Raw genomic sequence first — 70132 nt, 5'->3', positions numbered from 1 at the left:
AAGTTTGGGGGACACTAGTTTCGGGGCTGCAAGGCAGAGGTTCTAAGTCATGCCCCCACTAAGCCTCCCATGGGAAGCGACCATGGGCGAGGGAACCACATGTAAGGGCTGGCCAAGTCCCTAACTAGCTAGAACCCTGGGGTCCCTGGTCTACTCCAGACGGCGGTTCCTAGGCCTGGGGATGCGCCCCTGGGTCAGGAACCTCAGTGCCTCTCAGTTACCACCAAACTCCCCGTGGGGATGGGGACTGCTCCCAGCTACGGGAGCCCCGGCCTCTCCAGGAAACAGGTCTTGTCTCAATGCTGGACTCAGAGAATGGGGGCCTTTTGCATACAGCACCCCCAGGGAGGGCGGGACAGCCGGCCTGTAACGCAGACGTGCTGTGGGACACAGGCAGAGCACACTGTCCCCCAAACCGTGAAGCTGGCACCCCAGATACAAGGCACGTAGTCACCTTGCTGAACTGGCTTCCTCCTGATTTCCCGCCAAGGCTGTGGGAGTACTTAATCTCCACGCTTGCCCCTGGAGGTAGACGTTATTATCGCCCCCCGTGAATTCATGTAAGGTCTTGCTTGCAGGTGACAGAATCCGTTCTGGCTAGTGTGAGCAGAAAAGGTTTTTCTGAAAAAACAATATTAGGTAGAAGGGTTGGGGAGACAAGCGAGGTTTGCCTAGCAGACGGCGACAGGTAATACTTACCGCGGGGGACGCTTTGACACTCAACTGCCCTAGCTCCTGAGCTCCTGTGGACACACGATCCCGGCCACTGCCGTTCCCAAAGACTCAGCTGCCTCTGACCCCAAGTTCACCGAAAGCGAAGGCGATGCCACAGTTCACTAAACCCCCCCTCCCGTTCCCACGGACGTCTGATCGATTCATGGTCTAGTGCTCAGTCCTGGATACACGGGGGCTGCAAATTTGAGTGGGCTCCTACCAACGGGCACTTCCCCAGCGACCGAAGGCCGTGCAGAGAGGAAGGCAGCCATGAAGGTGAGAAATTGCGCCTTATAAGCAAGAAAACGGAGGCTCAGAGAGGTTGAGTAACTTGCCCGAGGCAGCACAGTGAGAACCGGTAGAGGTTGGCTGCACATCCACTAGGCTAGCTGGAGGACCTGAGGTCTCCCACGGACCGGAGGGTTTGGACAGGCTGAAGTGGGAGAGGTCATGTGCGGTGGAGACACCTGTGTGATTCAAGACACGGAAGGAGGAGGCGGCCCTTTGGAGGAGGAGCTGTCGTTCTGTGTATCCTGCTGAAGAAAAGCGCCAGGAGAGCAAAGGGGCTGGGAGCCAGGGCCGATGACCAGCAAGGACCCACGGGACTCCCGCTGGCCGACACCCACCCCGGCTGTGCCCTGCCGGAGTGGGTCCCTGTGCCGAGCTGTTCCCCCTCAGACCCCAGCAGGCCTCTCAGAGCTGAATGTTCTAGAGTCGGGTTGACATTGATGGTAAACAGAGACATTCCAAACCTGGAGGAATTGGAACAATGCAGCCACCGCGGGCCGAGGCTCGAGGCTCGGAGGTGACGCCGGGCGGGGCCAGGTTCCATCGGGGCCCGGCTGTAGGGCATGGGCAAATACCCCGAGTGCCTACTGTGTGCGAGGTGTGGGGGGAGAGGCATTCCTGAGCTCCCTGCCCAGAAACCGCGGCAGCCAGCCCGCAGGGTGCGGGGCCGGCCTCCTCTGGAAGGAGCGGGGAGAGTTTCGAGGTCACCTCTCCTCTGCGTCTTGGGGCTCCTTGAGAGCCTGGGGAGGGGCCAGGCGGGGCAATTCCAGCTGCCATGTCCCTGCACAGCAGGCAGGAAGGTATTGCCACCCCACCCTGTCAGCGGGGCCTGACGCCGGCAGAATGAAGCCGTCTGTCCCCAGGCTGGGCCTAGAGACACGGGGCCTTCGACCCTGCTTTCCTGTCGCTAGTTAGTATGCATTCCTCTAGGACTGGAATCCGAGCCAGAAGGTACAAGACAAACAACTCGAGAGAAGTTTAAGGGCTGCAGGACAAAGTAGGGTGGTGACAAATACGAGCAGGGCAAATGCACTCCCTCCCCTGCAGAAGCTTCCCCTGAATTGGGGAAGGGCCTCGGAGATGGAGTCTGGGTTGGGGTCAGGGGGTGATCCTTCCATCCTCCCCCCCTCCCCCCACCCCGCCCTGCCTCGCCTCCCAGGGTTTTCTCCTACTTCCTGCCCTGGCTCCTTCCGGTCCGGTCACAGACTGTGTGTACATGAGGGTGTCCCCTCACCGGTTCCTCCGTCACGCCGTTCCCAGCCTCTGGCGGGTGTCTGGGGCCTCGTAGCATCCCGGCGCCCACCCGCCCACCCACCCCTGCCGTGGTCCAAAGCGCGGTCCATCTGCAAACCTCACGAACTGCTCCCGGCCCACAAAGAGCTGAGCGCCACACCGGGAGGGCAGCTTTACAAACCCGGGTGGCTGTCAGTCATTGCTGCTGCTGCTTTTGCAGACGCGCGGCGGGCTCTGTTGTTTCCATTGTAGGATATGGAACCGGCATGTGATGGATGGGCCACGGAAACGAGCAAACCGGCCCTGCCCCGCAAATGGCTCGGTAAGCACCAGGCCCTGGGAATCACAGAGCAGGAAAGCTTCCCCTGGGAGCTTAGGACCGCGTGCCTCGCCCTCCTTCCTCTTGTCTCTCTGAGCTCAGGTCCCTGGGAGCATCAGGAAACTTCCAGAGCTTCCTGGCGGAAGTAGGGGGGGACGCAGGCACCTGTCAGCTGAATCTCAGGCGCCTGGAAGCAGGGTTGCGGAGGGGACATCCCGGAGGGGACATCCTAAGAAAGAACGTCTCCTCTCGACCAGAATCGCCTTCCCCTCCCTCCGAAGCCCCACGGGGGTCTCCTTCTGCCTCCGTCATTTAGTCCCACGGATTTGCCCGGAGTGCTACATGAGGGACCAGCCTGACCGGGCGCCCGCCTGCCTTGAGCGGATGATCTCCTGGCCGGTGGGGGACGCTGAAGCCCCGGATGATGCAGATGACTTCAGGTGGTGGGACGGTGATTTCGGGGGTGAGGGAATGAGACAGGATGACGGGACGGGAGTGGACGGGGTGGTCTTGGGGGTGCAGGATGTTAAATGGGGGAAAGGTGGTGGGATTTCAGACAGCTTAACGAGGTACAGGAAGTCATCCTAGAAACCCTCAAAGAAAGATCAAAGAGAGGAGGAAGCAGAAACTTCTTGCATGGGGTTCTGCCCTGCCCAAGTTCAAGGTTGGCCTCACCTGTCTGCTCGCTCGCACCCCGGAGGGGCCCCGCTGCTCCACCTTGCAAGTGCAGGAGGAGGCGAGGTCGTGCCCGTAGGGGCCCCAGATCTTGAGCCAGGCGTGGGGTAGGCTCTACGGAATGATACTGGTCCTTCGCCAGTGTCCCAACCCCCGCGCCCACGCCTTCCCCTCCCGCCTGTAGATCACGGCGTGGTATCAGTCTTACTTCATGCCACATGCCCACACGAGTTCTGAGATGCGCTGGAACCGGGGGAGGGGCAGCGGGGGGGGGGGTGCCCTGGCATGCCTCGGCGGGGGGCCCTGGCCGAGCTCCTTGCCCACCTGTTGGTACCCGTCCCCTTGGCCGATCTGCCAGCCTGGTCTCTCTGGCAGTGGGCCTCTCCAACTTGATCTCAGTCTCTCTTCTTGGAATTTCCCTCCTTTCTAGGTGTTCTGGGGAAAGTCTAGTTTGGGGCGCTGGGGTCAGGCCTCTGCAACTCCTTCTTCAGGTGCAGTGAGTCTATTGGTTTCCCACGGGGGCGCCTGGGTGGCTCAGTCAGTTAAGCATCCGACTCTTGATTTCGGCTCAGGTCGTGATCTCACAGTTCATGGGATCGAGCCTCCCTTCAGGCTCTGTGCTGACAGCGCGGAGCCTGCTTGGGATTCTCTCTCCCTCTCTCTCTGCCCCTCCCCTGCTCGTGTGCATTCTCTCTCTCTCTCTCTCTCTCTCTCTCTCTCTCTCTCTCTTAAATAAATTTAAAAAATTTAAAAAGCCCACAAATGCCCACAAATCTCGTAGCAATAAGCAACATTCATTCATTACCTTGCCAGTTCTATAGGTCAGAAGTCCAGGTGTGATGGGGCTGGGTCCCCTGCTCTGGGCCTTGGGGGTCTGAAGTCAAAGTGTCAACTTATCTGGAGGAGAACCTGGCTGTGGACACTCTCTGCTCCTTCCCACGTGGCCCCGTCTCCAAGCCTGCACCGGCAAAGGGAGCGCTCAGTGCCCGTTTCAGTCTCCCATTTCCTCTTCTGCCGCCGGCCAGGGAAGCCTTCTTGCTTTTAAAGGGCTCTTGTGATGAGGTTAGGCTAAATGGTCCTTTTAATGAGCTCAAAGTGAATTGCCGCGTGAGGTAAAAGAGCCACAGAGCTCACCATTGTCACGGAGTCTCGCACATCCCCTCCCTGGGGGCCGTTCTTTCAGTGCTGCCTCCCTGGGCAAGCAGTGGGTCCCGGATGGTCCACACAGACCTCCTCCAAGATGTCCCCTGTGAGGGCGCACCACCTAAGTAACCTGGGAAATGGGAGTCCTGGTTTTGAGCTCTGCCTTTGCCGCTAGCTGGCCATGTGACCTTGGGCCAGCCACCTTTGTTTGGGCCTCAGTCTCCCAATCTGTTCACCTGGGAGATTGGACTGTATCACAGGTTCTCTACTCTGACTGCCCTTTGGAACCGCCTGGGGTAGCTTTTAAAAAATATAGCATCTTGTGGCACCTGGGTGGCTCAGTCAGTTGAGCGTCCAACTTTGGCTCAGGTCACAATGTTATAGTTTGTGGGTTCGAGTCCCGCACTGGGCTATTTGCTGACAGCTCGGAGCCTGGAGCCTGCTTCCGATTCTGTGTCTCCATCTCTCTCTGCCCCTCCCCCACTTGCGCCCTCTCTCTCTCTCGCTCTCTCTCTCTCTCTCAAAAATAAATAAACATTAAAAAAAAATAAAAAAAGAATAAAAAACCTGCCAAGGAGATTGGGCAGATCCGTCAGGGTTGAAAAGCACAGAATCAAAACTTTCCAAAGCTGAGAGGTTCTCAACCTTGGCTGCACATTAAGATCCCTTGGGGTGTTGTTTTCCTTTTTTTTTTTTTTTTTTTTTCCCCAAAAGACCAGTCAGTGCCCAGCCCCACCCCAGAGCCTAACTGAATTGGATGGAGGTCGGGTCCCTTTTAAAATCTCTCCAGGGGTTGGCAGCGTGCAGACACAAGATTGTAACCGCCCCTTCCTGTCCTCCCCCCTTCACACTGGGTGGGAGGGGAACAAGAGAAGGCCAGATTGAAGAAGGAAGCAGGGACAGGGAAGGGAAGCCTGCCTTCTGGGTCAGCTCCAGGGACCCCTCCAAGTGATCGTGGTCTTTCTCCTGAGCCCACTTCCCAGGACTGAGGATTAAGAGCCGTTTCATTGCTTAGCACGGCGCTCCTCGAAGGGTGGTGAATGTCCTCGGAAGCCCCCCCCCCCCCCCCCCCCCCACCCAGGTCAGGTGGAGCAGGTGCCTAGGTGAATCTGACCTCCGCCTTCCCGGGAAGGCCTCCCAGTTTCTCACCGCTGGGATCCCCGCCCTCAGGTTCCCAGCTCGGCCCTGCAAACAGGCCCCGGCCCTGTTTTCAGCATGGCCACTGCCTCATTCTGCACCATTTCCTTCCAAACAACTGGCTTCCCCTTCGGGGAGGTTATCAGAGCACAGTGCAGGGTGGACAGGGCCGGATTTCTGCCCTGGGCACTCCCCGGAGGCGGGAAGGGGCAGAGGATGGGGCCCCGGCTGGACTGGCTGACCTGACCAGAGGCCGATCCCGCAGGAGAGTTCCAGGCAGGAAGGCTCAGCTCTAGCAGTCTGCCGGGAGCACCCACAATATACAGGGAGTCCTCCGTCCCTCTTGGAATGATGCTGCCTTGCAGACAAGGCCCAGGCTTCTGGTTGGTGGGCCATGCTCCCGGGTGGCTGTGTCTATGGTCTGTAGGGACCTAAGGGTGGGTCTCTGTTCTCACCATTTCTCACAACTGAGAGCCTCACAGCTGACCTCCCCCCTTCTGATCTTGCCGCTTCCATTTGTTTTCCCCAGAGCGACCAGAGAGTCCTTGGGAAAACAGGGGTTGGATCCATAACTCCTGGGTTTAAACTGTTCGTGGGCTTCCTGCTGCGCGGCGGATAAATCCAAACTCCTACCACAGCCCGCGAGAGCTGCTTACTGTGGCCCCTGCCTCTCTGATTTCTTCCTCCCCCCACTCTTCCCACTCACAACAGCCTCCTTTTCCTCACTCGGATCCTTCCTACCCCAGGGCCTTTGGACTTGCTATTAATTCCCTCTATATGAAGTACTCTTCCCACGGGTGGTCATTCTTCTGTTCTACCTGTTACCCTTCAGTCCCAGATCACCCTGCCTAAAATACCTACCCCCCATTACTGTCTAGGTCACCCTTTTGTTATTTCTTCCCAACACATCACTATGAAAAATGTCTTATTTTTTAACTTAGTTTTTCTTTCTTTCTTTCTTTCTTTGTGGTCTCTCTCTACTCCTAGAAAGTAAACTCCTTGAGGGCAGGGACCTTGTCTGGCCTTTTTGCTGTGAGTTCTTGGGCCTGGAAAACGCTCAGTAACCTTTGGCTGAATAAATGAACAAAAGAAATCGACATCGTCTCCAAGCACGTAGTGCGTGCAAGGTACCGTAGGTGTTTGTAGAAATGCACACGTCACCGTCCCAAATGCACTACGTGCCAAGGGCTGTTCTAAGGGCTTAAGCTCAATCTCTCAACAGTCCTGTGAGGTCGTTGAACACTACTAAGTTGTGTTCACATTTTACAGGTGAGGCAATAAAGGCACAGAGAAGTTAGCGACCTGGTCAAGGTCACCCAGCTGGTCAAACCCAGGAGTAGCCAGCCCCCTATGCTGTACTGTCTATGGGGAAACAGGAGGCGTGATGCAAACTGCTTAGCTGGATTGGTTGCACAGGCCGGGGAAATCCATTCCATTCTATTGTGGCCACCCCCACATGACCATAATAAGGCTGCAGAGGGCAGGGGAGTGGGGAGGGGAGCAAGGGATTCTTCTGAAAACCCTCAAAGAAGCAGCAGAATCCCATGACGGGGCAAACTGCTTCCTCCCACTCCAGACTCAGTTTCCCCATTTCCAGGGTACAAAGGAGGTGGGCGTTTCTATAAGTGACAAATGGGTATCAGCCAGAAGCATCACACAAACCCCAGCATGGGGGCAGGGTGGTGATAGCGAGTGGGGCTCAGACAGCAGGGGAAGGCATGAGGGTCTAGGTCAGAACTTGGGGGCGGCGTAGAGTGCACACCCAGAGTTTCTGCCTGCAGGGCGTCGGCCCTTGGCCCTGATGGCAGCACCCCATTCTCCTTTGGGAACTCCCCCTTGGCCATCTGAACCGGCAGAACTGGAGCAGGGGCAGGGAGGTGGCCGGCCGGCAAGGTGCCTTGCCACTGCTGGGCACGTGACCCAACCAAAGCCAATCAAATCCCCTCTCCAGACTGGAGTTTCAGCTGGTGGGGGCGGGGTGGGGGGACAGGAGGGGAGGAGGAAGGCAGTGCCCATTTCCAGACTCCTCCCAGGGTGTGCACGTCCCTACCCAGAGCCCCCTGCTGTACTCGCAATCCTGAGAAACCCCTGCGACGCCTCTGACCTCATTTGCTGCCACTTTCTCCATCACGCACCACAGTGACAGCTACCACGTCACTTTTTTACTCCTCAGGGCTTGCTCCTCACCCCAGGGCATTTGGACTTGCTGTTGCCTCCCGCTAGGAACATCCCATTCCAGACCTTCCTTCCCCCTGCTGGCTTCCTCTTGTCATTTCGGCCTCCACCAAAGGTGTCCTCGGAGAGCCCTTCCGAGATCACCCAGCTGAACCCCTGCCCTACCCCACTGGCCGGGGTCTCCCGTATCCTCCTGTCGTACCTTCTTTATGGCGCACAATGATGGCTCAGGTTATTTTGCTGACTTGTTGGTTTACTTCTGTCTGCCTTCCCTCGCTGGATATAAACCCTGTGAGAGCCCTTCTCTGGGAGTCTTACCTCCCCGAGCTTGGCAAAGCCCCGGGCACTTGGTTGGGGCTCAAGGAATAAGGAATGAATGTGGTCGTGGGTTAAGTCTAACCCCAGGGAATCCTCATAGGGGATCCTTCAACGAGTTCAATGGGAATTCGTTGTCCTGTTTCCAGAGGGGAAAGCTGAGGGCCGGTGAGGGGAGAGGAGGCCATATCAGAACTCACTCAACCTGGTCTTCCTTCCCCGAGAAAGCAGGAAATGCCCCAGCCACCTCCAAATGGCATACTTGGGCTTTGGGGTCACTTTGCACAATCGTGAGCCAAGCTACCCAGGAGCAGGGAGTCCCTGGCCTTAAGCCTCCCCTTTTCCTCTCCCCAAGCTTCTGGGAAGAAAGAAGCCTTTGCCTCTCTTCTCTGGGAGAAACAGAAAACATTCTCATGTGGAGAAGCACCTGGGGGTGGGAGGAAGGGAGGAGACGAGGCAGACGAGCTGGGTCCTGCCACACGCCCGTCCACACAGATCCGGCTGGCACGTGGGTGGTGTGGTCTGACTGGTTGGGTGAGTCTGGGTGTGGGCTGGTGAGGGTGCCAGCCGGTGAACCGTGATACCCCCAATCTGGAGATGGAGAGGCACTCTGGGGAGACAGCTGGTCTCCCGATGGCTCTCCGGCTCGTGAGCACAGACTCTGGTCTGGGACCATCAACACAAGAGACCCAGAGAGTCCCTGGCTCCTGGAAGGATGCCATGGCCACTTGAACAGGGCTTCCTGAGGGCGCCTCATCTGGTGGAGGGCGAGGAGGAAGCATTCGGGCTGGAATGGAGTAGCCGGAGCATAGAGATGGGCTCGAGATAAGCAGATAAAGGAAGAGGCAGTGAGGAGAGAAACCTCAGTGGGGGTGCTAAGAGGGTTGAGTGTGGTCATTAAGAGTTTGGAGCCGCAAAGACCTCTGCCACCTATTTAGTTAACCTGTCTGAGCCTCAGTTTCCTCATCTGTAACATGGGGATCACAGTACCCACTTCCTCATGGTGTTGTGAGGGTTAAGTGAGCCAGGACAGGGAAAGTGCTTAGCACTTAGTACAAGCTCAATAAATTAAGCATAAAGAGGAGTACAAAGTACAAAGTACAAAGTAATGGGCGTCTTGCACCCATTAACTCTTGCTTTTTCTCCTAGCTAAGCTTTACTTTGTCTAGGAAATTTGGGAATGGGCTCCACCCCTATGGACCCCTCCTGTCCAAATTCTATCATTTTGGAACGCTGGTTGATAATGGCTCTAGCTAAGGTGTTAATGGCTGATGGTGGCTAATGGGATAATGACCTTAATGGCTTAATGAAGTTCCCCATTTAAGAATATTTGCATATTAACCAGTGACAGCTTGAGAAGCCAGATGAACTTTCTCTGTAAAGCCCAGGGTGTGGCTGGGAGGGAAGACGGAAGGAGTTTGGCCCGAGCGGGACTTCCTGGGTTCTCCTACCCCTCCGGAGTGCACTAGCATCCATCCCTGGGTGTGTTGAATGGGCGTACGCTCACACAACTGCAAAGAGGAAAGCTTCAGATGACTAGAAAGACTCCTAAAACATGTCTTTGGGATCCTGCAACATCCTGTGTGTGGGTTGCACAGAGACAGGATCAAAAGATGTGCCAGGAAAAATGGTCTGGGGGCTACATGGGAGAAGAGGCCCCAAGATTCGCCCTCTCTTCCTCTGAGTCCTTGTTCTTAATTACCTAGATTTATTCCAGAACAAGTTTTCCTAAATTCGGTCATCTCCGTATCACGATCATCACCACCATTTCCGCACCTCCTGCCTGTGCTATTATTTAAGAGCTCATTAAACTCTGTCTGGGGGCCAAATGCAGTCCCACATCAGCTTTGGTGCATAGTTTTATTTGAAGTGCAGCCACACCCATTCATCTAGGATTGGCTTCAGAGCTTTGAACTCCTGTCAGAAATGCTGTGAGGTCTGTGATCCCGAAGCTGAAAACATCTACTACCTGGCCCTTTACAGAAAAAGTTTGCTGACCCTTGATTTTGCTTTGTAAAACAAAACAAAACAAAACAAAACCAACTTCTGTTTGTTTTTTTTAAGTTTATTTATTTTGAGACAGAGAGAGAGCAGGCACCCACAAGCAGGGGAGAGGCAGGGAGAGAGGGAGAGAGAGAATCCCAAGCAGGCTCCACACTGTTGGTGCAGACCCTGATGTGGGGCTCGATCTCGACGAGCTGGGAGATCGTGACGTGAGCCCAGATCAAGAGTCGGACGCTTAACCGACTGAGCCACCCAGGTGCCCTTCCACTTGTGTTTTTGAGTTAAGTAGACTTACTTGAAAGGGAAACTATATCACTGCTATAGATTGAAAACCAGACTCCCTACCTGTGAGAGGACGTGCACTGGGGAAAATAAACATAATGAAAGCAAAAGAGTAGTTTTCATTTCTACCTAGGTGCTCTTGCCTAACCAAAGTGCTTTTTTTTGTTTGTTTTGACTTTTTATTGAAGTATAATTGGCATGAAAAACCCTGTGCGTTTCAGGTGTACATCATAGAGCTTCAATATTTGTATACGTTGTGAACTGATCCCCAAAGTAAGTCTGGTTACCACCTGTCGCCTTATTACGATGTTATTGACTGTATTCTGTCTTCTGTACATTACACCCCATGACTTATTTTATAACTGGAAGTTTGTACCTCTTAATCCCCTTTGCCAGTTTCGCCCCCCCCCCACATTCCTCCCCCTTCTAACCAAACTTCTGAGTTGTGACCTTCTTTCCTTAGAAGGGTATCATTCCATCTTGAATGCAGCAGATAATTATTGAGCACCAACTGTATGCCATGCATTATAATGAATGCCTGTTGCCCTTGTGGGGCTTTCTTGGTGCCAAGTGCTGTTTGAAGCTTTTCATCTCTGCTAATTTGTGAAACTCTATGGCCCTGTGAGGTGGGTGCCATCACCCCGTTTATCATCGAGGCAAACTGAGCCACAGAGAGGTTGAGAGATCTGTGGAAGTTACACAACTCGGGAAGTTGATCGGGGCTGGATTGTGGCTGCCCCCCCCTTCCCTGCCATTTGTATGTTGTAGTCGTTAACCCCCAGCACCTCAGAACGTGACTGTATTCGGGGACAGGCTCTTTAGAGAGGTAACTCGGCTAAAACAAGGTTGTTGGGGTGGGTTGTAATCCAATATGCTTTACACTGACAGTCTCATCAGAGGAGGTGGGGACACAGACACACAGAGGGAAGGTGATGTCAGGACGCTGGGAGACGATAACCATCTACACGCCAAAGAGAGCGGCCTCAGAAGAACCCAATCCTACCGACACCTTGATCTCGGACCTCCAGCTTCCAGAACTGGGAGACAGTCAATTTCTGGTGTGCAAGCGATACAGTCTGTGGTACTTGGCTGTGGCCTCACACGGAGGCCACACACGGAGGTGCGGGGCCTGGATGTGATGGCCACGCTCCGTCCATGGGTGCTGGAGCATCCTAGCACCCAGCTGAGACTTTCTCCTTGTGCTCATCAAAGAGACTGAACAGGACTGGGGAAGAGAATAGCATTGTTACTTGCCATAATTGAATGGTACGAATTCCACGCCCATGGATTGTCTCAGACCATCTCCTGGACCGTCAGGGTGTATGCTTCTTGCTTTGGGGAATGTAAACCTGCCACCTGACCAGTTGGGACCAGCCTGGGTCCATGACAGCCCATGGCCCATGATGCCCAGCGGTCGACATTCCTAGACTTCTGCGTTACTGCTGAGCGTCTTGAGATTCCTCGGGCCAACGCTTGGCTCTGCTGATCTGCTTGGACTTGACCGCTGGAAGCCATCCTCGGAGATCTCAGCACGTGGACCCACCCCTCAGTGACCTCACAGGGCAGCGCAAGACTCCTCAGTGTTACCGGCACGCGCACCTTCTGGGGATCGTGTTCAACGCAGGTTCTGAGGCAGCCGGTCCGGGGAGGGCCTGACATGCTGCAGTTCTAACAAGCTCCCAGATGATGGCGCTGCCAGGGAGGGAGGGTGCCTGAGGAGCTGGGCGCATGCGCACATCACAACAGATGCCGTGGGTCACCGCCAGGCACCAGAGCCACCTGGTTAGTCCCCCTGAAAGCGGGGACTTTTAGAGGCCATTTCGGGGGGGAAGAAATCTCCTTCCTTAATCTTTACCAAGGGTTCATTTGCCAGTGGCCTGGCTCCCAAATCTGGGATCCTCCATGAAGAAGACGCTGGAATAACTTTGCAAGCCATTGCACCGGTGTCTAATAGACTTTTATACTCCTGGAGAAGAGTAAGCCTGGAGAGCTTCAACATAGGCTTTGGGGCACCATGCCACATGTTGGTGAGTTGAGGACCCTCGGGCTGCATAGGGAAGGGATGACCCAGTCCCGAGGCACGATCAGTGCCTTCTCCTTCTCTAGGGATCTTACAACCTGAGCTCTGACGCTCCAGATTGCAACTCACTGAGCGATCCTGGACAGGGCGTGGGCATCCATTCTAGAATCTTCCAACTCCTCCTCCAGGATCAGCCACCTTCCAAGCTTAAAAGATACCTCTTCAGAGTGTCCTTCTCTTCTCTGATCCGTCTGACTACCCTGTCTGCTATAACTCTCTCTCCCAAGTCTGTTGTTTATCTTCTAACCTTTTTTATACTGTGATCACTGGTATTTCTTTACTTCCTAATGGCAGTTGCCACAACGTATAATTATATGACTGTTTGTTTCTTATTTATCTCATGGCTCCCTCACCAAATTGCACCCTCCACTGGGTCAGGGACCGTGTCATTTTCATTCACCTGTGTGTTTCATTCACCTCTCGGCACTGGGCGTGGTGCCAGGCCCTCAAAAAGTAGTTGTTGGATGAAGAACTGGGATAGCAATGCTTCTGAACTTCAACATGCAGGGGGTTCACCTGGTGATTTCGTTAAAATGTAGATTCTGATTCATTAAGTGGGTAGGGCCTGAGAGTATGCATTGTTCAAGGCTTCTCATGGGATCTTGTTGCCGCTGGTCCGTGGATCGTGCCTTAAGTAGGCATGTCCTAGGTAAAATCTGTCCTCATCGGTTGTCCACCCCACCACCCCCTGTCTCCTTTCTCATTGCTCAACACCCGAGGGGAGGTTTCCAGTGTTTCAGAAGCAAGGAAGGGGCTATTCAAACCCAAGAAATGGTTAGTAAAGCAGTAGGAGACATTTCAAGGTGCCCAGAACTAATGAAGCTCCAAAAGCTTAGCTGAGAGTGGGCACACCGGGCTTTCAGAGGTGTCCAGCTCACGTGAGCCCATCTGTGGAGACGTTGGGGACCTAAAGAAAGACAGTCCCACCCTGGATCTCTCCCAGCAGGGTGATAGGCTGTTCTAGGGCTGGAAAAGGGAACCCATGCCTCACCAGGCTGTCCTCCTTCTCGATGAAATCTCATCATGAACATCCAGCCGCTTAACAGACCTGGCCTGGCTGTTCCAGAGGTGGATGCTCCCCATCGCCTTGGTGACAACATCTGGTCTCCACCGTACCCGTGGACTCACCCAAAGGCCTCTCCGAATACAGAAAGATACAACCGCAGGACAAGGTAGTTCAGTTGAACTTCTGGTGCTTCCCAGGGGCCCACATCTGTGGGAAGGTATGGTGGCCCTCCACCAGCCAACATGTCCACTCCCCACATGCCTAGGGTGTCAGGAGATCCGGTGTTAAGTTGAACGCTCAATGACCATGACCATATATGGCTAAAGGACTAAGACAGTATTTCGCAAAATGTGGTCCACACACCACTGGCATCAGAGTCACTTTGCAGTTGGGGAATGGGAAAAGAGAGCTTGTAAAACATGCAGACAGGCTCCACCCCCGGCCTTTGGAAGCGGGGCCCAGGAATTTGCATGGTTCACGGGCTCCCCGGATGATTCATATGTGCTTTTACCTTTCAAGGTCTCTGGGCTCATATATTTGCTTCCTCCTCAGTCTATGTAGTTTTTTTATTTCCTTTTGTGTCAGCTCTATTGCGTGCATATCTTTGATCATGAGCTGCCTCAAACCCCTTTGGAAGCTAGAGAGTAGAGTAAATACACAGGCTTTATATGTGACTAGGTGCCCCAGGAACCACCCTGCCCCTTTGATGCGCCTCTTGCCAGTGAAACTGCCATCAAAGTGCAGCCCGCACAGAAGCTACCCGGCGAGCCCTTCCTTATTACCTGAATCCAGCCAGCCGGTCCCCAAGGCCAGGCCATCTTTGAGACGCGTCTGTGCTGGCAAACACTCCCAATGGACAAAACCATGCCCTGCAGGCTTGGCTGTTTCGTCTGAGCCCCAGACTCTTCAGCCTTCTCTATAATATTGTTTTCTTTACACATTTCTCTGAAGGGACGTCTGAGTCCCTTGTGACTTATTCTCCCAAACCCGGTGCCTTTCTAGAGTGTGAGCGCAGCCTTGCATTCCGTTCTCCTATCATTTTTCACCTTGTGATTTCTCTGCCTGAGCCCACTCTGCCCCCCCTTAACCTTCTCTGCACAGCAGCCCATCAGACCATGGTGCCGTGTGTCCGTGTTTTGGTTTCACGCCGTTGTATTGAAGAAAAATGACTCGTTTACTCGAGCTATTGGTTGGTCACCCTCCTACCCAGCCACGGTGTCTTTGAACTTGCTGCCTCCTCGACTTGGGGCTCTCTCCCTTCTCTTTTGCCAAGCCAACTCCTGGATGTCCTTCAGGTCTCAGGCCCCTTCCTCAGGGAAGCCCTCCCTGACATCTCAGCCTGGGTCAGATCCCCTCCCTGCAGGCTCTCGGAGCACCGGCTAACCTCTTCCTTTACAGCGTGCTTTCCAGGCGGATATTTGCATTTAGTAGAGCGACACCTTGGTTCATTAATTCATTTTGTTAGGGTGATTGTGCGCCCCCGTTTCCCGGGGACAGTTCTGATTTGCGATTTATTGTCCCACTGCATTTATTAATAGCACCCCCTCTGCTCTCGAAAGTGTCTTACTTTGGATGATGAGCTATATGGCCGTCCCTGTGGGAGCAACCCCACCCGACTGTAAGCTCCGTGAGGACCGGAGCCTTACTTATTTCTGCTCGTCACTGTGCTCCCAGCACCTGGCTCCAGAGAACCCGGCAGATCCTTCGTGGCTACTTGTGACCCATCCTTGAAAGTGATCCGGCATCGCTTCCGGCATCTTCAGCGGGTCAACTGGACGCCGGTCAGTGAGCCCAAGCTCTCAATGAGCTGAATGTCAGAATTTGCAGGCATGTTTTAAAGCTACCGCCTATCCCCAAGAATTTGAATTTTATTGAGTCATCAAATATTTATTGATTCCAGTGCTCCTGTCTTGTCGCATCGTTTGTGCATGACACAAGAGTTCGTAGCTGAGAGGCAGAGGGTAAAATCCAGCCTACAGACAGTCCTGCAAGCCACATGCCTGGCGTGGGGTTGTGTCTGCTTGGAGAACAGGGCGTTTCATTTTTCCTTTGCACAAAGGTGACATCTTTGTGCCAAGCTGTCTGCGCTGAAAGGAAGCCTTTTTCTTTAAAATTTTTTTTTCTTTAATGTTTACTTATTTTTGAGAGAGAGAGACAGACAGAGAGAGAGACAGAGCGTGAGCAGGGGAGGGGCGGAGAGAGGGAGGGAGACACAGAATCTGAAGCAGGCTCCGGGCTCTGAGCTGTCCGCACAGAGCTGACCCGGGGCTCGGACTCACGAGCCGTGAGATCATGCATGACCTGAGCCGAAGTCGGCCGCCCAACCTACTGAGCCCCCCAGGTGCCGCAGGAAGCCTTTTTCTAAATCATTGGTTTGGAAGAGGAAGCTTTTTCAAATTTTCATAAAGGCGCTGTAAAGACTAGCAGGCACCCTGACCCATCACCCACCCTGTGTCAGATGCTGGCGAAAAGGACCTGAGCAAGATAGACGTGGCCTCTGCTCTCAAGGAGCTTACGTTCTATTGGACAATGAAGACGAAGAGGGAGAAAGTGCACAGACAAGAATTAAAAAATATCATTACAGATTGTAAACAGCATTATGGGGCGAAAAGCCCCTCACTGAGCTCCTACTCTGTGCTGGCTGCTGGAGGCAGAGGTCGGAGTGTGGCGGGCGAGGCTGCCTATGCGGGGCCACCAGAACTCAGGGGATGTCCTGTAGAGGGAGGAACGAACAAGAGGAAACAGAGACGGGCTGTGTCCAGAGGATTTTAGTCCCACAGAAGGAGAGAATTCCCAGACTGTTCAGGTGTAGGGACTTCAGGATCAAGAGCCTCAATGGCCCAGATCCTGCCCAGAAGCATAGGAATGGACAAGAATTTCTAGGCCTCCTCCTCCCAAGTTGTCATTGTTTGAATTTGAAACTGGGGCACCATGAGCGGGGTGTGCGTGTGTGTGTGTGTGTGTCTTCCCCCGGAAACAGAAGACGTCTTCCCTTCCCCACACCCAAAGTTCATAAGCATTTGGGAGTCTGGCCTGAGTCCTCAGACTGGGGTTCCCTGGCCGGGCCAGGGGTCACTCAGCTTAGGGGAATGTTTCCATGCGCTTACAGTGTAAGAGACAACTCCCCCCTGCCCCCCCCCCCACCAAGATACCGAGGAATCTTAGGAAGAAATACAAAACAAAACCCATGTCACTGTCAAGCAGGGTAATGAAGGAACAGTGTTGATTAGTAAGTTCCATGAGATAAACGGTTTTGTTTTTAAAGGTTTTATTTTTTTAAAGTAATCTCCATACCCAATGGGGGATTTGAACCCACAACCCCGAGATCAAGAGTCATGTACTCCACCAACTGAGCCAGCTGGGCGCCCCTGAGAGCAAGCGTTTTTCGACCTGCTTGTTCACTGCTGGACTCCCAGTGCCTCAAACAGTGTGTGGCACAAGGGACATTCACACCAAGTATACTTTTTTTTTATTCGTTTTTCTGAAGGACACTTAGTGTGCGACTTGCAAAGTACTGTGAGGTCGGGGACATCAGCCTTATCGTTTATTTAGTTTTGAGAGAGAGAGACAGAGTGTGAGTGGGGCAGGGGCAGAGAGACAGAGGGAGACACAGAATCCAAAGCAGGCTCCAGGCTCCGAGCGGTCAGCATAGAGCCCAACGTGGGGCTTGAACCCACGAACTGTGAGCCGAAGCCAGGCGTTTAACTGACTGAGCCACCCAGGCGCCCCCCCCCCCCCCCACATCAAGTATACTTTAAGTGAATGATTGGAAACATATTATTTCTGTGAGCGATTGTTTGGCAGAAAGGAAGGAAGGCAAGGAGGTTTTTTTTTTTTGAAAAATTAAAAATATTTAGAAAAGCACAAAGAAATAATATTTTTGACTCTGCTTAAGATCCCAGGAAAATGAGAGCACACCCTGGACGCTGTTAACAACGGGGACTTTTTTCTTCCCCTCTGCCTTTTCGGGGTTAAATGTACTCCGTCTTTTCAGGACAGGCCAGGACAGGGGACCTCTGCTCGCCTTGCCATGCTGGGAGACGCCAGAGGACTTTCTTCTGAGACTTGCTAAAAACATCCCCTGGGCCTACCTGGGCTCCAGATGCTTGGGTGGTAATGATCCTGGCGGCGGAAAGCATACTGCCCTGCTTCCTGTCACTCTTTCTGATGTATTTCAGGGTAATTCAAATGTGAGAGGGCTCACAAGCTCCGTCCCCATGGGGCCGAACCTTCTGATAAAACCCGGGAGCTTTAGTCAAGCAGCCAGATGTTTCGGGGCTCAGTGCCAAACATGTCTATGATGGGAAAAACCCAGACACAACCCCTTAGGTCTGTGATGTCTTCAAGAGACCCGAAAGCCCCTTACAACGTGGTTAGGGGCCGTATCTACAGGGGCCTGGAGATTCTGCGGCCGTGGACTTCGGTGACAGTTGAACCTCTGTGTCGTAGGTCCAATGGACGAGATTTGTATTGTGGATCCTTCTTATATTTGCAGGATGCTTCACGACAGGGAAAAATGATGAGATCCAGAGCTCCAAGCTGTAACTGGAGGACGCGAGGCGGTGGGGGGGGGGAGGGTTCTTCTCTGCTGGAAACCATTGCCTCCATCCCGCCCCCACCCAGTCTGTGGAGGTGGGCGACAGGAGGAAATGATCTCTCCAGAGAATGTATTTCTCAGATCCCACTCCAGGAATTCAGGTCTTTTGGCCATTCATCCAGCAGGCAGTAAGGGCTTTCGTAGCTGTCTCTCTTATGGCAGATGGGCAGCCGGCTGAGCCTTGCCTAAAGTGCTGATGGCAAGGCATTTGGTTAGCGGGGCGGGGGGGGTTGACCCAACATTAGTTTCCTATAGCTTTCATACTTGGAATTTTTCCTGGGCAGCTCTCCTCCAACAATCCTGCTCCACATCTGGAAAAGCAGCTGAGAGAAAATGTCGCTTGTGAGGTCTTTGCATGTGCTGGCTGTATTCCTCCCTGCAGAGGCATCTAGAGCTGTAAGCCAAGGTCAAAGATAGAGTTGGACCCTGCGAGATGAAGCGATTTGCCAGGATAACATGGCCAGCGGGAGATTTTTTGCTGCTTGGCTTCGTGACTTGCTTTGCCCACGAAATGTGAGCGCGCAGAAGCTTTTAATAGCCGGTGTGTACTTCATTCCCTTACCTCCCCACCTCCCTGAGACCAGCGACGGTCCACATCGAGGCTGCTCCCTCAGCCTGCATCGTGAAGCAAAGATGATACGAACACGTGGTCACAGTCAACCCGTAACGGACGTATAATACGAGCAAGATACAGCAATTACCTGTGTTGCCGGCCACAGAGATTGTGGGATCATTTGTTACCATGGCGTCACCCAGCCTATCCTGACTGATACAAAGACTGCAGCTAGAACCCATCCCTCCAAATCCGAGTCAGCGGATGCTGATTCTTAGTGTGTTCATTATCTATCTCTGCATAACCAAGTACCCCCACGATGAGCACACCTACATTCACTTAGAGTTTCCGCGGGTCAGGGATCTGGACAAGGCTTCACTGAGTCCTTTGCCCCAGGACTTCCCACAAGTCAAGATGGTGGCCAGATCCGGGGTCTCATCTGGAGGTTCACCCGGGGAAGGATCTGCTTCTAAACACACATGGTTGTTGGCATTACTCTGGTCCTCGAGGGCTGGTGAACGGAAGGCCTCAGTTCCTGGCTGGCTGTTGGCCAGAGTTTCCCTTGTTGTTGTTGTTCTGTTTTGTTTTTTGTTTTGTTTTGGTTTTTTCCTGTGGATCTCTCTAACATGGCAGTTACTTTATTAAAAAAAAAAAAAAAAAAAGCATGCTAACCTAGAGGCCACAGACAGTCTGCTGGCCGGACAGAAGTCACAGTGCTTGTAACCTAATCACAGAAGTGACATCCATCATTTTTGTCTTATTCTGTTCATGAAAACCCAGTCATGCGTCCAGCCCACTCTCAAGGGGAGGGGATCACACAAGGGTGAAGCCCCAGGAGGTAGGGTCACATGGAGAAGGGGTGGCACCCTAGCAGCCTGTCCACCAGTTTGCTTGCAAAGGACATGGCTATTGATCGGAAGTGAGAAAAGCCTCTGCGACACCTGTCAAGATTCAACTGACCCACCAACCAAAAGGGGGGTGCACTGGCCGAATCACCTTCCCATCTCGTCCGTTCCCATCCGGACTTTATGGCTTTAGATATTGTCTTTTAGGGTCTCCACCCTTCTTGACCAAAGCCCGCCTAGTCTCCGTTACCTATCCTGCTACAACTCCAAGTCCTGCTACTGCCTGAAGGTTGGGGATCACGTTCGCCCCGGGGCACGGACACCGCTTGTCATTCCTTCTAAGAACAGAAAAGAGTCAACAGAAGCAGGTTATGAGCAACGGGCAGAACCTTAAAACGTTCAAGCCAGCAAGGCCACACAAGAGGGGCCAGAGTTCTCAGTACCCTGTGCGCCTCACCCCTGACCCCCACCCTGGCCTTTTGTCAACCTGTTCCTGCTGTGAAGCAATCAGCCAGGATGCCTCATAGGTGCGACAGCAGACATGCATTTCTCATTCACGCATCTGCAGCTTGGCTGGAACAGCTCTGTGTCCCAGATGGGAGTTCTATAGGTCACCTAGGGTAGCTCTGCTCCCCACGTCTTTAATTTTTCTGGAAACCGTGGGCTACTGGAGGTGTCTTCTGCTTACGGAAATGGCAAAAGCACACGAGGGTAAGCCTTACTGGCCAAGCGCATTCCCAGCCTTTGCGTGTGCCCTGCCTGCTAATATCTCATTGACCAAAGGCTGCCAGTGGCCTGCCTCAAGGTCAACGGAGGGGCGGGGGCGGGGGGAGGGATGTACACTCTTCTGGCCACAAGGCTGGAGTGTGGATGCACACTGCTCTATAGCAGGTGAAGATTTGGGACCCAGAACTCAATGGAACACATTCTTATTTTCCCCCCACACCATGTTGAGGTTTCCAGCTTATTATGGAAACACCAGGAGTGTGAATACGGGTGGGTAAAGGTAGGTTTCTGCCTCCAGTTTTAGCGGACAGATAGGACTGTATTTAAAGAAACCAAACTAGGAGGCATAGGCAGCAGGTGAATGGGCAGGTAGGTGGGGCTCTGGAGCGGGGTTTGGGAACAATAGAGAGGAACAGTGGATCCCCTCCTTTCTCTGGGTCCTGGAAAGGCTCTTTGGTGTCTTGCCAGGTGCTTCCCGGGGTGAGGCACGCCCCACCAGCAGGCACACTGGAGGTGATTTAGGTGATTCGGGAGGAGGCACTGCCTAGAGTGAGAGTGAGTTTGAATCACAGAGTGAGAAGGAGTTTCTCTTTCCTGGTGATCTTGTAGTGGTTCTGATGACAAGAAGGAGAGTCTCCTTCTGTGCTAACGTGTCCCTAATACCTCCCAGGCTGGCTGATAGATCCCCAACTTCAGGTTCGTGGTTCTTTCAGGCAACAGGATCTGGCTAGAATATACGGACACTGGGATGGGGGTGGGGGGTTGGGTAGCGTTTATAAGTTTCTCATCTATGTTTGCTGAATGGCACTGTTTCCTGTTTACTGTAATGCTATAGGGCTTCCTTTTAAAATAAATATAGTTAAATAAACAGAGTTGATTTAAAGGAAAAAAAGTCAGTGAATACTAGTTCAGGGGGCATGTAGTGACAGCTTGGCCATGGTTAGCATTTGGTAAATAGTGACGTGGTAGGAACAGGAGAGTGGTCTTGCTGCAGTCGGTCTGATTTCAAATCCACGTTCCATGCGTCACTTGAGGCCTTTGAGCAAGTTACTTAGGTAGCTAATCTGACCCTCAGTCTCTTTATGGAGAAAACGAGGGCAACTTCTTTTGCAGGGCTGTGGGGTTATATTGAAGGGAATGTTGAAGCAGAAACCCACCCGGACTGTCCATTCTGGGAGAGCCTCCTGCGTTTCCTGCGTCCTCCAAGTGGCCATGGGACAGCAAATGCCAATGTCCCTGCTGGTGGCTGGGCCCCACCTGGCCCTCCTCGGCTGCAGCCAGACCCCACTCTCCTTCCCTTTAAGGCAGGGCCTCAGTTCAAATGAACACCTTCCTGCCTCCTCTCTAGCCCTACAGAAAACCTTCTGCTTAGCGGATAGCGGTCTTGAGCAGCATTAAATTCCAAAATTCAAAGAGAGATGACAGGTCAGGCACCTGAACAACTGGGGAACCTCAGGACCTTGGGGGTGGGGCGTGGCCCTTCAGAGGGGCTCTCAGATCTCCTAAGGATCTCTAATTTCCATTCAGGGAGGCTCTCCCCTTGCAGAGCTCCCCAGCAGGATTGAAAAAAGACTGGCATCAGTCAGTTTAAACATGGCATTCTGGCCCCATCAGCCAGTGCATAATAGATTGGTATTTCCTAAAAGTGTTTCTAATTCTCTTTTCCGTAATGCGGTCTACTGCCTTGTATTTTGGGGTGCATGCAAATAATATGAACCTGTTAAATTAAAAGCTTAAAATATACTGTTATGTTGTGGCCCTGTTTTGGAACTTCTTCGATTTTTCAGTATACTAAATGCTCCCCCCACTCCACACATGGGGCTTGGGTACCTCTGGCCTCCTCCAACTCCCCAAGAACCTCCAGAACACATTAGTCCTCTCAGTTTCCAGATGGGAAAACTGAGGCTGGAAAGAGAGGCTGTCTGTTCCTTGTCTTCTGCTGTCACTTCTAGGGATCATAAATTCCAGGGCTGTGGGTTCAAAGGATGTGGGGTGGTGGTTTGTGCAAGGGTGTGTGTGCAGTGGGGGGAAGCAGCAAGTGGGGGGGGTGGGCTCGGCGGGAGTCCTAAGACTTGGGTTCCCGGTTGCCCTGCCCCCTCCCACCAAGGTCGGAGAATAAAAATAACAACCGTTCATATTCACTGAGCACTAACTATGTGCCAGGCACTGGGCCCGCGTGTATCACCACTTTCGGGTCTTCCAACGACCCTACAGGTCCCATTGTGACTCCCCTTTCCAGAAGAGGAAACCGAGGAAGGAAAGGTGTAGGAAGGACAGGATCACAAAGTTGAGAAGTGGGCCTGAGAAGGGGTTCTCCAGCAGGAAGTCGGATTCCAGATCCGTCGTTCTGAACCCTTACGGGAAGGTTGGAGGAGAAAAGGGGGGCAGAGGGACCGGAGAGGGGAGGGAGTGGAAATCCGTCCGGGCGAGCGCGGCGGAGGGACTCCTGGCTGCCCGTAGCGGCGCGATTCTGCCTCTTTCCCCGAACTGCGCGGCAGACTCCGCCCCAAACTTGGCCCGAGTTGCGCCCGGGGGCGGCCGGGGGCCGGGGGCGCTCCCCGGGCCGCAGCCTTTCCCTCCGGCGTCCCCCCACCCGCCTGCCGCCGGCCCTCCCACTCCGCTCTCCGGGCCCCTGACATCACGCCCCGGGAGGCGGGATCCGGGAAGGAGGGGACGCGGGGAGGAGGCTCCGCGCCACCGTGAGGGAGGAGGGAGGGCGCGCAGTCCCAGCCCAGAGCTTCAAAACAGCCCGGCGGCCTCGCCTCGCGCCCCAGCCCGTCCGTCGGTCCAGCCGCCTGCGCCCGGTGAGTGGGGCTCGCGCCCGGGAAGCGCGCGCGGGGCGCAGGGCCACGTCGGGGGGGCTCCGGGCAGCGTGCGCCCCGGGAGCCGGCCGCGCGCCCCTGCGCGCACGGGACCGAGGGAGTCCCGCCGTTGGTGGGGGGGCAGGGAGGGGCCGAGGCCCATCCGTACCGAACCCTCCCCCCCCCCCACGGTCCTCCGCCAGGGGACCAGGGCGCGGACCTTCCCCGTGCGCCGAGTTCGCCGCGCACCCCGAATTCCACCTCCCCACCCCCGGACCGCTTCCTGCGCCTTTTGCGCCGAGGCGGGCGGGAAAAGTTCTGGGAGGAGTCAGGGCGGCTCCCCTCGCCCCCGCCGACTGCCCTCCCGGGGCTCTCGGAGTCCGGCGCAGCCGTCTGTCGCGGGAAGGTCCCGGGCGCCTCGGCGCACCGTCCCCCATCTTACCGAGCGGCGGGCCGGGCTGCGCCCAGGCCGGGTCAGTGGGTACCCCCTCGGCCGCGGCTCCGTTGCGCCCCCCAGCGACGAGGAGCAACTTCCTTGGAGGAGCCTGGAGGCGCCGCTGGGAAGCCGCTTCTCCCTTCTCATTCTGGTTGGGGTGGGGGTCTTTGGCGGCCCCACCCATGGGTTCCAGAGAAAGGGGAGGCTGGAGCTCGAGTATAGAGGGACTATACACTCTCCAAATCCAGGGTCCTAAACACACCCCAAGGAGGCCCTGATTTGGGGCTCCCATGGGGACATCATAAATGGGAGCCGGTTGAGGGTATCTGGACATGAGGGATACCCCGCAGAACAAAGCCCTCCTTCCAGGCCGCAGAAGCCACCCCTTATTTTTGGAACAAGGCGGACAGCCCGGTATCAGGTTTGGGGAAAGTCACCCTGCCTCCTTCCAAACTCCAAAGACGTGTGTGTGTGTGTGTGTGTGTGTGTGTGTGGAGTGGGATTGGCTCGGGTGATCTTGTAATTTAGCGGTGTCTATAATGGAGAGGCAAGCCTGAAAAGTGACAGGCAGAGGAAGGGTGAGGGGCTTGGGAAGGCTGCAGCCCCAATCTTGTAGGATCCCACTGTCGAAAGGCACCTAGGGCGGGCAGATTCATAGGGCAGAAACAGAAAGTACAGGTTGCCAGGGACTGGGGTGGGGTGGGGGGTTATCGCTTAATGGGTAAGTTTTATGTTGGGGAGGGTGAAAACATTTGGGGTATAGACAGTGGTGATGATTGCATGACATTTGGGGTGTATTCAATGTCACTGAATTCTACAGTTACAAGTGCTTAAATGATCGATGGTCGATTGTATGTATTTTTATCACCATTAAAAAAAAAAGTCTCCAGCCACCTCTGTACTTCCGTCTGAATTAGTGGAGTCTCAGAGGCTGCTGACCATTGCAAGCCACCTCTCCCAGAATTTGGCCTCGGTACAAGGAAGTAGAAGTGAGGCTGAGGAAGAGACAGGAGCCCGGGTCCCCCTAGGACTGCGGGAGGGACCCGGATGGGAACTGAAGCTAATGGAGTGTTTGCGGAACGCCTGTGCAGCATTCAGTGCGCCCACGCTCTCCCCTTCTGGAAGCTTCACACAGCTGCGTCCATCCCTGCTCCCAGGTGGCAGGTGGGGAGAGCCAGGTGGGAGACGTCAAGTCAATTTCTCAAGAGCACTGAGCTAGTGAGTGCCCAGAGCCAGACTTTGAACCTCCCTCTCCCCAAGCCCTCCCCTTATCCACCTGGAAATGCCCCGGTGGGTTTCCTGGAATGGGGCGGGAAGGTGGGGGGGGGTGGGGAGACCCTTCTGGGAAAAACAGGGCCCAGATGCCAAGCCCAGAGCCGAGGGAGGGGCATGGGGGTGGCAGGAAGACGCCTAACCTGTTTTCCCACTGAGGGATTTGGGATCTGCCCCCGCCAGGAATTGAGGGCCAGGAATTGAGGAGTGGGAGTTGGAGAGCGGGCCACGTAGCCTGGAGCTTGCTGTGTCCCTAAAGTGGGGAAACTGAGACTCCCTAAAGTGGGGAAATCTGGGGACTGGTGTCTGGGGTGGAAGCCACGGAGGTGGCCAGCCTGGTGGTGGGGAGGCTCGGGGGCTGCGGCTACACCGCCCACCCAGCAAAGTGACACCCTGTCTGGCAAACGGGGCTCCGTGGCATCTAACTGTAAATACAGGGCACGTCCATTCAGTCACCCCTCCCTGGCTTCACAAGACGCTGTCTTCCTGCGATGGAAGCAAACGTTTCACCTAGATTTCCTTTCTCAGCCTCGCACGTACATTCCAGGCAGGAGCCGAAACCACGTGCGTGTGCGTTCAGAGTCTCCATTTTACAGCCACAAGTGATTCATAGGTTGACTCAACTGGCCAAGTTTTCATCCCCTGGGGACTGTCCTGCCCCTCAGCGGCCTTCCTGGTTGATGGGGGCACAGCAGAGGCCAGCTCGCTGTCGCAGTAGACTCGGTCAGACGTGACCAGGAGGGGAAGTCTGTCGAGACAAAAATATAGAAGTGTTTTTGCAAGGCCAGATGGGACGGCCATTGGATTGCTGGCTGGTTGATGAGTCGTTTGGGAGGAAGAATCCAACCACCCTCCCTGGGGGGGCAGGTGTGTGTGTGTGTGTGTCTGTGTTTTGTAACATGTGGCCGCTGCCCAGCTCTGTGGACAAGTGGGGCTCTGACACAGAGGAGGGGTGGCGGCTGCCATGCCCGAAAGGTAGGGTGGGGTCCCAGGCACTGGAGCAGAGTCCTTGGAGAAGAGGCAGGTGAAGGTTGGTGCCGGGCTTCTAGGAGGGAGAATCAGCCCTGGACGTCGGCTTAGGAGAGCAGGCACTTGGTGGTGGCAGCTGGAGTGGGGAAAGGAGGCACCTGGCACCTTAGACGGACCGGAGGCCTGACTCTTGGACTTGGCTTCAGCTTGTCCGGGGAAGAATAGGGGTTGGGGTGGGGGTGGTGGGAAGCAGAGGCTCCCCTTTCTTGCCCCAGGCGTGATGGAGTTACCCAAGGCCCTGCAGGAGTTACCCAGAGTGCAGAGTGGAATCCTCCCCAGATGCATCTGGCTCTCGTTAGGGACAGGCCAAGGCGGGGGGGGGGGGGAGTCTAAAAATATCAGAGGCAGAACTGCTACCCAGCGAGAGTGCTGGGCTAGTAACCGGATACCCAGGGTGGGGGCTGGTGGTGGTGCCTGTGACGCAGAGCTAGCGTAGCTCTGTTCCAGTCACTTGGGTTCTTCCAGGCAGCTGAGCCTTGGGCAAGGACCTGGGAGGGGCGAGAGCTGTCTGCATTCAGGGCAGCCAGGGGCTAAGATGGGGAAATTTCAAGGGCGTGAGAACCTTAGAAAATCCCAGTTTGACAACTAGGGACACCCTGACTTGCCCCAGGTCACCCGGCAGGTTGTCAGCAGAATCAGGAGCAGATCTGGGTCTAAGGGTGCACTGCCCAGGAGCTCAGTGGCATCGGAGCCGTCATGGGGGTTCCAGGCCAGGTCCCCAGGATCAGGGTCCCTTATGGCATGTGCCATCCACCTGGGATGCTGAGTTTTCCGTGCTCACGTACTGATGGGAGAAAGGTAGACAAGATACTATGCCCAGGCAGTAGGTCACTTCCCGCTGGGCCTTGGGTCACTCTCGGGCCCAGCCGTTGGGCTCTGGGGGATGTTTGCCCATCCTGGGGCAGGATGTAGGGAGGAGGAGGGGCTGAAGGAGAACCAGCTATATGAGTCCCTCCCTCCTTCCCATCTCAAGACACTGTTGGTTTTGTTCAAGAGGTATCTGCTGTGCCTAATGAGTAAGTTGTTAACGTGAATAACTGAATTCCTACGGCCCCCACTGTCCTTGGGAAGTGGAGCTGCTTTTGATCTAAAAGGGAAGTGAGGGCTTAGAGATTGCCCCAGTTCCTGCCCTCTGTGGACAGGTTGGATGACCTCAGCTTCTAGAAGCTTCCTAGCATTCCTAGGTGGTGAGCTGGAGGAGGGGTCACGGGGGGCGACATTTGGCATGGAGATTATCTTGAGGAATACGGGTGTAAAGGGTGTAAGCTCCCTATCACCGTGTGGGATGTGGGGACGGAGAAGTTAAGTCCCTCACTGCAGATGGCTTCCCCGTGGAGAAGTCACTTGGAACGTTTCTGGTTCTGACACTTCTGATCACCGATGTATCTGGCAAACGCCGTCAATAGATACGACTCAGAGTCGTCTCGTTCGTCTTGTTCTCATGAATGCTTCTCACAGTGTGTCGTCACTGGCGGCATGCGAGATATTTTTTGAAGTTCTGCAAGCTGAACGTGAACCAAGAAAGAGTAATCATGTCTTTCTGTCAGTTGGGGTTTCACATCAACGGCACCCAGACCGGTTCACAGATACACCGTTTGGTAGAGTGAAACTACAGTTGATGCTTTCAGCTTTAACACGTTTTTTAAAAAATAATCGAAGGGTGTCGTGGATAAGCCCGGCTGATCCAGAGCAAAAAGCTTAGCCCTGGCATGACTGCCGTTTGGGAATTGGCATCACCGTGACCGGGATGGACACGCAGTTCACGCTTCGGACGACGCCACCGATCCTGGAGTATCTGTGAGCTCTCCGCCCCAGCTTCGCTTCCGCAGAAAGATCTGTGTGTCTGGCCTCAGACCTCGCAGCCACTCAGCTTCCCAGAGAGTCTCTCCCTTTAATGAGGGTCCTTGTGCTGCCCAGATGACCTCGGACGTTGCTCTGAGGATGGGAGGAGTTGTGTGTCGGTGTAGATAGGAGTGGCTTGCTTGAACCGAGGGAAGGGCGAGGGAGCGGCTGGCTGGCCCCCTTTCATCTTGCTGGGTACGATTTAGCAACTCTGTGCAGAGAGCTGCTACAGGCAGAGAGGGATTTCGCTGTCTTCCAAGGAGGCTGAAGCCTGGTCCAAGGATGCTTGTGCCAGGACCGGGACGGAGACAGAGATGTGGTTTCGTGGAAGCCGGTGGTTGTGGTGGGCAAAGGGTTTCCTTAAGCCTCGTGGGACCGGAGACGGGCTCAGCAGAGTCCCTAGGATTTCCCCAAGCAGCGATGGTCCTGGGTGTGCGGGCGGGAGCAGAGAAGGACGGCGGACAATGCTGGCGGGATCCCACTCGAGGAGCAGTGTGCAGGTCGCCTGCCGTTCAGGGAGGGCAGCAGGGGGCACGGAGCGGGACGGGGAGAGAGGGGCCGGGTGGAGGGGCTTTCCTCCAGATCCCCAAGAACCTGGCTAGGGAGGCGGGCATGATGATGTTCACACAGCATTGTTGCAGTGGAAAAGGCAGAGAGAGAGAGAGAGAGAGAGAGAGGGAGGGAGAGAGAGGGAGAGGAGAGAGGCGGGGGGGGGGGGGGGGGAAGAGGAAGTAACCTAGAAGCAACCTAAATATCCATCGGTCGTTAACAGGACAGTTTACAGAGGTTAAAAGGAATGAGATTCATCTGTGTGTCCCGGTGGAGAAAGATCCGTAAGGCATTGTTACAGCAAAGCGATCGGTGGGGAAATACTCTTTTTGTATGAAAACCAACAAGGACTAGCGGCGTTTCCTGTGGCCTCGTATGTATCGTGTGGACATAAGGAAGAGTGTCTGGAAGGACACATCAAAATAGGTCTGGTGGCTGCCTCTGGAGAGAGGGGAAGGAAAGGAACAGCAATGGCAGGAATGGACACAGGAACCCCAGCCTCGTCTGTACCAGAGAGCATGTATTCACGCGCTTCCTCTGTACCTGAAGTTCCATAAGTTCCGGTAACCCGGGGCCAGGGTAATGGGGGGCCATCCAGCCCCCGGGGAGCGTTCCCTTCGGAACATCCCACTGTGGACGCCTCGTGGGTGTAAGGGTTTTCCTGTCTGGGTGCTGTTAACAGAATGGGGCGACAGTGAATATAGTGGCCCCAGTAGGGCCATTATGAGAACCCCCGAAGGGTATCCAGGAGGCCTTGGGGAATGGGAGCTTTGAAGAGAATTCAGAGACACGTAAGGAGCCGGGGCTGGAGCCGCATTTTAGGTTGGTTATCTGAGGGGAGTAGAAAATGGCTTGCATTCTGGCGCCATTGTCCGTGGCAATAATAATAATTACCATTGCTGTTGTTCTAGCATTTGTAAGGTGCAGAGCAGTTTCCTGGGCCACGGGCTTTGTATCCTTTATCTCATTTAAAATGAACACCAACCCGGGATGCCTGGCTGGCTCCCTCGGTGGAGCCTGCAACTCTTGATCTCAGGGCTGTGGGTTCGCGTCCCACGTTGGGTGTAGAGATTGCTTAAAAACAGAATCTTAGGGGCACCTGGGTGGCTCGGTCATTTGAGCATCTGACTTTGGCTCGGGTCATGATCTCGCGGTCCGTGACTTTGAGTACCACATTGGGCTCCCTGCTGTCCGCACAGAACCCGCTTCGGATCCTCTATCCCCCTCTCTCTTCTGCCCCTCCCCCGCTTATACACACGTGCACTCTCTCTCCCCCTCTCTAAAAAATGAGTAAACAGTAAATAAATAAATAAATAAATATTAAAAACACCAAACAACCGCCCCGTGAGGGTAGGGACTTCTAATTCCCGTTAGTAGATGGAAAAGTGGAGTCTTAACATTTTTGCTTAAAACCACACAGTGGCTGTGTTTTGGATTTGAATCCTGGTCTGGTGGACCCCACAGACCCTGCTGCATTTGATGTATCCCGCCACGTCCGTCTTTGTGAAAACAGACATCTGCGTCCTCCTCTTGGAATAATCCCGGCCCGTCGACCCGGGAAAGTTCCTTTGTTAGCACATGTTTTGGTGGGTGTCCCGGAGGCTGGCATCCTTCCTCCGAAGCCGGCCATCTGGGCAGGCCTGGGGGCCCCCCCGGCCGTGAGCTCTCTGCCCCCCAGCCTGTCTCACGGAGGACGGACCCGCCCCTCCCCCAGGCCGTCTTGATTCTGTTTCAGGTGTGTGTGGAATGGCATTCTGGGAATCCCGCTTTGGCCAGGAACCTGGAGTCTAAAGCTATCCGTTCTTTCTGCTGGTCTTTGCCGAAAGCCAGGGCTGGTGGATGCGGGGACGGACCCATCCGGTGAGGTCACGGGGGTGCCTCCAGAATCCAGCACCCAGCTCAGCGTGCAGTAGCCGGTGCTCCGGGACCCTCTGTCCTGTGAAGTGCTGAGAGAGGGAGTCACCCTGGAGTCTTGGGGCTCCATGCTTCCCAGCCGGCCCCAGAGGAGGATCCCAGGGGTGGGTGAGGAGCCAGCCGGAGGCTGCAGGGGGTGAGAAGAGAGGGGAGAGACTCGGGGGTGGGGTGGAAGAGATAACTGGTGCTGGGACAGCTAGCCGTTCCCTGTCCTTCCCGTGGCGGGCTCCGCCTGGAGCCGCGTCAGGCCCCGGATGGCACGGTCAGCGTCCATTTGTGTCAGAGTGACACGGGGTCACATTCTTCTAGGGCAGAGCCCGAAAGAGGCTTCATTGCCGCCACGCCCAGAGTGCCGTCTGCACACCCACGGGCGTTAGGAGGCAGCTTCTATAGCATACGGGCAAACGTTAGAAACTGTGATGTGCTCATATTTATTTAAAATTTGCGTTACTAAAATGTCCATCGCTTGGCCCGGGATATGGCTTTTCCTTTGATGGAGTGATACACGCTTAAAAATGAATCGACTCAAGCTCATGTGTTTTAAAGACGGTTATGGGTCACGTGTGACCCTGGGGGGGGGATACGGAGACAGGGCAGAACTGATAATAGTGTTGTCTCTGTCACTGTTTCCCTTCACTCCGTGATGTGCCCACCCCATCCCCCGCCCACCCCCAGATGCCACGAGTGTTGGCTGCTAACACAAGCTCCCCCTTTTCTGGGCAATTTCGAGGACCCCCTCACCCCTCTGGAGACAGCCGGGAAATTGTGCTCCTGCCCCCTGGGTCTATGGACCACACCCCGGGGCACCTGCCCAGCTGTGTCCACGAGCCTGGCTGAGGTCCCGCCGCCCTCTCCCAGGTGGGGCCCTGGGGCTCTCCCAACAGTTTTCCAGGCTAGAGCTGATGAGCCTCGGAATATTCCTCTCCCTGCACCCAGAGGCTGGGTGGGACTTCCCAAGCGGAAGGAGGACACTGATCGTCTGGAGGCCCTCTTCTTGGAGATGCTTCCGGTCTCCACTCACCCTTCCGCCTCAGGGCCTGCACAGGGCTCTGGAGTGGCCTCGCGCCGTCAGGGGTGGCGGGTTACCGGCCCCCAGTGAGCTCAGCCATCTCTGCACACCGGCCTGTTCTGGACAGTCCGTGCAAATGGGATCGTGCGCCGCGTGGCCTTTTGCGTCTGGCTTCTTTTCCCTCGCAGCACGTCTTCGTGGTTCTTCCCTGTTGCGGCACGTGTTGGTGCTTTCTCCCTTTTCAGGGCCGAATAATATTCCACCATATGGGTGTCACCGCTTGTGTTCATCTGTTCACGAGTTGCTGGACACAGGGGCTGCCTCCACCTCTTGGCCGTGGTGAGGAACGCTGCGGTGGACATTCAGGTACCTACTTGGACCCGTGTCCCCGTGTCTGTTGGGTGTATCCCTCCGCGTGGAGTTGCTGGCTCGGATGGTAACAGTGTTTAACTGCTCGAAGAGCAGCCAGCCTGTGTTCCAAAGTGGCTGTACCTTCTTATGTTCCCACCAGCAGGGTTCGAAGGCTCCAGGTTCCTGGGGGCTGGGGCCTCTGGGCCTAAGGGAGGACCCACCAAAGGGTCTGGGACCCGCTGACCCAAGTGAGTGGGCGGTGGGGGGGGGGTCTGGAAGGAAGAGGGGTGTGCCTGCTGTGTGGGCACCTGCCGGGGGTACAGTTGCAATCCGTGCAAGGTGCTGTTTTCTGCACGACACTGCAGTGACTTTCGAAGGCGCTGGACACGTCACATGGCGCGAAATCACTCTGTGAGAGGTGGTTCCCTTTCCGATCCTCTTTCAACAATCCTGATTCCATCGAGGGAAAAATCTTAGTGGGTGCTGACACGTTTCATGCCTTTCCAGCTTCGCGTTCCTTCTTCAGACGGTGCGTGTCTTCGGTGTAGCCCTCGGACAGACAACAGCACTGAGCCAGAACTCGGGGACTTTTGCGGGGGTGGGGGGGGCGTTTGTTTTCACAATCAATCTCTATTTGTAGCAAGTGATGCTGATTTTCCACTGCCAGGGAGCCAGAAGATTTCTTTTAAAAATACGTGTATTTCTGTTAGCGAGTGGGTTTATTTAAAGACCAGGATGAAGTCGATTCCCAGAGTGGTACTCGAGAAGGTGATGGCAATGGAAGTCGGGAAAACCTTGTTCTGGGATGTAGGGCCCGATAATCACTGGTCTTCAGTGTTTCACAGAGGGAATCTCTTCCTGTCGTTTGTCCCCACTTCCCCCCTCCCTGCCCAGTTAAGGGGCGTGACTTGCCAACTCTCAAGTTAGCGAATCTGTATGGGCTGGGAACCCCAATGGAGAGATGCTGGGTTAGAGTTCTCCAAGAAGCAGAACCAACAGGATGTGTATATATAGAGAGAGATTTATTTTAAGGAATTGGCTTACGTAGTTATGGAGGCTGGTGGGTCCAAAGTCTGCACGGTGGGCTGGCAGGCTGGAGACCCAGGGAGAGGAGATGCTGTAGTTCAAGTCCGAAGGCCGTCTACTGGCTGAATTCCTTCTTGCTTGGAGAAGGTCAGCCTTGTTCCAGTCATGCCTTCGCCTGATTGGATGAGGCCCACCCACATTAGAGAGGATAATCTGCTCTTCTCGAAGCCCACCAATGTAAATGTTAATCACACCCCAAAACACCCTCACAGAAATACGGTGGCTCAACCAAGTTGACACAGCTAAGGATCACAGCTGCTTTAGGGGAGGCAAGGCACATAGCATTATATAAAACAGAATCCCTTTTAAATCATTCCCTTCCAGTCTTCCAAGGAGAAAGTCTCAGTTTTGTGCCAAGTTGCCTTCAAACTTCCCAAACACTTGTGACATCCTGTTTCAGCAAGGAGACAGCAAGTTGGCTTGGGACCTGGCTTTCAGCGGCCCCGGTTTCTAGCTGGCATCTAGTAACATTGTTTTGTTCCCATTGTATTTCTTTTTCCCAACACCCTTGGTTAATGGCAGGCAACGAGGACTTTCCATTTGAGTCCTGGTACAAGGTTTCCTTTTATAAAGATGTAAGCTTAGGGGCGCCTGAGTGGCTCAGTCCGTGGAGCGGCCGACTTCGGCTCAGGTCATGATCTCACAGTTTGTGGGTTTGAGCCCCGCGTCGGGCTCTGGGCTGACAGCTCAGAGCCTGGAGCCCGCTTCAGATTCTGTGTCTCCCTCTGCCCTCTGCTGCCTGCACTCTGTCTCTCCCGTTGTCTCAGAAATAAACATTAAAAAAAATTTTTTTTAAAAAGATGTAAGCTTAGAAAGTGAGGAACTCACTAGTACCAAGGGAATTACGGGACCCACCTGAAATTCCGAAGGTGGTACACAGGGGAAAGCGACGTAAGCATAGTGGGGCCGGTGCCCGAAACAGCCCCTCATGCTCCACGTTCCCTGAGCTGCCCGTTGCCATTTTTGACTTCTTTCCCCCCCAGGAGACCGTGCTAGTGGTTGATTTCCATGTGGAGGGTCCCACCGGAGAGTGGTGGCAGTGGACAGGGCGAGAGCACCCTGGCTCTGTGGGAAGGGCTGGCCTGGGGGCGGTGGTTCTGAGAAGCTCCTTGACCATGATAATGGTCGTGGTTGCTGGCTTGCATCCCAGCCGCTGCTCTAAGCACTCGTGCTGTAGTATCTCCCAGAAGTCCTAGAAGGTAGGTGTGCCATCGTCATCCCCGTTTTACCAGTGGGGAAACTGAGGCACAGAGGGGTTACAGTGCTAGGCTCCAGTCCAGTCAGTCTGGCGCTGTTTCCTTGCATATTTTGCCCCCGTTACCTCCTGTTCATCTTCTCCCCTCCGTCCACCTCCCCGTGTTAACTCCCCTGGAGGTGCGGGCCCGGCTTTCCTGGTCTGGGGGCTCCTCGGCCAGGCTACGTTGTAGGAAGTGATTCCTGGTCCCTGACTTGGCGGCACAATGCGTGTACAGAAATGCCAACTCTTGTCACTTAGGAAAGGTGACGGGCTGTTAACGTGAATGCCTCCGATCTCCCGGGGATTACTTGAAAGTCACTAGTACAGAGTGTTCTGTGAAGGCAAAAACATTCCCAGCCTAATGGCTGTGAGGATGGGGTGACGCCCCGAATCTGACGCCGGCTTCGGCCCTGGCTGCCTAATCCAGTTCCACCTCCCTGCCACGCTGACATGCTGCATGCCTGCAGGGACACCAGCAGCCCTCTCTGGGCTGGGGTGTGGGTCTGCTGGGTGGCATAATGCCAAGGAGCTCCTTGGATTCCAGCAGCCGGCGGTGAGATCTTTAATTGAGGGGCTCAGGCAGCAGTCATGGGCAGGATGACAGTTACTAGGTCTTCTGCGAAAGCTGCCCAAGCCAGCAGACGTTCAGCAAATAATTGCTGCGCAACCTTGAGCTCTGGGGATATGATGAGCGAGACATTGTCTCTGCCCCTTGAGGACCGAATCTGATAAAGCAGTGTTTCCACTGTAGCAGTTAGCTTCTGCTGTGTAACAAACCACTCTGAAACGTCGTGGCATAAAACGGAAACTGTTCACGGGGAAACCTCGCTTCGTGAGCGCAGATCATTGCGGAAACGTGCTTGTCCAAAGCGCTCGCGTACCAAGGCGAATTTCGGGAACGTTGGCTCGGTTGCGATCATGTGACATTTGCTATCGCCTACTGCTCGTATTGCGAGACATCGCTCGTTTATCAAGTTGAAATTTATTAGAAACGTTTGCTTGTCTTGCGGAACACTCGCCGAACACGTGACTCACAATCCAAGGTTGTACCGGGTTTAGTTCGTGATTCTGCAGGTGGGTGGTGTGGGCTGGGCTCGGCTGGGCGCTCTCTTGGGTCTGTGGTCAGCTGGTGGGTCAGCTGGGGGCTGGCTGGTCGAGCGTGGTCTTCGCCGGAAAGGCTGATCTCTGCCCCGTCCAGTCTCCTGCCCTCCAGCTTGTTCATGTGGTAGCTGAGCAGAGAGAGAGAGAGGAAGTGCGTGAGGTCTCGGGAGGCCCCCCGCTCCGCACTGGCCACTGCGTCCCTTCCACTGCCTTTTCTTGATAGAAGAAATCACAGGGGCAGCCAGGGTTCAGTGGGTGGGGAAATAGATTCCACCTCTTAAAGGGAGGAGACGAGTTGCAAAAATTTTGTTAAAATCGTGTGTGCTTCTGAACATGAGGGATGTTGGTCTGCCTTTTTATATTCTTGTGATGTCTTGCCTGGTTTTGGAATCGGGGTAATTCAGGCCTCCAAGGATGAGTGTGGGGGGGGGGATGTCGGAGGTGTGGGGGGGCAGGTTCCCTCTTCTTTGGTTTCATTCAGTTGGTGTTATCCTTTCTTGAGTGTTTGGCAGAATTCACGAGGGAAGCCATCTAGGCCCGGAGTTTTATCTTTGGGAAGGGGCTCCAGGCCCTTGATAAACATTTCTTCTTCCTTCTGTTAGCAAACTTGAAAAGAAAAGTCTAGGTCTGGTTCTTTTTCTTAGCTGTTCAGCTCCTTGAACTCTGTCTTGTTCAGTCATTCCCTCCGTACTTATTTACTGAGCACCATCGACAAAGCAGGCACTGTTCTAAGTGCTGGGACGGCCGTCTGCACCACACAGAAGGTCCCTGACGCCATCACGGAGGAGAGCGATAATGCCCAGGTAAACAGGTGCATTGTGGCATCAGGCCGCGGCAGGTGCCGTGGGAGAAAGATAAAGAAGGGCTGTAATGTACGTCACTAACATTGTCCTCAGCAAGTTTGCCTGTCTCTTCTTTTTTTTAACGTCTATTTTATTTTTGAGAGAGAGCGAGAGCGTGAGCAGGGAAGGGGCAGAGAGAGAGGGAGACAGAGAATCCGAAGCAGGCTCCAGGCTCTGAGCTGTAGGCACAGAGCCCAACGCGGGGCTCGAACCCATGAACCGCGAGATCATGACCCCAGCCGAGGTCAGACGCTTTACCGGCTGAGCCACCCAGGCGCCTGGACGCCTTCTTTTCTAAGGTCTCCTCTCTCAGCCTCTGTTTCTGGGTCCCACCGTCCGCTCTTGGTTTTCTCCCCACCCTGTGCTTACCACCCCCTCCTCCTCCGTCCCCTCCCCTGGCCCAGTGCTTTCTCCACGTGGGCTCCACGTCCCACCTGCCCACCCGCCACACCGGCGGGTTCTGCTAGGTGCTCCTGTTCTCTCCTGAGAGAAGGTCCCACCCGTATTCCCACCACCTGGCCACGTGTCCACATCGTTCCCAGACTTGGCTAAACGTGCTGGGCCGTTGCCCTTGCCCTACAGACGTGCTCCTCCCGCTCGGACCCGCGTGCATCAGCATGCTCAAGCTGGGGGCCCCCCACCCCTCAGCCGGTGCCAGGCCTGGTGACTCTGCTTCTGAGAAGTTCTCGCTGGTGCCTCCGGCCTCAGCTGGTGCTCACCGGCCTGTTGCTGCCTTGGTCCAGACCCTTGTTCCCCACCAGGGATCTACCCCAAAGGTGTCAGCCCTTGGCCTGCTTCTAACCCACCCTCTGACTTCCAGAGGCAGATCTTGGTACTTTCCTCCTTAAGGGGCGCCTGGGTGGCCCAGTCCCTTAAGCGTCCGACTTGGGCTCAGGTCATGATCTCGCGGTTCGCGAGTTCGAGCCCCGCGTCGGGCTCTGTGCTGACAGCTCGGAGCCTGGAGCCTGCTTCGGATTCTGTGTCTCCCTCTCTCTGCCCCTCCCCTGCTCATGCTCTGTCTCTGTGTCTCTTTCAAAAAATAAATAAACATTAAAAAAAAAAAAACAACAAACAGTCTTCCTCACTTCCTGCTTTACTCATTTGTGTATCACCAGGGCCCGGTTTATGGGGGGCGCTCAGTAAATGCTCATTTACTCAGGAGCAGGGGACGCCTGGGTGGCTCAGTCAGTTAAGCGTCGGAGTTCGAGTCCCGTGTCGGGCTCTGTCCCGAGAGCTCAGAGCCTGGAGCCTGTTTCAGATTCTGTGTCTCCCTCTCTCTCTGCCCCTTCCCCTTCTTTTGCTCTGTCTCTCTCTGGAAAATAAATAAACATTAAAACAATTTTTTTAAAAAACAAACAAGTAAATAAAAGCAGTGAGCAGTAGGCTAGACTCTGAGCCTGCTTCTGCCACCTGCTAATTTGATGGTATGAACAAATCCTCTCATTTTGACTTCTAGCCAGCAAAGGGGATCCTAGCTCTTGCCCATCTGTGTGACGGGGCTGTCACCTCCCTGACAAAAGGAAAAGGAAATTCAGATTTAGGGTGGGCAATGTTGTAGTTTCTCTAGTGCTGGGTTGCCTAGGTTCAAGTCCCAGACCCAGCCTTTACTGGCTGTGTGACCCTGCGGACGTCGCTTCACTTCTCTGAGCCTTTCCTTCGCCTCTAAAAGGAGGCTAATTGTAGCACCTACATCATGGTGTTTTGTGACGAATGAGTGAGAGCCCAGAACAGTGCCTAGCACACGGTAGGCACCGAATGTCGCCTGCCACCATTGTTGACGTCGGACTGAGAGACTCAGGCCTGCGCAGGCAGGATCGTCCTCGGCGGCTTCTGCCCTGGAGCACCGCCGAATACCCGTGTCCCATGTGTGGCCGTGTCTGCCCCAAGCCCAGTGCTGGCTCCGTGCCCGGAAGCCCCAGCGCGGTGAGAGCAAAGCCGGGCCGCCCAGGGCAAAGGGGCTTCTGCCAGCATCAGGGCATCTCGGACGCCTGGATATTCCAGTGTGGCTGGTGTCCAGATACCAGGGCGGGAGGCCGAGCTGACCTCTGCCTTCCTGCAAACGGAGGCCAAAGCCACCGTCCCCTCCAAGTGCCGCGGGTGCTGGGAGGGGCCTGGGCTCCAGCCAGCTGGCCCGCCAGCTCCGGCGCGGGCCTCGGAGCCCCTGTGGCGGCATGGTGTCCCCCGGGCTTCAGTGCCCAGAGCGTCCTGGGCCTGTCCAGCCCGGGCTGTGGGTGGAGCGCTTCGGGGCCGAGGGAACACCCCCCCACCCCCACCCCGGACCTCCAGACGCCAAGCAGCCCAGGTCTGTTTTGCAAAGCTCCACACCTCAGGGCTGACCTCCTGCCCACAGTTCCTGGAACGGCGCCAACTCAGGCTGAGAACGGGCCTTGGTTTAAATTGTAGGAAGGACTCCGGGGGTGGGCTGAGTGGTCGTCTCAGCAGCGCGCCCTGTCCCGGCGGGAAGCTGGCCGGCTCTCTCTCTTGCTCCCCAGCACGTAAGGGAGCACATGCCAAAGCCGCTTCCTTTTAGGGGCTGCAGGGGTGGGGGGTGGGGGTGTCTCTCTAGGAAGGGGAGGCGAGGAGGGACCTTAACCTTCTTTTCACCTGTAAGGCCTTATGGTGATGTCCCAGCATCAGCGGCAAGCCAAATGGTGCTTCTGGCAGAGGGAGGGGCGGTGAGTCACCAGCAGGACTTTGTCCCCACCCAGGGCCAGACGTGCAGTGCGTGAACACACACACACACACACACACTTCAAGCAAATATCCGACCAAGGCACAAAAGCAGGACAGCCTCTCTACTAAAGAGCCAGTGACAAGCTACCAATCCTCGGTGTGTCCTGTTTGTTGTCTGAGGTCTGGCTGGGCATTTCTGGGAGCGCCGTCCCTCATCCCGTCGGCCATCAGAACTTAAAACTCCCTGAGCCGCCAGTCCTCCTTCGCGTGCCCGGATTCTCCATAGCCCGCCCCCTCCCCCACACTGGCTCTGGTTCTGACGTCCGGAGGATGCTGGCCCCCCTGAAAGCCATTCACTGCTCTTCCTACCCCATTACGGATTCTTTCTCTTGCAAATAATTCTTTTGACTCTGCAGTTCTAATACCCTGGGTTGTCTGTTATTTTATGTGATTATTTTGGTGGGTATTTTATAGCACGGAGAGCATTTAGGCCGTCAATCTGGAGATCCTTTCGCGTGGTTCCTACTGTGCACCAAAATCAAGGCTGTAGAGTGTCTGTGGGACCCACCTGAGTTTCTGGGTGGAAAGGGGGTGCATTGGGATACATTTTGAAAACAGGACTGAGTCCGTGTAGCGTCTGGGTGAGTGTTTTTAGTGATCAACGAGAGGCCTTATCCAAAATCCAGACCAGTCTCCAAGTAGATCAATAAAGACAGCGTTCGATTCAGTGGGGCCAGTGAGTGAGCCAATAGGATCAAAAATGCCAGAAACACTTTTTTTTTTAATGTTTATTTTTGGGAGAGAGAGGGACAGAGCACGAGTGGGGGAGGGGCAGAGAGAGACGGAGACCTAGAATCCAAAGCAGGCTCCAGGCTCCAAGCTGTCGCCACAGAGCCCCACACAGGGCTGGAACTGAGGAATGGCGAGATCGTGGCCTGAGCCGAAGTTGGACGCTTAACAACTGAGCCACCCAGGCGCCCCTAAAGTGTATTTCTGGGTTTTTTTTAAGTTTTATTTATTTATTTTGAGAGAGAGAGAGAGAGAGAGAGAGAGCAAGCACACAGGGAAGGAGCAGAGAGAGAAGGAGAGAGAATCCCAAGCAGGCTCCACACTGTCAGTGCTGAGCCCAAGGTGGGGCTCGATCCCATGACCTTGGGTTTGTGACCTGAGCTGAAAGCAAGAGTCAGACGCTGAACTGATTGAGCCACCCAGGCGCCCCTAGAACGTATTTCTTAATCAGACCCTCTCTAATAAGCCCTGTCCTATCCCAGCCGTAGCTAATGGGCCTGTGCAGACACATGCTGCCTCCCCAGATCCCTCCCGCCTGCTGCAAAGATTGAAGGAAGTCCCACCAAAGGTCAAGGATGCAGGGATGGATGGCTTGACGCTTCCTGAGCCCTGTCACCCGATGTTAACTAGGCTGCCGTGTGATTTCCATTAGGCCCTAACCACGTGAGCGGGGAGGAGGGCAGCAGAAAATGTCCTGGAGCCCGAGGTGGAAAACAGGGGGTTGGAGTCCCAGCTCTGCCCAACTTTGGCAAATCACCTGCAGCCTTTGTGAGCCTCAGTCTTTCATCTGTAAAGTGGGGATAATGATACCTTGCCCTGCCGGCTTCACAGGGCTGACATGAAGGTCCGACACAAGACACGCCGTGTAAACTGCAGCGCGACCTTTAATCATGAAGAATCACGTGGGGTGACCCCTCGGCGCACCCTCTCCCCGGGGACCTGCTGGACCTCCTCCCTGTCTTGGGGGCACGCGTGCATTCCTGTGCGCTGTCGCGGTCAGGGGCAAGTTCACTAGTCCTCCCTGAAGAATGCCCGTCTTTCTTGTCATGTGGCAACAGCAGCTGGCAGAGGGCAGAGGAGGCCGGGGCTGGGAGAGAGGGCCTGGCTGGGTCGAATACCCCACGAGGGACGTCTCACCACGGGCTCGTAACTGTAACAGTGTTCTGCAATAGAAGACTCGGAATGGTAAACATTTGGCGAGAACTAAAGACAACAGACAGAGCCCCCGAGGGGTGGAAGAGGCAACTAGTAACGCCAAGGAAAAGAAGGGTTCTTCAAGGGAAAAAAATGCAGTCAAAGCACACTGTTTGTCTCTGTAGTTGACAACAGCTACGTGGTCAAAAGGTCAAGGTCGATGATTGGCGAATGGCAAGACTGTATGGAGACGGAGAGAGTGGGCAGGTGGGGGGCGACGGTGGTAAAGAGACTCTCCCCTGGGCAGGAAGCTGATGTTTACAGTAGATGAATCAGGCGGGGAGGCTCCTGGCTTGACTCGGTCCGTAGAGCCCGAGACTCTTATCTGGGGCCCGTGAGTTCAAGCCCCCAGGTTGGGTGCAGAGATTACTTAAAAACTAAAATCTTTAAAAAAATCCCCAAAAACAAATACAGTAGGTGAATCAGGAAATAGAAGTGCATATGGAAACATGGAACCCTGGGGAAAAACACAGCTGAAGGGGTTAAAAATGATTGCTTCCGGAGACCGGGAGCAGGGCAGGGCAGAGGCTGTGGTTTTTCATCACACGCCTTTGATCTTATTATCTTTCGTGGTTTTTTTTTTTCCTTGTCATCACCTGTATTATATAGATCAAAACATATTTTTTGAAAAGCTGTGCAAGTGCTAAGACTTTGATTTCTAGACTGGGACTTGAAAAGCTCACCCGTACAGCCTCCCTGCCCTCCTGCCTGGTGAAAGCCATGCTGGCACATGGCAGAGGCTACTGGAAAATGCTTGTGGACATTGGAAACCTGTCTCCCGTCCTCCAAGGGGTCTCCCACTGAGCTCACTAGGGCACCTGGAGTGGGGGCCAGGACACCCTCCAGACCTGACCTTGCTCCTGCTTCCCTGTGGGATCAGAGCAAGCCGGAGCATGGCCTCTGTGCCTGGTCTCGGTTCCTGCCTCTGGGCGATCAGGGCTTTGAGTTTTCTGAGAACATTCATAGTTACGCATTTTTAGAACTGCAATGATAGCAGATAGCTTGCCGTGCACCGGGCACAGCCATGAACATATAGATAATAGATAGATAGATAGATAGATAGACAGATAGATAATAAACAAGTGAACAAAATGAGGTACGCTGAGGCCATGAAAGTCCTCGGAAGAAAATGAACCGGGGGACAGGATAGACAGCACCAGAGGGGGCGTAGGTGCTCATCGGGTGATCTGGGAGCTTCCCTGAGGATGGGCTGTGGGAATTGAGACCTAGACAATGCGAGGGAGAGCCAGCTGAGGGCGGAAAGGAGGGTGTCCTCCAGGGAACTCTCCTCCAGAAAAATGAGACCAGGCCAGCCCGGTAGAGCACTGAAGGCCGCAAGAATAGGGAAAGCAAGAGGCATCGGCATTCAGTAGGTCATTTTTTGGAGGGAAAATAAATCTCTGTGAATGGCAAGGATAAATTCGGTGCCACCTTGGGTTTGGTGGGTTGGCCTTCATGCAGCCCCCAGCCCCGGGGGGTTTGTCTGTCCTTCAGTATCTCCAGAGAGGGTGCACGGAGACCCCGTGCCGGGGTGAAAGATGGGTGTGTGTCACGAGGAGAGCACCGCTGGGAAGGGAGGGCCCAGGGGATGCCAGAGGCTGGTCTGTGCTGGCCAGCATTACACTCCCCGGGGAACTAAGGGTGGTAATAAGTCAAAGACGTGGCATCGAGGCTTCTGCCCCCACACGGGACTCTGCACAGCTGTGGGTCCAGTAGGTCAACTTTGAAGATGGAGTATGGCACAGCACTAAGTGTCCAGTATGGTCAACTGAGCCAAAAAACTTAACAGTAAAATCCACTACCTGCACGTACCCTTTGACGCGGCACCCCCACTTCTAGGACTCTGCGGAGAGCAGCGTAAGGGGGCTCCCTCCCGGCTGGCTCAGTTGGTGGAGACTGCACCCCTGCATCTCAGGGTTGTGTGAGCCCCACGCCGGGTATAGAGATCGCTTAAAAATAAAATATTAAAAAGAAAAGGAAATAAGTGTAAGGATATCCCTGGGCAGTCCGGCGTGAAATAGCAGGACGTCCGGAAAGGACCTGAATGGCCGTCAGCAGGGAACCAGTTGAGCAGACTGGCTTCAGCCACACAGCCCAACACCAGGCGGCCATGCCAACGACGAGGTGGAATCCTGCGCGCCCGAAGAGAATGATTAGTGGTGGGAAGAGAATGACTAGGCTGGAGAATGGGCTCCCGACTCCACACCCAGCTCCCCTCTCGGTGAAGGGAAAGTGGGGCTCGAGGGGAGCAGACACTCCCGCTCCCCTGGGTAGGGAGGAGGTGTGCAGAAAAGCAAAGCACCGCGCAGCGCGCCCTGAGCTCCACCAATCCGGAAGGTGGGCGCTGGATGCCCCCTCCAATCAGGAGCGGAAGAGCAGGTGAGGGGCGGAGCAGGAGGCCGGAAGTGTCACCCAGGTGCAACTCCCTCCACATGGAAACCGGAAGAGTGTGGAATAAGTGTTCCCACATAACTATTTCTGGAAGGACACAGTGGAAAATGGGAAGAGGGGTTCCCTGAAGGAGAGGAAGTAGGAGCCTGGCCTCAGAGATAGTGGTAAAGGGACCCTTGACGTAAAGGTGCAGGAGTGAAGGGCCCTTCTTTAAAGGTTCCTGGGATCTCTCCTACTTAGGAATGGTTTCTTCCAAAGCCAGTGGTGAGGTCACTTGCCATGTGTCAGGTTCACAAGTTCTTTTTGTCCCATTTTTGCTTTTATGGGAGATCCAGACATCATCATGGGGGAGCACTAAGTAGGTTGCATTTACTTCTCTATTCCCTAATTTTCTGGACACCTAACAGTTCAAACCAATCTGTAGCCACCCTTGTTTGCCCCTAGATCTTTGTCTTACACTGGACTCAAGACATTTTGTAAAAACTTAGCGTCTTCTCTGCGGGAGCTCCTTCATAATGTCTGGAATTCCAACCGAACTCACTCCCAAGTGTTAAAGCAGTGCCTTCCAGACATTAGGCGTTCTAGAACCACCCTCAGGCTTTTTGCTAACACTGAAGACTTCCCATCCTTTTATTTACATAATATTTTTCTTAAATGATTCACTTTTGAAACTTCAGATTTGTTTTGGGGCGCCTGGGTGGCTCAGTCAGTTAAGCTTCTGACTCTGGGGATGGGCTCAGGTCACCATCTCACAGCCCATGGGATAAAACCCTGCCTCAGGCTCCATGCTGATGGTGCGGAGCCTGCTTGAGGTTCTCTCTCTCTCCCTCTCTGCTTCTCTCTCTCTCTCTCCCTGTCTCTCAAAATAAACTTTTTTAAAAAAACTTCAAATTTGTTTTAAAAGGATATTTCATATTACTACTGTAAGTAGTGTTACTTATGAAAAGAACCTTTTAAATTCTTAAATTCTGGCTACACTCTATGACCTACCCGAAGTTCTGCTTATTCTTTTTGTAAAAAAAAATGGCAAGTGTTTGAGACAGGCTAACACCAAACTGGGTCTTTTTCCTTGGTGGACTCAGAAGGATTGGATGGGGACTTTCTTACTTCGTGGTTCAGTGTTATTTAATGCCCTATCAATCAATGTATCAACCCAAACCATGCCCTACAGCATTTGAATTCCACACTTCGGAGAAACCAGAGTTAGAGCCTTTCTCCCCTCTTCTGGAAAGTTTTAGTTATGTGTCCATATGCTTTTGTGTCATCTGAACTGGATAATATATTAAGTCCATTATCCCCTGGCATTTATGGCCCTGCCTGATTAGGTTGGCTTTTTGGTAAGGGTCAGAAACACATCTGTTTGGAGGCGGCCTACGATGGCAGCTAAAAATGATGCAGGCGTAAACAAAGGAGTATTTGTCCTTTTAACAAGAATTGGAAGAATTTCTGAGCTGGTTCACGGATTCTTCCCGAGCGATGATGCGCAGAATCGCCGCTGGGACCGCGCAGGCCGAACTCTGGAGCCGCGGCTCCTGGCTCATTGGTTGGGAGTCCTAGGTCTTGGGGAGTCCCCCCCGTGTGAGCCCATGAGCCCCTGCCCCCCATGAGGGAATGATGAGTCCCGTGAGTGAGAGAGCATGGTCAGAAAAGACAAGCCCCCCGGGTACGAATGCCTTTGGTGCTTTTGAGCAGCTCTCCAGTATCACTTTAATCCACTTGCTACAACCCTAGCTCTTCGGCAAGAGTTCCAATTTCACTTGGCTGTCGCTTCCTGTGGTGGAGTATGCAGACTGTCCAGCCAGAGTAAAAAGTTTAGCCTGAGATCTCAGTGGTTTAACATCCAAAGGCTTCTTCGTCAATCACAGTATCTGTCCAAAGCGTGAGGCTTCAACGAGCGGTGGCTGCACCATCCCGGCCACTTCATGGGGGAGGGATGTGGGAGGACGCACACCTCCTCTTCAGCCCGGAAATGCGCGCCAGGGTTGCTTACAGCCCATTGGCCAGAGTTAGTCATAAGGCTCCAACCTAACTGCAAAGGAGGCTGGGAAATGTAGTCCTGTCAGGCCCAGAGGAAAATGAATCCGTCGCAGCTGTCTACCATCCACCATGTTTCCATTTTGTGGTTAGATGTTCACATAGGGATGGATGTTAAGAGGAGGGGTGTTTGAGTGGGGATTAATTTTATAAATGGTCAGATCGTTAGGAAATATGTTCGCGTCGGGATCACTTTGGCTCTGTTAAGCACCATTGCTGTGATCATGAATACTCAGACCTCCAGCTTCCTGGGAGCTGTGAGCCTCCCAGGGCATTGCCACCATTGCCTGGTGGGTGGGGGATCAGGGAAGAGCATTTTGGCACACAAAGAGCCGCTCGTTCCTGCGCCGGCGCCCATAGTGTGCTGCTTTGAAGAGGTGCGCGCTTTTCTGAATTAGCGATTTTAATCGGTCCTCACCCGACTTCCTCCACAAGGGATATTTGGCATTTGGATGCAACACGGAGCAGCTCCTCATGCCAGACTTAAGTCTATACAGGGAAGGAGAGATGAGAGAAGAGCTGGGTTGTTTTTTTTTTTTTTTTTTTAACTTTTTAATGTTTATTTATTTTTGAGAGAGAGAGAGAGAGCACAGGCAGGGGAGGGGCGGAGAGAGAGGGAGACACAGAATCCAAAGCAGGCTCTGGGCTCTGAGCTGTCAGCACAGAGCCCGACGCAGGGCTCAAACTCACAAACCGCGAGATCACGACCTGAGCCGAAGGCAGACACTTAACCTAGTGAGCCAGCCAGGCACCCTGAGAAGAGCTGTTTTTGATTTGCTAAAACCCCCACTAAAAACTGACTGTTTTTTGCTTGATTTTGCTCTGCCATTGACACGTGTATTTCTCTCTCTCTCTCGCCCCCTTTAGCATCTCTCTCTCTTCCTCTGGACTTTAAACGCAATCCCTCGCCCCTCCGTGCCCTGTGAAAATGTTGGTGCTCCTGGCTTTCATCATCGTCTTCCACATCACCTCTGCAGCGTTGCTGTTCATCGCCACCATTGACAATGTAAGTTCCCTTTCTTTCCGACCGTCCCAGAGCCCCCGGATCCTACAGTCTGTAGAAGCAGGATTGAGAAGTTGCCCAAGGCGATTAGGATACGGGCTTGTCCTCCCCTGTGAGACATGCCCCTCTCAGCTCAGGCCTCGGGGCTCGGCCAAGTGTGGAGGTTCAGAGCATCTCACGGTTAGGTCTGGGTGCACAGGCACCTGGATCTTCTTGTCCCTGATCCCCCACATGCCTGGTGTGATGCCTTGGGTGTAGGAAGCTCTTTCCTTGAATTCACTTGAATTCATCCCTCCTCCGGGTAAATTTCTTAACCTCCACACTGTGCCATTCCGGGGCCCGACCATTCTTTGCTGTGGGGCCGTCCTGTGTCATGTAGGGTACTTAGCAGTATCTTTGGTCTCCACCCACTAGATGCTATTTTGTGACAACCAAAAACGTCCTCGGACATTGCCAAATGTCCCCAGGCGGGCAAAACCACCCTCAGTGGAGGCCCACAGCCCTAGATCCCCCAGGTGACCCATCCCAGGTGATTTCTGCCCCTCCTGCCTTTAACACCTTACAAGTCAGGAACCCTGTTGCTAGGCCCCCCCCCAGTTATGCCTTCCCTGGCAGAGCTCATGCTTGGAACTTTCCTGCTGCCCGTGCTCCCGGAAACATTGAACTCTTACTTTCATATCCAGCCTGCGGCCATGTAGCAGGGATGCATTTGAGAAACAACCCATCGGTAAAGACTAATGGGTCTCCTAGCAGGAAATGAAGCTTGGTACCAGAGGTCCTCCTGGCCCGCACTTAGCCCCACGGGCCTGGCTTCCATCCTGATCGTTTCAAACTCAGAAGCATTTAGAGTCAGAAACACGGCTCAGCAAGCCTCGGCTGCGCCTTCCGCGTGGCCACCAATGCTGCCGACATCGAGGACTCCTGTTGATCGATCATCATATGGGAACCTAGATTATCACACCGCCTGCCCCTTAGCGCTCACCCTGGCCAGGTCCTGCGCTAGGTCCTTATACATGAACCCACGCATTTGGTCCTTACCTCAAGCCTACGAGACGGGTCCTCTTCTGACACGGTTTTATGATGCGGGAGTTGGGCCTCCGGGCAGTTGGACACCTGTGCTCGGCTCACCTGCAGTCAGTGGCGGGACCGGGATTGGAGCCCTTCCTGACCCTGGATCCTGGAAGGGAGGTGATCGCAGTGATCAGTCTGGGTTCCAGAAGGGTCTCGAGGAGTTGCTCTGCGGGGCCAGGGCAGAGATCACAGTGATGCTGTGGCTTAAAGGGTTTGGGCCTCTGTGACATAAATGGTAGTGAGTGTTCTTTTAGAATCCCCTTTCTCTGTGCTTTGCAACTTCCCCTTTGAGATCCTGAAAGGGTCGCAGACGTCATGAGAGGGATAGACAGACATGAGGGGCAGAAGAGCCCTCAGCCACAGCACCAGCTAGTCCTTTGGGGCACCGTGGGTATTTGTAGTGCCGTGGCACTTACCAGGAAGACACGGACAGGCTTTTTTTGGCCAGTTGGTAAGTCACGGTGTTCATTATGAGTTAGGAATTACTCTTGGCACATAGCTGGCACATGGGAGCTCGGTGAATGTTTGATGACTGGACAGATAGGAGAGGGGGATTCCAGTCTTTGGATGGATAGAAGACAGAAGAAGGGCCCAGTGGGGGCAGGGAGCTGTAGAAGGCACAGAGAGGAAGAAAGCATTTGGACCAAAAGCAGAATTTGGCCTGCTCGTCTCCTCCACAACAGCCTTTGCCCCTGAATTTCAGCCTTTCTGGCTGCCCCCTGACGTCGCCCCTATAGTTCGTGTGGATTTGCCACTATGAGCTCTTGTTATTGCCATATGAGCCTCATTCGCTGCTGAAAAGCAGCCCAACAGCATGGACCTCGCTTGGGAGCCTGTCGGACGTGCAGAATCCCAGCCCCACCCCAGACCTCTCAAATCAGAATCTGCAGTTTTCTAATTTTTTTTAAACGTTTACTTATTTTTCGAGAGAAAGACAGAGCGTGAGCACAGGAGGGACACAGAGAGAGGGAGACCCAAAATCCGAAGCAGGCTCTAGGCTCTGAGCTGTCAGCACGGAGCCCAACGTGGGGCTGGAACCCACGAACTGTGAGATCATGACCTGAGCCGAAGTCGGACACTCAACCCACTGAGCCACTCAGGCACCCCAGAATCTGCATTTTAACCTGATTCCCAGGGGCCCCACATGCACCCTGCAGACTGACAAGTGCTGGTCCCGTCCCGAATATTTATTTCCCACTGTGCCTCGCACCTGGGTAGAAGTCAATGCTTTCGTGATTAACCGACCGCCCTCCCCTGTGTTTCTGCTTTGTGTTCCAGGCCTGGTGGGTAGGAGAAGAGTTTTTTGCAGATGTCTGGAGAGTGTGCGTCAACAACACAAATTGTACAGAAATCGATGCCAGCTATAAGGGTGAGTGCGAAGCCTATACAGAAACACCGAGCGAGAAAGGAACGCTCAGGCGGAGGGCTCCCCTGTTCGCTGCTTTCATACCCTCTCCTGTGCTCTCGGGGTACTTGGAAGGGGCTGGCCCAGTGCTCCGTGCAGGCCAGAGACAGGAGGGGTGTGCAGAAACCAGCTAAGCCGCCCCCCCTCCGCCGCCCCGGTTCTTGGCCAATCAGAGCTTCTGTTTCTCGCGAGGTGTCAGGCCACTTTTCCCGGTTTGGGCACAGCCACCTTCTCCCGTGTCCTCACAAGGCAGAGAGCAGAGAGCCCAGAGCCCAACAAGCTGCCGGGTGTCTTCAGGAGGGCATCATGCTCATGAGGGCTCCGCCCTCACGGCCCGATTCCCTCCTAGAGGTCCCACGTCCGAACGCCATCCCATCAGGGGTTAGGATTTCAATAGAGGAGTTTGGGGGAGGCATAGTCAGCCCACAGCAGCCCCAAACTGCACCATCCCTGGTTCACCCCGAACCGTGAGATCGTGACCTGAGCCGAAGTCAGACGCTCAACCAACTGAGCCACCCAGGTGCCCCCTGGATTTTTATGCTTCATAGAGCTGTAATTTACAAATCAGAAACTGCATACTTCTTAAGGGCTCAGTTCAAAGAGTTTTCCCAATGCTATATACGCCCGTGCAAGAGAGAGAACTTTCCCATCACCCTAGAAAGTTCCCTTGGGCCCCTTTCCACTCGTTTCCCGCCAGCCCCGTCCCGAGGGCAACCACTTCTGCCTTGTGTCACTATAGTTCCCTCTGCCTGTTGGGACTTGATACAAATGGAGTCGTACAGTGTGTATTCGTGGGCGGGGGGCAGGGGCGGGCTTCTTTCCTCACTGCAAGGAATGGGGTAAGGGCCCAGGTGCTCTGTGGATGGCACTCCTGATGTACAGCCAGGAGGGACCGTGAGCCACTGCTCTAAGCATTTCATTAGATACTTCCAATTGGGGCGCCCGGGTGTCTCCGTCAGTTAAGCATCCGACTTCAGCTCAGGCCCTGATCTCACAGTTTATGGGTTCAAGCCCGGCCACGGGCTCTTTGCCGTCGGCATGGAGCTTGCTTGGGTTCCTCTGTCTCCTTCTCTCTCTGCCCTTCCCCGACTTGTTCTTTCTCTCGAAGGAAATAAACTTAAAAAAAAAAAAAGTACTTACAAACTATGCTTTCCTCCAGTCAGTTTCAGGCAAAACTAGGGAAAAAGAAGAAGGTTTGTCGTTAGGTTTTCCCGTGCAACTTTGGCCACCGTCTCCTCACCCGTGTTAGCTGCATCCTGGTGATGACGTTCAGCCCTTATGCGGGACTTCCTGCTTGCAGTGCCCCCTAAAATCCTTACATGGATGGATTCCTTCTGCTTGCCCTGCCTGAAGGCGGGGGGCGGGGGGGAAGCTGGGAACCACGCAGGTGGCTCCAGCCTGTGCCCTTGATCCCTTGTCTACACTGGCAGTGTGTAGCTTCCGCTGTGTCCTTCCGTGCGATGCCCTCCATCCAAGCCCAGCTCTTCTCTCTGCTGGGACTTCCTTCTGCCGAGCCTGGCTCTCCAAGGCTGATCCGAGAACCCTCCCTTTCTCTTCTCCTAAGTAGCAGTCATAAGGCTGATTCCCTTATAGTTAGGGGGTATTCAGTAGTCAGTTCTCAGAGCACTTTCTGAAGGTCCCTTGGGCCCGTGAGCCCCACGTCCCCAAGAATCCCTCTGGAGGCCTGTAGGACGTCGGGGATCATGTGGTCCAGTGCACAGATGGACACCGAGGGGGAGGGGATGCTGGGAGGACACCTGGCCGCTCTTGTGCTCGCAGTGTGCAAATGTCCGTTTACCTCCTGTCGTCTTCACTCGGGAGCTGCCACTGTCACTGTGGCCCCGGGAGTCTGCGGTCCTCGGTCACGCTCTCTCGCCCTCTCCCTGCAGATTATTCCACGGTGCAGGCGGTCCAGGCCACCATGATCCTGTCCACCATTCTCTGCTGCATCGCCTTCCTGATCTTCGTGCTCCAGCTCTTTCGCCTCAAGCAGGGAGAGAGGTTCGTGCTAACCTCCATCATCCAGCTCATGTCATGTAAGTAGAGCAACGGGCTTCCTGGAATAAGCGCTCCCCTCCCGGGAGCTCCCCTCCCGACTGCACCATGACTAGGAGCCAGGAGCGGCGGCAGGTGAGGTCTGAGAGAGGAGAAGCCGGCCGCCACGCTGCGGCGGAACCTTCTCTACGTCAGAGTCTGGGATTTAGTTGGGGGGTCAGGGCAGGCGTCCCCAGGACATGAAGTCTGAGCTGGGATCTGTAGGATAAGTAGGAGTTGGCGTCTAGAACGTGCTGTCTTGATACTGAGGGGAGAGGCAAAGGTTCCGCCAGGGAAGATGCCGCTAATGTCTGTGTGTGCTGGTGATTCGGTCAGGATGGCTTTTGGCTTCAAGTAAGAGAGAAATCCAATAAACAAGGGCTTCAGCCACAAAGACCTTTACTTTTTTTATATGACAAAGAGCTTCAAGGTGGAAGGAGCCATTGTTGGCCTGGCAGCTCAGCAGCATCAAGAGCTTCCACTCGGTTCTTTGATGCTTTTCATCTTCAGAGTGTCAGTGATGACTTCCTCATGGCCCCCAAAAGGCTGCTGCAGCTCCAAACATTCATCCTAACCTCACAGTATCTAAAGCAGTAACAGGGGAAAGTACAGCAACAGAAGACGCATTCTCCTCCCTATCTGTCTCTTTGCAGGGAGTACTATTTTTCACTGAAGGCTTTTTCTGCGGCCAGAACTGGGGCACATATGGATCCATAAAGTATAGCAAGTAAACAGGAATAGGACTGCTGGGTGGGGGAGGGGAGGGGGAGATGGTTGGCAAACGGTGGTCCACGGGCCAAATCTGGCTCACTGCCTGTTTTTTTCTTTTTTAAATGCTCATTCATTTTTGAGAGAGAACGAGAGAGTGTGTGAGCGGGGGGAGAGGCAGAGAGAGAGGGAGACCCAGAATCTGAAACAGACTCCAGGCTCTGAGCTGTCAGCACAGAGCCCGACGCGGGGCTCGAGCTCACGGTCCGCGAGATTGTGAACTGAGCCGAAGTCAGACACTGCCTGTTTTTATAAATAACATTCTAGGGGCGCCTGGGTGGCTCAGTCGGTTGAGTGGCCGACTTCGGCTCAGGTCACGATCTCGCGGTCCATGAGTTCGAGCCCCGCGTCGGGCTCTGTGCTGACAGCCTGGAGCCTGTTTCGGGTTCTGTGTCTCCCTCTCTCTGACCCTCCCCCATTCATGCTCTGTCTCTCCCTGTCTCAAAAATAAATAAACGTTAAAAAAAAATTTTTTTTTAAATAACATTCTACTGGAACATAGCCCCGGCCACTCGCTTGCACAGTGTGGCTGCGTCCACGCTCCGGCGGCCAAGCTGAGTAGTTGCGACAGAGATCGTAAGTGGCATACGAACCCTAAACTCTTCGCTGTCTGGCTGACGCCTGGCTTACACCAGTTCTGACTCACCCTCCGGGCCATGCCGACGGCCACCCGAACAAAATCGGGTCCGGCTAGCAACAAGTGCGAAGTCAAGCATTCACGGGGTAGGCGGCAATATTCTGCTGCAAAACATTAGTTGTGATCTTTCCAAAAGACCAAAAGTAACTACTCCCGAGTCCCCGAAGCTTACGTGCGTCTTCTTCTCCAGCCGCGGTCCCCGCGGGGGGCTGGTGCACGCCGTGTCAGTGGTCCGTGATCTGTTTATTTGCTTTCTTTGGACAGGCCTGTGCGTTATGATAGCAGCTTCCATTTATACAGACCGGCGCGAAGACATCCACAAGAACAACGCGCAACTGTATTTGCTGACCGCGGACGGCAGATATGGCTACTCCTTCATCCTGGCGTGGGTGGCCTTTGCTTTCACCTTCATCAGCGGCCTCATGTACCTGATACTGAGGAAGCGCAAATAGGACACCCAGAGCTACGTAGCGTTTGCTGCAGTACAGAATCCACATTCAGATAACCGTTTTGTATATAATCAATTGTGTGTGTGCGTGTGGTTTTTCTAGCAAACATATCGTTTCCTTTAAAAGCCAGAAAAAAAAAGAGAGAGAGAGAGAGAGAGAGAGAGAGAGAGAGAGAGAAGAGTTTTTGCATTCTTGAGATCAGAGAGAGAACAGACGATGAAGGCTGGAACCCAGAACTCCTGCCCGTCCAAAAGTCGCGAGACGACAAAGCCAAAAATCCAGCCATGCTCAAATGCAAACATGTTCAGTGGGATGTTTCTAGACCGTGGCGATGTGCTGTGATGTGATGTGACGAGAGACCAAGAACGCCAGGTCTCGGGGGACGTCCTCCCCCCCAGGCTGGAGCCTCACCGAGCACCCCCCTCCCCTCGGCCTCCCTTCCCCATTCTGTCTGTGCTGGTGTTGGAGGTGGGGTGAGGGGGGGGGGTCCGGGTGAGGGATCGAGTCTCCTCAGATGTTTAGCCAAGTTCTATGCGAGAAACAGATGTGTATCCCCTGCTGTTCTGTCTGTATCCAGACCGGAGCCCAATGGTCCTGTGAGGGGCTGGGTCCAGAAAGTTCCACCCACGTTTGCTGACGGTGTCAGGTGCTTGCCTTAGGGAAGGTGAACTTTAAGGGGGGTCGGGCTGAGGCTCACCCTAAGGCGGGGAATCTCAGCATGTGACCCCCGGCAACCTAGTAAGGTGCAGACTGCCAGGGCCCCTCCCCGGACCTACAGAATCAGTGTCTTCAGGGACGGGGCCTGGCAACCTGCATTCCTAACAGGCTCCTCGTGTTGAAGCCGAGGACCACAGACAGCCCCAGGGCCGGGTGAGCACAGCTGCCTCGTCACGAGACGTAAAGATCTTGTGGTGAGGTGCTGGCCGCCACCAGCCTCTGTTAGCTCTTGTCTCTTCCACAGCGGCTCACATGTGGGTCATCGTCCCAACTGTGCCCAAGCCAGTGTCCGGACAGCCAGATGGCCTAGAGGTGCTGCCTTCTTCCTCCTGTAAGTAGGAAAGCCTGTCCCGCCTTCTGAGGCCGGCCGGCCTCTGGTAACCCCCATTTCTAGAGCCTCAGCGGGCCCACCCGCCGTTCATTCATTCAGCAGCATAAATCATGGAATGCTTGGTACATGTCAGGCCCAGGGCCCGCCGAGTGGGGACAGTCTTCTCAGGGCTCAGCGTCCACTGGAAGAGGCAGATTAAAAACTACTTAGGAAAACTAATCACGAACTATGACGAAGGCCGCAGAGAACACAACCCAGGTTCAAGAGAGAGAGGCCCTTGGGTAGGGGGGAGCCTGCTGTATGCCTGCCTATTTTCAAATGCTCCTGGAGGCACTTAAATCGGCAGAAATGTCACTCTGGTCTGCCACACAGAGTGCCTTTGTCGGGCGGTGGTGTCTCATTACACCCCAAGGACACTTTTGTGGAGGGTCCCAGGGTCCCGCCTGCAAAGGCAGCCGTGACAGGCTTCCGGATTGCCGTGGCTCTCGAACACCGGTGTGCACGGTGCCGCCTGGGGAACGTGCTTTGGTAGGGTCCGGGGGACAAGCCCGCCAGGTGCTTCCGAGGCTCTCCTGCAGAATATGGCCGTGGGGAGTTTGTCTTTGGGGTGAAAGCACGGTGTGTGGCAGGTGACCCCGGGAAGTGCCTCCTGTAAGAAGTTCTTCGCCCCTCATGGTCTGTACCCTCTTGGATTTTGGGCATGCTGCCGGGGACATGTGCCTGGGGCCCCGCGTGGGACCCATCTGCCGCGTCTCCGTGCTGGCACTTTGACCTTCTGCTAAGTAGAGTGATGACTTGTCATAGCCTGGTTCCCGTGGAGCTGGGAAGATGCCCAGGCGTGGTCTTAGGGCCACCACGGATGCCAGTGCAGGATGGGCTTTTCTCTCCACCCACTCGCTCGTTTCTTCGTTCATTTTCAACAGCGCATTAAATGCTTACTATGTGCCGGGCACTGTGTGGGGCTCTCAAAACACAGGGTGGGCAAATTCACTTGAGGTAGGAACTCCCTCCTCGTGGAGAGGCCACCAGCACAGCGACAAAGGGACAGACACGGGGAAAAACTGTCACCTCTTGCTTCCATGGAAAACCCATTGTAAGAGTGTGGGCCATACCTCCCGGGGTTTGCAAGATGCTACATGAGCCTCAAGGAGGAAGGTGGTCTGCGTGCCCTGGGGCTTTCTACCCAAGGGGCTTTTCTAGAATTTTCTAGCAGCCACAGTGGAAACAAACAAAAGTCTTAGAGCCCCAAATCTGGAAAGCCTGCTCCCCAGGCAGGGTGTGAATTTCCCTCCCCAAATTTGAGGGGTACATGAGTGTCTGAAACGACCCCGTGGAGTTTCCTGGCTGGTCACCCCTCCTGTGGAGCACGTTTGGTGTCCACATCCATCTGTGATGCCCCGGTTTTGTGAAACATGAGAGGTGCTTCCTCCCCTGCGTGGTGTGATGTGTGACGTGCGTCGGGAAAGTAAGGTGGTAGCAGGAGGAAGAAAATGCCCAACCTTCTTCGCCCTAGACAGAACCAGCCCTCACTCGGCGCTTAGGGTCAGTTATTCAAGGACAACCCCAATGAAGAAAATTAGCTGAGACATCCAGGAAGCAACGACTAGGACCAAACACGTGACTCGTAACAACTGCATTTGAAGGGAGTGTAGTTTGCGCATTTTAGGACATTTTTATAAAGTACTGTAATTCTTTCGTGGAGGGGCTATGGATGGAGACAGATTAACTTGTTTTGTTATTTGCATTAAAATTCCTTTGGGTCTCTGTTCAGATGAGTTTGGAGGATTGATTTGTTGGTCGGAGTGGATGTATGTGTTCGTCGATGAACGCAGGAAAGTTGGGGGCCTCCCCCCCACCCCGACGCCGCCCCCCACATGCTCTCTGCTGTAGTTGTGTGCCTGGGTGCATTCGTTCTTCAACAGAGCTCAAATCCTAGGATGCTCTGTACTTGCCGCTAAGGAAGACCTGCCCCCGAGCCTATACGTAGACGCACTCAGCACAGTAACTGGAAGATAGGAGTTGTGGCTTCCTTTAAAGTCTTCCTGGACGAGAGAGAGACTTGCTAATAGTCGAAAGGCTACTTACTATACAGTAGGTTAGACAGTTCTGTGTATTGAGGGACAGTGGTTTTGGGGGGCAGTATTACAGAAAGGCTTAGGGGCTGAATTTGAATCTTGGCTTGGGGACAAAATGGGACTTTAAGGTAGTTAGATCCTTTCTACTTAATGTGTCTTTAAAGTGGTCTATTTCCTATATTTTATATAATCTGAAACTGTGCATGACAAATAAAGTTTGGAAGCAAACTGCCCAGAACAACAGACTCAAATGTTCCCAACCGTGCCAACCATCTAGCGGAGAAGGCTGCCATTTTGAGTGGCGGGGGCGCCATTTCATTTCCTGTCAAGATAATCCTGGGCAGTGTTTACAGCGAGCCATTGATATCTGACAGGTCGCCACAGGACAATTTCCCCCCCCACCCCCCCCCCCCCCCACCGCCTTTGCCTGCAATGGAATCTCTTTCCCAGAAGAATAACATGCTTCTTCTGGGACCCCGTGCTGGAAGGCCCCACACTTGGTTAGCGATCCGCTCGCTAATGCCATCTTAAAATCCGTAATGATATTTGAGCAAACAGCCCCACTATTTCTATTTGCAATGGTCCCTGAAAATTATGTAGCCAGTCCTGCTCTCCAGTTTGCTTAATAAATGCTTCTGCTTTAAAGGGTTTGGTCAAGGGGCGCCTGGGTGGCTCAGTCAGTCAAGCGTCAGACTTTGACTCAGGTCATGATTTCATGGTTTGTGAGTTCAAGCCCCGCATTGGGCTCTGTGCCGACAGCTCAGAGCCTGGAGCCTGCTTCGGATTCTGTGACTCTCCCTCTCTGCCCCTCCCCGATTTGTGTTCTGTCTCTCTCTCTCTCAAAATAAACATTAAAAAAAAGTTAAAGGGCTGGATTATGATGAAAGTCAGATCTTTTCAGCATACTCTGCTAAAAAATGAAAGTTCAGCCAGAAAGAAAGGAAGTATAGATATATTGGTAGATAAGTAGATGGGTAGATAGGTAGATACATGGGTATATCAAAACACAGATGGGTAGATGATAGATAGATGGATAGATGAAGAGAGAGAGATCTTGAATTCTTACCTAAGGAATGCCAAAAGTAGTAGTAACAATCCATCTGGGGAATCTACATCCCCTTGTCTCGACACGGGCGTTGCAAACTAAAACCTCCAGGGGTTTCTATCTGTATTCTTTGTGCATCTAGGGTTTTTGTTTGTTGGTTTCGTTTGGTTTTTGGTCCGTGAGGCAGGTAGCTGGTGGTAACCCCAGAGAACTCAGTTTTATGTATTTCTTCCATTTGGAAGAAAGCTTGTCATTCATTCATCCATTCACCAAATATCTGTGGCCTCCCACGATTTATCCTGGAGAATGCTCATGTGTGCTTCAGAAGAATGTGGATTCTGCTGCTGTTGGAGGGAATGTTCTGGAGATGTCTGTCTGGTCTGGCCCATTTGGTGTAAAGTGTAGTTCAAATCCAATGTTTCCTTATTGATTTTCTGCCTGGATGATCTATCCATTCCCAAAGGTGGGGCACTGAAATCTACTATTACTGTATTGCTGTCTGTTCTTCCCTTGGGACCTGTTAACATTGCTTTATTTATTTAGGTGCTCCGATCTTGGGTGCATTAATATTTATGACAAAGGACTCAATTCATCACGAGGATATTGTAAATATTTTTTCACCAAGTATTTGTGTATGTATTATGGCATAAGCATTGTGCTGGTTGCCAGGTACATTATGATAAACTTAGTCCCTGCCCTGCTTTAGACTTAGTCCCAATTAAAAAGAAGGGTGGGGGGGCTGGTGCCTGGGTGGCTCAGTCGGTTGAGCGTCTGACTTCAGCTCAGGTCATGATCTCACAGTTCGTGGGTTCGAGCCCCGCGTCAGGCTCTGGGCCGACAGCTCAGAGCCCGGAGCCTGCTTCGGATTCTGTGTCTCCCTCTCTCTCTGCCCCTCCCCTGCTCATGCTCTGTCTCTCTCTCAAAAATAAGTAAACATTAAAAAACAATTATTTTAAGTGCAAAGAGGAATACTTGACGGTACGTGAAAATTACATGCGATTCGCATTTCAGTGTCCATAAGTAAGGTTTTATTGGAAGCCAGCCATGCCCATTTGTTCAGTTATGGTGCCAGCTGCCTTCACGCTACAGTGACATCCACACTACAGTGGGAGAGTTGTTGCAGAACGTGTCTGGCTCTAGTACTGTCTGGCCCGTTATAGAAAATATATGCCATCCTCTGGTCTGATCAGACAAGAAGGGAACTTCCTCCGCGTCTCTTTTGAGGAACAAGAGGAGTTTTCCCGGAGCCCTTTGGCAAACTCCTCCCGATGTCACTGGCCCGAGGATTCCACTTTTCATGCTTCACCCAAACACCCAAACACCGGCGGGGGGATTAAATTAGCATGCTTAGTATTGACCTCTTAGCTGGGGATCACATTCCTCCAGTGAGGGATATACTTATGAACCACACTCTCAGCAAAGAGAAAGGAAGAGGCGAGGAACAGTGTCTGCCCCAGTCCATCCCTTCGCTGCCCGACGTCCATGCACAACTTCAAAAGACTTTAAGATTCATGGGATGTACTAACTTCTTCCCAAGAGGTACACGCCCTGAAGCCAAAACCAGTTAGTACTTCCAGCTCCAGGGTTGTTTGGTGACTTTATTTATTTGAGAGAGGGTGCAAATGGGCGAGGAGCAGAGAGAGGGAGAGAGAGAGAAGCGGGGCTCACCCAAACCCGTGTTTACCAAAGCCGGTCTCATGCTCACCCGACGCGGGGCTCGAACTCACGAGCCACGAGGTCATGAGCTGAGCCCAAGTCAGATGCTTAACCAACTGAGCCACCCAGGCACCCCTTGGTGACGTTTATCATCCTCTTTATCAGGCCCACACGTGGCTCCTGTGACTAAAGGCTAAGATATATACGCCCAACGTACCCAATACGTAATGGGGGAAGACCTGTTCTGTAATAAGTGATGCCCTTTGGAAAATGGATCAGTAGAAGGAGAGTCGATGCCCAGTGACCTAAGGGTCACGGTCCGTTGCGAATACCGAGAACTTCCCTGATGGGGAGCGACATCAGTGGTTGGTCAACCCATGGCCTTTGATTCCACTCAGTGGCACAAGCTGTATCCAAGGCTGTATCCAAGATGGGCAGTGGGGAGGAGGGCCCCTACCTCCTTCCCGTGGGCATGAGGCCTGGTGTCTCAGAAGAGCCTCGGGCGGGGACAATCACAGATGGGATTCCTTTGGCCGTGCAAGGCCAAGCCAGCCAGACATCTTCCCTGGCTCTTGGCTTGTTTCTACACAACAAGCTTTTATCATCACAAATTTTGACAGGAATCCTGGAGCTGGGTGGTTCTGCCTGACGATCTTTCACGAAGTGGGCCTCATCTCTGAGCCTGAGAAGTCCTGTCTCCTGGTCCCATCCCTCAGTCTCTTGAGGCAGTAACTTCATGCTTTCATAATCCAAGCTATGTCCCTGGTCTTGTCTCTTTGTCTGGTGGAAAAAGCTAGGATCTGGGGTGTCTTTTCTCGTCATCTCCTCCATCGTGCTTGGCTTTCCGCCTCCACACCACTGATCTGTAGTTTCGAGCAGGGCTTAACAGACCACTGGCTTGCTGGCCAAAGGCCTGCTTTTTTGAGGCCCAAGAGCTAAGAATGCTTTGTCTTTTTTGGAGAGTTGTAAAAAAAAACATGTCAAGAAGTATATGCAGCAAAGACCTTGTGTGGCCTGGAACACGGAAACGATTTACTGTCTGCCCCTTTGCAGGCAAAGGGTGCCGCTTCCTGGGTTAGACTTCGAGTCGTCCGTCACTGCGCATCCCTGAAGCACCAGATTCCCCCGTCAGTCTGGATTGCAGGCTTCAGGCAGAAAGAATCTCAGGAAAGCCGTGTTTTCTTCCACTCTTGCCATCGGGTGAACCATCTCTGGCTCAAGGCTTTTTCTTTTCTTACGTTGTGTTTATGTTTTACATTTATTTTGAGAAATAGTGGTGGGAGGGAGAGAGGCAGAGAGAAAGGGAGTCCGAATCTCAAGCGGGCTCTGTGCTGCCAGCAGAGAGCCCGATGTGGGGCCCGAACCCAGAAACTCTGAGATCGTGATCTGATCTGATCATGATCTGATCATGATCGCTTAACCGACTGAGCCACACAGGTGCCCCTCGATTGACTTTTTCTTGAAGGAGCTTCGAGACGGCTCTAGGAAGCTGAACATTGTAACAGCCTGATAGGTTTCGACAACTCTTGCTGGTCCGACAGCTTCCACAGGTACATGGTTGGTGGAAAATAGGGTTAAACGTTTGGTCCTGGCCCAGCCCAGTCCACCGCCTGATTTTGCAAACAGGATAACGCTGGCACACAGCCACGCCCACTGACTTACACATTGTTCGTGCCTGCTTTAACAGGCAGGGATGAGTGGTTGCCAAAGAGACCATACTGACCGCTAAGCCTGAAACAGTTGCTATCTGGCCCTTTACAGAGAAGCTTGCCAAAACCTGGTATAAAGCAAATGTTTTGTGATCACAGTGCATGGGCCACCGCTTCCCAGCCTGGAATGGCGGGGCCTCACTGCCCTCTGCCCTGCCCCCTCCACTGGCCAGTTGCACATTTAGAGTGTTACTTGTAGTGCCCAAATTTAATACCAGTCAGGGTTCTTAGCTGTAAGCAACGGGGACTCTGGCTGATTTAAACAGAACGGGAGCTCGGTGAAAGCAAACCGGTGAAGCACAGGCTTGGAAGTATGCAGTCACATCCCCGTGATTGCCTCCGATTCTTCCATAGAACCGTCTGGTAAGGAAACCACTGCTGTCACCACAAGCTGGTGCTTTGCACCGAGAACTTGACCTTAGGAAGCCCACTGCTGCACCGGAAAGCATCTGTCTGTGCTATCCCTACTCCTTTGGATTCAGAGCCTGGCACGGTGCGTCTGATCGATGGGCGAAGACTGTGTCAGGTGACCACACCCTCGCCGCAAGGGCAGCTGGGAAACAACAGGCATTTTCAGTATCTATAGTGGGAGGTAAGGTCTGCAAGCCACCAAAACTCCGAAGGAAGGAAATTCCCCAACAAAGGAAGGAAGTTCAAAGGCTGGGCAGTCAAAACCCAAGAGCAAATGCCTGCTACATCCTATCAGGATCCAGTTCCCTATTTATCCACAGCTAAGTTCGTGCTTCCCAAAGTTTATTCACCCATCTCTCCTCGGCCACATGCTCCTTGCTCATAGGCATATACGGCCTGGACTGTTACTTGCTGAACGTTTTTCTTTAAAGCAACTAGTTTTTATGTGAATACATTTATTCAAAAGGAAACTCTAAGGTAAGTTGAAAATCACCCTCGGCTGTCCTAAGTGACATAGATATGATTAAATTAAAAACAAGAATGCTGTTAAGTGTAGTGCAAACCATTATCTGGCAGAGGTTTTGAGCCTGAACACTACTGTTTCCTAAGGAATAAAGGAGGCTAGTAACCGACGTATAGGTGTTAAAAAATTATCAGGACTGTAGCTGCTTGACATAATCAGAAAGCTAACAAGAGAACGGAGGAGACAGGAACTTCCTCCTATGTGATGTGACTCTAGGTACCACCTAAATGAGTTGGGTACCACTGGGGGTGTTTGCCTCGTCATGATAATATAAAAAAGCATAAACTAAAGTCCTTGCTGGCGCAAGGGAATTCACACGTACGCTCCGATCCTATCGGATTTCCTGATTCTGCTCTTTGTGAGCCGGGTTTCCTCTTTCAGGCTGGCCGCATCAGACATCCCAAGCCAACAGGAGATTAGAAACGTGTGTTTTTGTTTAGCCACGCCTGAGTGTGTGATCGGAAGCTTCCAGCCTCCGGGGAAGCCTGCCATGCCCCATACTCTCAACTCCCCTCTGACCACAATCCCCGCTCGAGCTTCTGGCACGGCAGTGACCCAGGAAGGCGTTGCGCAATCCCGCACAGGTGGCCGGCAGGAGCCGCATCTCTGCCAGGTGTCTGCAGTGTGCTAATTACAGAGCATGTCGGGCTTTAAGGAGCTGAGGTTCCTAACTCCTCTCCCGTAGGGTAGGGGCTGTGGTTCGCCTTTTCTGATCACTGCATTTCTTGCTCACATCCCAAGGTCATGGCCCAGGACTTCTGCGGCCAACTGGACCCTCCCTGGGAGGCAAGGCCAGGTCACGTAAAACACACGGGCCTCAGAACCAGACAGGCCCGGGTTCCAATGTGACTCGGCAGTTAGTTGCTAAGAGGCTTCGGCAAGCAGCTTAGACCCTGTGAACCTCGTGTCCTGTTCTGCAAAATGGGAGTAATGCTTGGTCCACCTGGTCCCCCACCCGGCCAACATGCTTTGGGCACCTACTGTGTACCACACACTGGGCTGGGCACGGAGACACAGGACGTACCAGACTGAAAGGAGCTGACGTTGTAGTGGGGAGAAACAGACACGCGAGACAGATACAAATTACACATTGGGATACAATCTGTGAAGGAAGCCGTGTGCCACGAAGACAGCAACTCGGGGTAGGTGAGGCCTGACCGTTGAAGCTGAGAGCCGCGCTAGGAGAGCTGAGGGCAGACGGGGCCGAGCAGCAGAGCCGGCTGGGTTGTGGGGTCCCGTGAGATGGCGCACGTACCGGGCTTGGCACCGAGCGGGGGACCCTGAGTGCTTGCGGAGACACCCGGAACTCCGGTTTACGGAGCACGGTCACGGGAACTGTGTCATTTCGTTTGATTCCATGGCAGCCCATCAGGCAGAGGAGGCAGACACCATGCACTCACTTTTATCGGTGGGGAAGCAACGAGAAGAACAGGGAAGTACAGCAAGGAGCCAAAGCCATTTCCTTTGGTCTCTCCTCTCCCCAAGGCCACCTCCTTTGGGGCGCCTGGGTGGCTCCGTCGGTTAAGCGTCTGACTTGGGCTCAGATCGTGATCCTGCAGTTTGGGGACTCTGTGCTGACAACTCGGAGCCCGGAGCCTGCTTCGGATTCTTTCTCCCTCTGTCTCTGCCCCTCCCCCGCTCATTCTCTCTCTCAAAAATAGACAAACATTTTCAAAAAACCACCTCCTTTGATGGACGGTGGACGCTTGCAAGATGGGAGCGGATGACTTAGCTACTGCTGTATGACAAGCAGAACCTTGTTCGACAGGTGTCTCTCATCCCGTTTCAAAATGACTCGGGTATAGACTCATGGTGATGGCACAGATGGAGGAGACCAATTGGAAACATACGCTCTCTTGGGCTCGGAATTGGGATATCACTTCTGCTGCCTTTTGTTAGCCAAGCGGGTTACAAGTCTTACCCAGGTTCCAGGGAGAGGAAACAACTCCCTCCTTCAATTGGGAGGACCGCACTGTCACTTTACAGAGGATAGGGGTGAGAAGGTGAAGGTGGGAGGGAGCAAAGTATTGAGACCATTCGTGTCATCTGTTAGTGCCGACTTCCATTTAGGGGCATCAAGTAGAGAATGGGTTGTGTGTGTGTGTGTGTGTGTGTGTGTGTGTGTGTAGCAACTGAACCTTTTAGAGCACACACCATTCGGGAAATGCTCGTGAAAATGCAGACTCTAGACCTGTGAAATCTCTAAGGACCTGTCGCAGGATCTGAATTTTAGGACTCCCAGGTTTTTCAAGTTTGCATGTTATCATTTTAAGGGATCAGACCTATGTACCGGAGTCAGATGAGTTTTAATTTTGCATTTGGAGATGAACACTGGAACATGTAGGCCAGTCTCTATGCCTCCCTCCAAAACAGTGTGTATCGAAAAAGTGTCCTGCTTCCAATGGATTTGCTTTATGGACTTGGGCAGGCCAAGCGGCCGGAAAGTGAAAGAGCTGGTGATACTACCACCCCCTAGTGGCGGCGTGTGGCAATACAACATAGCAATAAAGCACCCTTAGCAAATAGGTTCTTTCATATCCACTTTAGCCAAATCCAACACAGCTGATCAAGGCTAATGTGAGTTGTTCCTCATTACTCTACAGTGAAATCTATACCGCCAGAACATTGCTATGGTCCTCTTTTCATTAGCTCCATTTATTCCTTTTTAGCCACGTGATGCTGGTACTTAGAATATTGCCCCACAGACACAGATCTGCAGGTTACAACCGGGTGTCACTATAGAATGACTCTTCTCACGTGAGAAAAGAGTATATTTTCAGTGCCAGCCCCCTTCGAAGTCATTTTAAATAATTCTATCATGAGAAGTCCTTGCGAATGTTTTCTTTCAAAATTTGTCCTCGCAAGAGCTCTGTGGTATAGACCAAAGTTGCTCAGCGTTGGCGCGATGGACATTTGGGACCAGATAATTCTCTGTCGTGGGGGCTGTCCTCTGTGTGTCAGGTATGTAACAGCATCCCTGTCTAATCCATCCATCGGATGCCAGGAGACACTCCCCCCTGCCCCCTCCATACACACCAAATTGCGTCAAGGTAAAAGGTCTTCAGACGTTGCCAAAATTGCCCTCAGTTGGGAACCACCGCCAAAGAGTTTCATACACCGGGAAATACGGTGACTGGTGACCCCGAAAGGCTGCAAGGGCACTGCTGGAAATTTGCCGTGAGGGTGGCTGGGCCCCACGCAGCTCGCATCACTGCAAGAGAACAGGGCAGAGCCGACGACAGAGGACCCGGCTGTGGCCCTTGGCACGTGTCGGAACACACGGGAGAACAGCACAGGACGTTCCCGGTCCCGGAGTTTAAGCCGTACGTTTGCTCAATATTTGTCATCAGCTGGAATAAACCGAGACAGGAGGAGCCGGGAAGCGACTGCTTCTTTGTGTCTGTGGAAGGGCGACGGTGCAGTTTCCCCGGGGCCTCGCATGCATGCGAGGAAGGAGAGGTGTGTGTGGCTCGACCTTGGCACAGGTTTACCTTAAATAATAGATTTTGGGGGGCCAGAAGAAGTTGGACATGCTGCTGCCTCATCCGGGAGGGAAGGGGAGAGGAGGGTTAACAGGCGGCCCACCATGCCTCTATCCTCTTAGCTAAGCTTAGGTTTGCTTTTTCCGGAAGCCCGCTTTTCCTGTTTGTCATCCTCTGTCATCCTATGGCAGCCTGGGATGGGTGGACTTTGGTCCAGAAAAAAAGGATCCCGAAAGACCCCCAGCCCAGACCTTTTCAGAATAAGCTGTGATTCCTGGATCACAACGAAATATCTCACTGGGACCAACGAGACATGCCTCATGGGGGCTAATGACCCTGCCGAGCCTCTGGTCCCAGCATTCTCCTTGCTGGATGACCCGTGGCAAACTGCTTGATTTCTCTGGGCCTCTGCTTCCTGTAAAACCAAACTGGCTGTTGCAGCAAGTGCAGGAGGCATACAGACAGTGCTCAGAGAGGGCTATTAATCTCTATTATTGTCGAGTCACTGGGCCAAGGCCACCCGTCAAGTAAAGTGGTAGACCCCAGGCTAGAAATTAGATTTTCCTACTCCAAAGCCTGGGTTCTTGGCATCCGCCGGAACGACTTGGGAAGCTTCTGAAGCCCGGATCCCGCAGAGGCGGTCATTTATTGGCCCGGGGAGCAGCCCGGGTGTGGAAGTTGTTAAAATTCTCCAGGTGATTCTAACATGTAGCCCGGGGCTGAGAACCTGTCTCTGGTCTGCGTCATAAGTCAGGTGCAATCAAGTAACAGTCAGGCCCGTGCAGTATTTGACCTTCTGTGACTGGCTTATTTCACTTAGCATACCGTCCTCCAGGTTCATCCATGATGTAGCATGTGACCGGATTTCCTTCTTCTTTATGCCTGAATAATATTCCCTGGTATGTAGATAGCATGTTGTCCCTATCCATTCACTTGCCGATGGGCATCTAGTTTGTTACCACCTGTTGATATCCCTTGAGGTGCCTCAAGTAGTCAAACTCATAGGAACAGAAAGTACAATGACGGCGGCCAGTGGCTGGGGGAAGGGGGATGGGGGGCTGGGGTTCAGTGGGTACGGAGGTTTGGCCGTGCAGCTTGCAAAAGTTCTAGAGATCTCCTGTACGCCATAGTGCTTGTGGCAAATGATGGCATACCCTCAAAACTTTAAGAAGGTAGATCTCCTGTTATGTGTCTTATGTTTACAATTAAAAAAAAAAAAACAAAAAAACAAACAGTGGTAGGCGATGGGCTGTTCGAGGAAGTACAGAAGGCTCCAGAGTGAGCAGAGCCCAGAAACAGCAGGACTGAATCAGGAGGGGCTTCCTGGAGGAGGTGGTGGCTGAGGGACCTTCTGGGAGGAGAGGTGTCAGGGAGAGCAGGAAAACTTGGAGCCAGCCTGTGGAGCGGCAGGTGGCGGGAGGCCTTTTAAGGGGGTTAATGGGAGCAGCAGGCTGCTGGGAATTCCAAGCAGGGATCTGGAGCCTTCAGCGGGAACCCGCAGACCTCGGAGTTGCCTGCTGGGAGCAAGGTGTGGCCTGCCGGCTCCCGCCTCCCCACCCCCCGGTGAGTTGACACAGTAACCAGACTACCTGTGAAAGGGTGATGACTCAGCCTTCCCTCTCAGCCTCCGTCTTGCTCGGCTTGTTTTCTGGCAACGGAGGCAGAGAGGCCCCGTGGGCAAGACGGGGCAAAACGTGGCAAAAACAATGGCCAGTTGGTGCCAGAGGCTCACCTGGTTTCGAGGTTGGCCGATTTTCTCTCTCATCGTACGTGGAAAGGTCTGCATAGCTGCGGGTGGGAGAAAAGGGTTTCGTGAAGCGTCCACAGACCCACGGCCTTGGGGTCCCCTGGGGAGCAGGCGGACCTGCGGATTCGTGGCCACGCCCTAGACTGTTGGAGTCCGTCCCTCCAGGGGCGGGGCCTGGGAACCTGCCGCTTTGACAGGCTCTCAGGGATCCAGATCCGGAGAGGTGGGTGGATGGCAACTGGGGATGTTTCACAGGAGGTTTAGCCTTGTCCACCAACCCAGACAGCCCCAATTCGGAGGCGTGATGGCGCTGCCAGCCCGAACTTCCTTTCCTCTCTGCTGGTTGTCCGCTGTCTCATTGAGCGTCATGAAACGCCGAGTGGACCTCCAAGGCGGTTTGGAAATGCAGTGACCTGACTTCAGTGTAGTCCCACCAAAACTGATAAATTAAAAAAAGAAAGGAAATCTCACCTCCTACCCACGGTCCACTCATTTTTGAAATATCTATCCATGCGGATATTTATTGCTTTTTTTTTTTTTGACTGGCTGATATTCAGTCCCCCTTTGCTTTGGTAACAACACCCCAAATTCCTCTTGGAGAGTCATCTCTCCCTCCCTGTGGGCAACCTGATGGGCAGGTCAAGCGGGCGTTTTGTGGCGCGTGACCCAAGCCAGCGCAATCCACGTTTCTTTCTTAGACCCTCCTGGGCTCCTCGAGGATCCCCAACCCTGGCGTTTATTCCATCTAGCAGGTGCTTCTTATCTTTGCCTTCTTTCTGAGCCTTCCCTAATCTACACCACGATTGCGTGGGCCGTTTTAGGTGCCTCTCATAAATCCCCCTTTTCCTGAAGTTCTGGTCGGCTTGCCTCCTCGAAAGGTCTCTCCTTACCTACGTCTACATGCTGCTGCAGTATTCTGGAAAGCTTTGGCTTTCCATGCGAAAAGGAAAGGAGTGGAGGCAGGGATGAGAACGGGCGTCAATGCCTTTCAATTCCTCTGCCACATTCAATGGAGTCCACCAGGAGAGCCTGAGGTTTTTCTGGCAGACAACATACAGAAAGTGGCTCATGGAGACCAGTCTTCCACTTGGGTTAGGTTTGCAGCTGAAAGTAATGGATTTTAATCTACCTCACTCGATTCCAATTTGACGAAAGGGTGGAAAAAGGAAGAGAGGAGGAAGGATGGTAAAATCCACCCGCAAGGGCTGTGGTTTCTAAGTGTAGGTGGAATTCTGAAATGGGGAACGCCGTCAGGGAAGGGCTTTTGACACAGAGCCAGCAGGCGTCTGTGGTCATTCAGGTTACGTTGTATGAATCAAGGTCAGAATCTGAATCGACGGAGAAGTGTTAGAAAAGAAACATTTTTTTTTCTCTGCCCTTCTTGGCTTTTTGTGACCCGTCTAATAATCAAATTAACCTAGGACAGATTAACAAGAGAAACACAGATTTAATTAGTACACAGCAGAGTGCCACAGGGACCACGAGACCCAAGGGCAAGCCGGGAAATGGAGGCTTACGTTTCATCTTGAGCTGAGGAATGAGACAGGGGCCTGGGGCTCCACAGTGGGGGAGGGTGACTCAACTCACAGCAGCAGAAGAGCAGGTGTTTGGTAATGAGACGTTCTTCTTGCCATACAGATATGTCATTCAGATTAACAAGTGACCTCTTGGTAATAGCTCTCTTTCTGGGCCAGGCCCCCTATCTAAATTCTTTTAGGTAGTTTAAGGAAGAGGTAAAAGTTTTTCTTGAGTCTGCTGGGTCTTGAATGCCTTCTGCTCAAAATAGTCCACATGTCAATAGTCCACATTTTGGGGAGACTTATTCTGAGCCCCTTCACAATCAATGTGGAGGCCTGGGAGAAATGGACCGTGTTGTATCTAGGTAATAGCTAAAACACTTGCCACACTGACACTGTATTTCAAATATATTATTTAGTAGCATTGTGACAGTTGGTTTCAACGCGCAAAGGACAAAAAGGTTTCTTTTCAGTTTCAGAAAGGCGGAGAAGAGGCATAGTGCCACCTGGTGGCCATTTCCCCACATTGTAATCAAGCCTCAGAGATGAAATTTGTGGCATTAAATGTAGGAGGCGAAATGCGAAATTCCACTGCCCTCAACATCTGGCCATTGACCTGGGATATATACATCTCTATATTCAATTAAATTCTCAAGTATTAATCAAAAAATTTGGTTTGGTTTGGTCTGATAAAAGTTGTTCTTTTTTAAAATCAGATATTCCCCAAAGAAGAGAAATGATTCCAATGATTCGTTTTATGGTCATTCTACATTTTCCTCTGCCATGTTATTTTTCCTGGAGGAAGAAGGGCGTGCACATTTATTCTGTGCTTCTTAGTAGCCTTGGGGCAGAGTAACTGGATGCTGGGGTCTGCCTGGTATATTCATTGAAGATTCCCTGGAAAGTATTCATTCTTGATTCCCCTACCCCCGGACATCACTTCCACGGCTTCTGTCCACACCACTTCCCAGCCCGGCTGCTGTCATCTTGTTCTGACCATTGCAATAGATTGGTAATTAGTCACCCTCGTTCCCTGGTCTACCCACCACCCTCATCCCAGTCTCCAGCTTATTTTCTACGTGGCAACCAGAGTGATCGCAACCTCTTCTGATCCTGTTAACATCTTGATTGAAATCTTCGCTGCCTCTCCATGACTCCCAAGACAACAACCCAACCTCTTTTTCTTTTCTAAGCTTTAATTTTAATTCCAGTAGAGTTAACATTCAGTGCTGTATTAGTTTCAGGTGTACAGAAAAGTGATTCACTTTCATACATCACACTCAGTGCTCATCACGGCAGGTGTATGCCTTAATTCTCAACCCCTGTTTCGTCCAAGTCCCCGCTCTTTCCCCTTTGGTAACCGTGTTTGCCCTCAATAACGAAGAGTCTGTTTCTTCCTTTGTCTCTCTTTTTCCCCCCTTTGCTCATTTGTTTTGTTTCTTCAACTGCACCTGAGTGAAATCATATGGTATTTGTCTTTCTCTGACTGATTGATTTCGCTTAGCATTATACTTTCTAGCTCCATCCATGTCATTGCAAAAGGCAAGGTTTCATTCCTTTTTATGGCTGAGCAATATTCCATTATATATATATATTTCACATCTTCTTTATCCATTCATCACTCGATGGCCACTTGGGCTGTTTCCATGGTTTGGCTCTTGTAAATAAGGCTGCTATAGTATGTTAAGTTACAAATTAAAAATAGAACTACTCTAAGATCCAGTAATTGTGCTGCTGGGTATTTACCCCCAAATACAAAAACACTAATTCAAAGGGATATATGTGCCTGTTTATAGCAGCATTATTTACAATAATGACCCAACTTCTTTTTTTTCTTTTTTCAATATATGAAATTTATTGTCAAATTGGTTTCCATACAACACCCAGTGCTCACCCCAAAAGGTGCCCTCCTCAATACCCATCACCCACCTTCCCCTCCCTCCCACCCCCCATCAACCCTCAGTTTGTTCTCAGTTTTTAAGAGTCTCTTATGCTTTGGCTCTCTCTCCCACTCTAACCTCTTTTTTTTTTTTCCTTCCCCTCCCCCATGGTCTTCTGTTAAGTTTCTCAGGATCCACATAAGAGTGAAAACATATGGTATCTGTCTTTCTCTGTATGGCTTATTTCACTTAGCATCACACTCTCCAGTTCCATCCATGTTGCTACAAAGGGCCATATTTCATTCTTTCTCATTGCCACGTAGTATTCCATTGTGTATATAAACCACAATTTGTTTTTCCATTCATCAGTTGATGGACATTTAGACTCTTCCCACAATGTGGCTATTGTTGAGAGTGCTGCTATAAACATTGGGGTACAAGTGTCCCTATGCATCAGTACTCCTGTATCCCTCGGGTAAATTCCTAGCAGTGCTATTGCAAGACCCAACTTCTTAACACAGGCTACCAGTCTCTAACAGTGTCCCGGGTGCTGTTGCTGCCTCATAAGCCTCACACTTAGAGGCTTAGAGTAACTTGAGTTTTGCTTAGTTTTGTGGGTCAGGAATTTGAATGGGGCTCAGCTAGGCTGTTTGGTCCACATGGCTTCCACTGAGGCGATTGAAACCCAGGATCTGCTTCAAAGAGGCCCTCCTCACCCATGGGTCTGCCACCTTGGTCCTCCCTGGTTGCTGCCACCCTGTGACATCTTGTCCTCCAGGGTCTTCATGCAGCGTGGTGGTCTCAGGGTAGATGCACTTTTTTAGACGGTGGCTGGTTTCCAAGGGGGAGGAACCAGGGCCAGCTCTGAGAACTGGCCCAGCATCGCTCCCCCTATGTTCCATCGGTCAAAGCCGTCATCGACCTGCCCAGAATCCAGGCAGTGGAGAGACAGATGGGTCCGCTAGGTAGGGGGAGGGGCAAGGCCGCGCCGCGGGAGACCAGGCAGCATGCGGGTCTGCTGTCCAGGGCC

At 53.3% G+C, this 70132-nt stretch overlaps 1 protein-coding gene across 1 annotated transcript; it reads left to right on the top strand.

Moving 5' to 3' along the window:
• Window positions 1-22803: 22803 nt before the first annotated feature.
• EMP2 (epithelial membrane protein 2) lies at window positions 22804-54827 on the top strand. Its single transcript, XM_049638230.1, has 5 exons — window positions 22804-22896; window positions 45510-45648; window positions 47995-48085; window positions 50011-50157; window positions 51825-54827. Exons 2-5 carry the CDS (start codon window positions 45571-45573, stop codon window positions 52010-52012), a joined length of 504 nt encoding a protein of 167 aa, XP_049494187.1. The 5' UTR covers window positions 22804-22896; window positions 45510-45570; the 3' UTR covers window positions 52013-54827.
• Window positions 54828-70132: the final 15305 nt, after the last annotated feature.

Source organism: Panthera uncia, chromosome E3 (assembly GCF_023721935.1).
Source record: "Panthera uncia isolate 11264 chromosome E3, Puncia_PCG_1.0, whole genome shotgun sequence".
Taxonomy (NCBI): domain Eukaryota; kingdom Metazoa; phylum Chordata; class Mammalia; order Carnivora; family Felidae; genus Panthera; species Panthera uncia.
This window is presented reverse-complemented; position numbering and strand designations above follow the sequence as displayed.

Excerpts from the sequence above, each read along its gene's own strand:
- EMP2 (XM_049638230.1), top strand. The coding sequence starts at position 45,571 with ATGTTGGTGCTCCTGGCTTTCATCATCGTCTTCCACATCACCTCTGCA. Across the intron at positions 45,649-47,994 it reads TCATCGCCACCATTGACAAT|GCCTGGTGGGTAGGAGAAGA; the intron begins GTAAGTTCCCTT and ends TTTGTGTTCCAG. Across the intron at positions 48,086-50,010 it reads AATCGATGCCAGCTATAAGG|ATTATTCCACGGTGCAGGCG; the intron begins GTGAGTGCGAAG and ends CTCTCCCTGCAG.